This window comes from Onychomys torridus, chromosome 5, assembly GCF_903995425.1.
Source record: "Onychomys torridus chromosome 5, mOncTor1.1, whole genome shotgun sequence".
In the NCBI taxonomy this organism is placed as follows: Eukaryota; Metazoa; Chordata; class Mammalia; order Rodentia; family Cricetidae; genus Onychomys; species Onychomys torridus.
Genome location: NC_050447.1, coordinates 121,888,892 through 121,960,980, shown reverse-complemented (window position 1 = coordinate 121,960,980; position 72,089 = coordinate 121,888,892). Strand labels below are relative to the sequence as shown.

Here is a 72,089-nt window from a genome sequence, read left to right as displayed (position 1 = left end):
CTGTAGCTGTAAACTTCACTGTCCCTTCTGTTGTTGCCAGGCTTTCAGCCTGATTCTCAGCCTCAGCCTCCAAGCTTTCTAGACCGTCATTCCCACTGGCGACAGCATCCCCACTCCCTCCATTCAGCTCAGGCTCCTGTTTGGCTTTCTTTGCATCATCTTTCTGGGGGCTCTCTTCATCTGGTTTCCTCTTTCTGACAAGATGGGAAATAACAGTCACACAGTTTGATGAGGAAGCACCAACTGGTTGGTTTTCTACTGGCAATCATGGGGACTGAGGCACCTGCTCTACAAGTGAAACCTGAAGAACTCACCGCCAGAGTAGCTTTCAAGGCCAGTTCAGCTACATTTCCACCCTGCTGCGAATCTTCTATCTTTTCTCTAATTTCAGGTAGCAGTTCTTCCAGTTCCTCAATTTCTTTCTCGTATTCAGTATATATCCTTCGGCCTCCTTCATCTGCTCATTTAGTACAGCCATTCTCTTTTCAATGACTTCAATAGATTTGCCAAACTCTGCCACTGCCTCATCATACTGAGAGTTGTAGCCATAGGCCAAACCCAACTGGTAGTGAGTCTCTGCAAGGAGACAATCATGGGCTTCCAAATATTGTTCTTGGAGGCTTAGGCAAGCCTGGCACTCCGCCACAGCTTGGACATAATTCTCAGACTCAACATTAACTTCTCCAAGTTTAAGATGGGCTTGTGCAGCATAAAGCTGGGCTTCCTTTGTTTCTTGCCTTTTAAAAATGATCTTTGCGGTTGGGGATTTAGCTCAGTGGTAGAGCACTTGCCTAGCAAGCGCAAGGCCCTGGGTTTGATCCTCAGCTAAAAAAAAAAAAAAAGATCTTTGCTAAATCCAGCATATCCCAGGCAAGCTCTAGGTTCCCAATCTCCTTCATTTTCTTGAAGAGACTAGTTTTCAAGAACTGATTCATTTGGTGTTTCTTTAGCCTTGTCATTTTCTTTGTCTTCTTCCTCTGAGCCTTCAGTTTCTTCACCCTCTTTCATCTGTTCATCTCTCTTGTGTCTCTTCATTAGCAGCTATCTTAAATTTGTCTTCAGGTGCCTTATCTGTGGCCCTCTGGGCTACTTTGGTCTCAACCCCATCTCCAGCTGCCTCAGACTCTTCTACAGATAGCATAGTTTCCTCCTGCTTAGGGACCAGCTCTACCTTGACCTCCTCTACACTTGAGCCATCTTTAATCTCTGTCAGTCTTTCTGCAGAAATCTGTGGTTCACCAGGAGTATGATCTGCAGCTGATGGACCATCAACTGAACCATTGTTGGGAAGAACTGTAATCTGCCTTGGCTTTTCAGAGACATCTGATTCAGCCTCTGCAGCCACCACTGGTGACACTTTGACATCTTGCCCTGACAGTTCCTCAAGAACAGCCTTTCCTATTTCACTCTCAGAGGCAGCTGCCTGATCCTTTGGTTCCTCCCCACCCATGTTCACTGATTTGACCATGGGGGCTATTGTTTCATCTTCTACCTTCATTGAAGTACCCTGCTTTTCTGGAGCCCCAACAGGCTGATCTTCTGAAGTTTCTTTTGGATTTTTCTCTATGCTTATTTCCTCTCCCTCCCCGTGATGCACTGTTTCTCTGCATTCTTGATTTTGAACATAAGCTCCAGAAATTGATTTTCCTTCCTCAGTACACAATGATTCCTGTTCTGTCTTCCCAGAAGTGACCTCAGCTTCATTCACTCCTGGTATTGTTGCTTCTTTGCCTCTCCAGAGGGTTTAGTTACTGCTTTGAAGTTGATTCAACTTTTTCCTATAGCTTCTCTGCAGGCTCACTTATATCCATATCTTCTCTTCCACCCTTCTCCACTTCACTTTCCTGTTCTGTATCAGTTTCAGGCTTTGACAGAGACTTGCCTTCTGCTTTTTTGGCTTTTTTTCTTCCATGGCATCATAAACCTGTTTTCTCAACTCTTCCCTTGCTTCCTCATCTACATTATCATCTTCTGTTTTTCCTTCTTCCTCTTCTACATGCACTCCTCCCAAGGCATTTCCCAACACTCCATTCTCCATTCTGGCCAACCCCAAAAGTGACTTCCCATAAAAAATGGAGGCTTCTCCACACTCATTAGCTGTTTCTCCATACTTCTTACCTAGAAGACTAGCTGCTTCCTGGAATGCATTAACAGCCAATGCAATGTCCCCCATCACCAGATGTTTCTGTCCTAATCCCAGTAGTTTCTTAGCTTCATTATCCACATCCAGACTCTCCATTTTATCTGCAGAGGTAGAAGGAGCGGGAGCATCTTCAATTTCAAGTACAGAAAATGGCAGATTTGAGCTTTCAACTTTTAAAGTAAATGAGCTACAAGAAAATTGTACTTGGTTAAACAATAAAAATAGGCAGCAGAATAAAACAACTTGAAGAGAGAATATTTTAAGATTGAAGGGGGGTGGTGTGGTTAAATTACTAAAGATTTGGGATGATTACTCAAAAATGTAGATGTAACCGTCTTGTTAAATAAGAAACACAGAGCCAGTTAAAACCAAGAGGTCAGAGCTATAGCTGAGAACCTTACCCTTCACTGCTTCTGCTGACTTTTCTCTCTGCAAGAGAGCTACTTCTGTGTGTCCTGTCTTTTTTATAGACTATCTGTTCTCTCATTGGTTGTAAACTCAGCCATATGACCTCATCACTGCCTGTCTGTACAGACCTCCAGGTCTTAAAGGCGTGTGTCTGCCATGCTGGCTGCATCCTTGAACACACAGAGATCTACCTAGCTCTGCCTCCCAAGTGCTGGGATTAAAGGCGTGCACCACCACCATCCAGCTTCTGCTCTGGCTTGCTCTGACCTCAGGGCAACTTTATTGACATACAAATAAAATCACATTTAAATACAAATAAAATATCACTGTATTTCCCCATTTCTATTTTAATAAAAAAAGGAAAAAAGTTATAACTAATATAAGAAAAACTATATACAAAAGTACAATAACTATAGATACAAACAATAAATACCTAAACAATGTCTAGTCCATTTGCATTTAACAAATTCAGAGAAAATAATTCCATTATCTATCCTATTTTGGTAAGTCCAAAATGTACCTGATTCACTTTCTATCCTAACTTATATTACTAACGGAACTGTCTTATAACGTCTTTCAAATTTATACACTTACAGCTCTTAGTGAATTTTTCTGAAATTCTTAACAAAGATAATTATAACTATAACTAACTGATCTTCAACTCCCTCAGAGACCCAAGAAGGAAATAATACTACCTAATAAAAAATAACTTACCCTGGTAAAGGAAAACTACTACACCTAATAAAGCTATCTTTTATAAGTGAAAGAAAAATAATCCCAGGCACCAATTAGAATTTGTCACTAGCATTCCTAGCCTGTCCCCAAATAAATTATACTGAAAGATGCTGAAGAGTTAGAACTTAAAAATCACTGGGAAGGGTCTGGACATTCAAAATAATCTAGTATCATGGTATATAAACAGTACTTAAGTATGAATACTGAAGATAGTACGTAAACAATAGGTAGTGCATAAAGATGAAAAATTCAAAATATGGGGAGCAAAGGATGGAAGAGATTTCTTCTTAGTAATTTTGTATGAGTGTATGCACATTTGTTGGGGGCAGAACAACTTGCAGTTCTCTTTACATGTGAGTTCTGGGACTTGAACTCAGGCTATCAGGCTGGGCAGCAAACATCTTTACCCATAGCCATCTTGATAGCCAAGTTACTTTTTTTGATGATATCTGGGTTTCTTTTCCTTAATAATTGATGCTGTGCTCCTATCGTTTCAACATAGGTTATAATTTTAAGAGTTCTGTAAGTCTCATCCATAAAGTAAAAATCTAATACACATATATATCAAAAAAATAAAAATAAAAAAATCCAACAAAAAGAAGCAAGGAATCTGAAATACCTTGCTTAGTAAAATGACCTCACCACGGGAAGGCTATGAAAAGAAGAGAGTGAGGAAGATAGAAACTACTATCCAAATAGAAAACAACAAAACAGCAACAGCAGAGACTGACCTGATAATGAAATGTAAGTTACTAAGTGGATAAGAATCACAGGATTCAAATATATGCTGCTTAAGAAACTTAAGGACAGAAACTGAAGGGTTTGTGGTTGTGAAAAAAGTGTCCCATATGAATAGAAAAAGAAAGCAAGAAGGAACCTACTTGATTGAGAATAGAAAATCACAAGGAGTGAGGAAGCTGTAAATGCTAAAAGGATCAATTTGGTGAGAGGAAATAACCCCAAAATGTATCTCTGAATATAAATGAATTTGGTATCAGAACATTCAGATACACAAATAGTAAGGAAATAGATCACTTAAGACAATAGGGGAACTTTTAATAATCTAGATTACTTAGACCAAAATGCACCAAATAGTGTTAAACCACTCCAAACCAAACAATACATTTACAGACTGTTCCATCCCAAACCTGCTGAATACACATTCTCAGTAGAATATAAAACATTCTCCAGAGTAGATAACATGGTAGTTTACAAAACAGATGGCCAGCAAAAGTTGGAAGTCATGTCTTTGTCAACCATAATGAAATAAAATGAGATAATAACAAAGATGTTACAAACTATACAAGCACACACAATAGAATAAGGAAGATATTAAGAAAATTTAAAATTTCACCAAACAAAAATGGTAATCACATACTAAAACAAATAGTATTAACAGGAGTTTATAGTGATCAGTATCTATGTCATGAAAGCAAAAAGATCTCAACTAATTGTTACACCTAAAGTAACTAAAAGAGAATAATCTCCAGATTGGTAAAGGGAAAGAAATAATAAAGATTAGAGCAGAAACAAACGAAGACCTAGTTTAACAAGCAAATAAAATGAACAAGCTGGAAGTATGGAAGGGGACACAACAGTACTCAGAATCAGAGGAAATAAAGGAGCTGTTACAATTGATATGCAGAAATGGAGAGATAGTTGTGAATAGCTAAACATAGTTGATATCTTAGAAGAAATGTACAGAATTTATGATATTAAAATGGTATAGAAAACCCTAAACAGACCAAAGATCAATAAAATGGAATCAGCAATAAGGTCTCCCCACCCAAATAAAAAGCCTTCACTACTAAAATCCACTAAACATTGAAGAACTAATGTGAACTCTTTTTTTTTTCCCCCAGACAGAGTTTCTCTGTGTAGCTTTGCGCCTTTCCTAGAACTCACTCTGTAGTCCAGGTTGGCCTCGAACTCACAGATATCTGCCTGCCTCAGCCTTCTGAGTGCTGGGATTAAAGGTGTGCACCACCATCACCTGGCGTGAACTCATTCTTTTCAAAAGTATATGAAGTGGAAAAAGAAGGTATTCTTCCAAACTCATTCTTCAGGACCAGAATTACCAATATAGTAAAACTATACAAAGACACTTAATGATCAGTGTACTTATGAACATGGGTTCAGAACTCAGTAAAACCAGAAAACCAAATCCAAAAGCACAATAAAATAGTTTTCCACCATGATCAAGTGGAATTCATTCCAGGGTTTCAAAGATGGTTTAACATAATGCAAATCAATAAGTATGACAGCACATTAATGAAAGACAAAAACCATATTATTATTTGGTACATGTAGAAATGGCATTATACATTTATAATTAAATCCAGAATGAATTAATTTAGGAGGAATATAACTATATATAGTGTCATATACAACAAGCTTATAGCTAATGCACCAAATGGGACAAGCTTCTAGCTTTTTCTTTGAAGATCAAGAATAGGACGAATCCATTTTTGCCATCTTTATTGAAAATGCTGTACATCTAGCCAAAACAATAAAGCAAGAGAAAGAAATAGAAGACATCTGTGCTGGGGATGTCTTTCTGTATGTTGTGAATGTGTTGCTCTGATTGGTTGATAAATAAAATGCTGATTGGCCAGTAGCCAGGCAGGAAGTATAGTATAGGCAGGATAAGAAGAGAGGAGGATTCTGGGAAGTGGAAGACTGAGTCAGGAGACGCTGCCATACACTGCAGCCATGAGAAGCAAGATTTAAAGTAAAGCCACATGCCACGTGGCAACTTATAGGTTAATAGAAATGGGTTAATTTAAGACATAAGAACTAGATAGCAAGAAGCCTGCCATGGCCATACAGTTTATAAGTCATATAAGTCTCTGTGTGTTTACTTGGGTCCAAGTGGCTGTAGGACCAGTGGGTGAGAGGTTTGTCCTGACCATGGGCCAGGCAGGACACAGAAAAACTCCAGCTACACATCTGAACTGAAAAGGAGGAAGTAAAATTTTTACTATTGGAAGATGAGGTGGATGTTATAGATAGAAACTCCCAAAGATTCTGTTAAAAGAGTACAAAATCAATATAGAAAAATTGATAGCATTGCTAGATGCTAATAGTGAATTACCCAAGAAAGAAAAGCTGTCTTATTTGTAACACCTACAAAAATAACTAGAAATAAATTTAATTGAAGCATGGATACTTTATAGTAAAAAAATTGATGATAAAAACATACAAATAGTCTGTTTTACTTTTCTACTGCTGTAACAAAGCACCAGAACCAAGCAAGGCAACTTATAGAAGAAAGGGTGAGTCCATGGTCATCATTGTGGTGAGCATGGCAGCAGGCAGTATTGGCTGGTGTAGTATCTGAGAGCTAACATCTTGAGACAACAACCAAGAAACAGAGTTAACTCGGAATGGCATGAGTTTTTGAAACCTCAAAACCATCCCCAGTGACATACCTCTTCCAAAAAGTTCACACCTTCTAAGCCTTCCTGTCTTAGACAATGTTCTATTGCTGTGAAAAGACACCATGACCACAGCAACTTTTTAAAAAAAATTTATTTTTATTTGTGTGCATTGGTGTTTTGCCTGCATGTACGTCTGTGTGAGGGTATTGGGTCCCCTGGAACTAGAGTTATGAGCCACCATGTGTGTTCTGGGAATTGACCTCAGAACCTCTGGAAGAACAGTCAGTGCTCTGAACCACTGAGCCATCTTTCCAGCTCCCCCACAGCAAATCTTATAAAAGAAAGCATTTAATTGGGGCTGGCTTCCAGTTTCAGAGATTTAGTCCATTATCATCATGGTGGGAAGCATGGTGGCACTCAGGTAGACATGGTATTGGAGAAGCTGAGAGTTCTACATCCTGACTCACAAACAGCAGGAAGGAGAGAGACACACTGTGCCTGACTTGAGCATTTGAAACCTCATACCTTACCCCCAGTGACATGCTTCCTCCAGCAAAGCCTCACATAACCCAAGGTCACACCTCCTAATCTGTCAAGTAGTGCCACTCCCTAATGACCAAGCATTCAAATATATGAGCCTATTGGGGACATTTCTATTCAGATCACCACACTTCTGAAACAGTTCCATCAACTGGTGACCACATATTTAAATATATGAGCTTATGTGGGAAGGGTATTCTCATTCAAACTACCATGTAGTCATTCCACATTCATGGACTGGAAGAATTAATAACATTAAAAATGTTCCTAATATTTAGTTCACTCTCCATCTGTATATCAGTGGCATTCTTCACAAATTAGACAGTCACCATAAGTGAGTGAGATTTGACATGAATTGTAATTACAACCTTTTTTATTTTTTCCTTTTAGGCAGAGTCTCTGTGTCTCCCTGACTGACCTGGAACTCACTATCTAGACCAGACTGGCCTTGAACTCACAGAGATGTGCCTGCCTCTGCCTCTGCCTACAGAGTGCTGGGATTATAGGAGGGTGCCACTATACCCAGCCTCTGTAATTGCCATCTTAGCAAACTTGGAATTACTTCTTCATTTATTTATATATTTTCTGTTTCATCTGTGTTTTGTAGTTTTCAATATATAAGCCTCAGATTTGTTAAATTTATTCTTGTCCTATCTATTTTGAACCCAGTGTAAACAAAATTCTTTTTAAAAATTAGTAGGACACAGTTGTTCATGTATTTTTGTCACCTTGCTAATCTCATTGATTAGTTCTGGTAATACTTGGGGGAAAATTCTTAAGATTATTGTATCACATAGAATCATGTAATCTGTGAATGAGGATAGTTTTTTCTTTCTGTTTCTAACTTTTGTGTGTGTGTGTGTGTAGTATTTTTTTTTTTTAATTTCTGTAAGACAGGGTTGTAGCTGGAGTTTTCTCCAGTCCTGCTGAGCCCCATGGACCCCACTACCACTTATAAAATAATCACTCAGAAGCTCATATTAATTAAACTGCTCAGCCATTAGCTCAGGCCTACAATTGTCTAGCTCTTATACTTAAACTCAGCCCATTTCTGTTAATCTATATGTCACCACATGCTCTGTGGCTTTACCTGTTGCCGTACATGTTGCTTCCTGGATGGCAGGCTGGTGTCTACCTCAGACTTCCACTTCCCAGCCTCTCTTCTCTGTCCCGCCTATCCTATACTTCCTGCCTGGCTACTGGCCAATCAGCATTTTATTTATCAATCAATCATAGCAACATATATTCACAACATACAGGACATCCCACAGCACAGGGGCTCACTATGTATGTCACCCAGATCAGGCTAGTTTCAAATTAAAAATTCTCCTACCTCAGTCTCCCAAGTACTGTGATCATAGATATCTACCATCACATCTGGCCTCCTTTCCAATCTTTATGCCTGTAAGTTCTTCCTCCTGTTGTTCCTCTTCCTTTTTCTTCTCCTCCTCCCCTCATCTTCTATCTCAACCTTCTTTTTGTTTTTGAAACAAAGTCTAGCTATATAGCCTATGTTGGCCTTGAATATACTTAATTCTTTTGCCTCTGCCTCTGGAGTGCTGGGGGACAGGCATGAATCTTTCTTTTCTCTTTAGTCCCTGTGGAGGAGATCCCTACCATAGAGTTATCCCCTAGATCTCTTCATTTAAAAAGTTGTCTTGTTTGGTAGGTTCAGTCAAGTATTATGAAGTTAAGGGGATTATGAGTTCAAGGCCAGCCTGGACTACATAGTGAGATCCTGTCAAATATATAGACACCATCACCACCACCATAAAAACAAAAAGCCTCATTGCATTGGCTAGAACTTATAATGTTAAATGGGGGGAGAGCGGGGTTAGAACATGGTATTGTAGGTTATCTGGGTTTGGTTTTGTTGTTAAGGTAGGAAAGACATTTCTGATGACTTTTCCTTTCTCAGCAGAAATTTCCTTAATGCTTTTTGAGTGCCATCCCCAGATATCTCTGAGCTCTGCCAGGCATATTGCCCTATCGACTTTCCATCAAACTTCTCTTGCGTAGGTGAGTGAAGTTGGGCTTGCCTCACTGTACTCCAGTTGTCCTAAGCTATGGGGGAAGTGTTGGGAAAATGATGCAGGAAGTAGTTCTGCCTTCTGCCAGAAATGCTTCAACTTCTTTACCTGCAAAACAATAAAATATCCTGCCTTGCTTGCCTCACATTTCTTCGGAGATTCTTCTGGAATAATACATGCAAGATTGTTCTGTAAAACATTTTGGCATGCCATTGACTGACAAAATTCTGTTTGTCTCCCAGTTCAATATCCAAGGAACCCAGCTAGTTTCTCCTTTGATACTTCTCCTTTATGATTTTGGCCTGTGTTCTCTCACCCAGGGCTGCATCCTTTGAGCACTGTCGTCACTTCTAGCCTATCACAAATATTCAACGGAGCTTTTACTCCAGTCCTCACTCGGTATGTGATGTTGGAGAAAATCATCTCACTCCTTAGTTCCTTATGACTGCATGGTGGTGTTCTGAGAATTAAATTGTGTGTGTGTGTGTGTGTGTGTGTGTGTGTGTGTGTGTGTGTGATGTGACTGGCATGCTAGAACTGATTTGAGCAAGTGTAGAATCCATATTTCTGATGCCAAAGTTATTGTTTAGAGTCACTAAATTCTATGGCCTCTAAAGAACTTTCATGGGCTCTGCCTAACTTTAAGTATATAGTCTAAAACACTGCTTTTAAACTCCTTGCCCCAAACCCCCTCCCTTGCCCTAATCCTTTGTTTGCTCCTTAATCCTAAGGACTCTCTACTACTACAGATTGATTCCTAGCATTCAAGGTTCCTGAAATCCTTGACAAAACTTATTTGACATTCCTTACTGCTATTGTCAGCCTATATATGCTGCAACAATGTCTGGAATGATGAGAAAAATGGGCATATGTAAAAGCAGAAAAGGCTTTTGATAGGTTTTGTTGGAGGGTGTTTCTGGGGAGAAATAATGGGAAGGAACTCAGTACATGGGAGGGAAGCACAGATGGAGTGAACAGGAAGCAGTGATTGGTCCTGGTTGGCTGTTGGGTACATGAAAGGTGGAAGTTGAAGATGGAGCTGGGAATATCTTCTCCAGATGAGCTTAAATGATCTTGAGTACATGTCTACGATATTGAATGCCCAGTCTTGGGTAGTAATATGGTTTGAATAGAAATGTTCCTTAAGGGCTCATGTATTGTACTCATGGTCCATAGTGGATGGTGACGTCTTGTGAAGCTGTGAAAACTTTCAGAGGTAGTGCTTACTTAGCTGGTGGAAGTAGGTCCCTGGGATGTGTCTTTGCTGTTTGTCTCTTGCCCTAGCTAGCTCCTTTCAGTCACTTCCGTCCCACTTACCGTAAGATGCGTGGTCTCTGTCATATGCTCCTGTTTTCAAAATGTTCTGTCTCATAACGGGCCCACAATCAACATCTCAGACCGTGAACCCAAATACCTTTATTTCTTGTGTCACATATGCCAGTGACTTTTATCCCAGTAACTGAAAAATTCAACCCAGGGACTCTCAGCATTGCTATTCCTTGTTATCCCAGCCCCACTTCCCATCAGGTGCAGCCTGCAGCATCCGATTACGGAGAGGCTTGCGAAAGACATGTATGGGAAGCCTGGCATACAGCCACACAGCACCGATAGCTGAGACTCCTTAGCTGTTTGTCCAAATGGAGTATCTTTATGCTTCGTTTTCTCTCAACTATCACACTACAGTGACAGCAGCTATTTCAAAGAAATGGTGTGCACAATGAAGGAATTAATGAATAACACACAACATAGGGTCTGGCACGAAAGAAGTTTCCAGCAAATCCTCAGCCGTGGCCTTCCTTCTGACTCATTCTATACACACGCTGTGATCCGCGGACATGAAACAACTTGTCCACTGAGAGGCCTGGGAAGTAGCTGCTAAGCTTGTGTCTTTAGGACAGTGCAGATACACTGCTCATGTTATGAGGTCTCCAATTGCTTCTGCACTCAATCCCAGCAGCAATGTTCATTCTTGTGTTTCCAAAAGTGAATTCAGACAGGACACAATGTAGTTCAAGCAGTCAGGAGTTTAACTAGCTCAAGCAAAGGAGTAGGAATACACTCTTGAGAAAAAGAGTAGATTCAGCAGAGCAACCACAGACTCTACCCTGGCAGCTATGGGCTTTAGACCTCCCCGTTGGGCTGGCCTGTGTTTCCCATAGAGCAGGTACTGCTAGGAAGGGGTATGCTTTTTCCAGAAGCTCATTTTGCTCAGCACTCAGTTGAAATAGAAGTATGAATATATAAAACACATATACATGTATATGCATATGTGTGTATGTGTGGGGTGTTAAGTACCCCTAAAGTTGAAAAGCCTCAGATGTAAAAGGGCAAAACCACCCAGCACATACTCTCCTGGAGAGGAAGTCTTGAACTGCTTAATCTGACTGAGCTATCACCAGCCATCATAGTCTATTATCTCTCATACTTGATTTTGGGACCTGGAGATGGTCCATCTGGAATAGACCATGGCTGCTATCATTATAGCCTATTCAGGGCCTTGAGCTAGCTCACCCATTGTTCTTTAAGTCTTATCCTTGGGGATGCTAACTTTGCCTAAAAGTCATAGAGCAGATGACTACTGGCTCAGATTTCTTGGAGGCATAATGGAATATATGTCCCTTTTACTCCTATAAGGCTTCAGTGTGGAGGGCAGTGGGATAGAGTAAGAAACAGGAGGTATATAGTTGGTCACATGACTTCTAATTATAGCCCATGCTTTGTCCATGAGTGGTTCCTTCCCTTCTCTATTTCTGTTTCATCATTATCATCATCATCATTATCATCATCATCATCATCATCATCATCATCATCATCATTTTTGAGACAGGGTCTCACTGTGTAGCTCTGGCTGTCCTTGATCTCGCTCTGTAGACCAGGCTGGTCCCAAACTCCCAGAGATCCGCCTGGCTCTGCCTCCCGAATGCTGGGATTAAAGGCGTGTGCCACTTCTCCTGGCTCTGTTTCATCATTGTAATTGCATTGATTGAAGGACCAGGGATAGAACCAGGTGAAGCACTGTGTAGTAGCTGGTACTGTTAGCTTCTGAGGGACGTGGCCTTGTGCATCCAGCAGAAAGAAGGACCATCCAGCATGGCCAGAGACTTCCTGGTTGCTTTCAGGGCCTTGGTGTAACTTATTCCTTTGGACTGGCTGTGCTGCGGTGGTGAAGTAGTTCCATGTTATCCACAAACCTGTCATTTTGGACAGAGATAGGAATATTGGTATTTGGCTCTATGTTGATACTGCTGTGAGGGTTTACAGAGGGTCTGGTGAAACACTGTCTACTAGAAATATAATAATGCGAGCCACATGTGTAAATTTAAATTTTCTGATAATTGCATTTTATTTTTGTAAAAAATACAAAAATAGCAGATGGAAATAATTTTAACTGTATATATGAAACATTAATTTCCACATATAATCAATACTGAGCATTAATTAGATGTATTAAGCTTCTTTTTCATTCTCAGTTTTCAAAAATCTATGTGTGTTTTATGTGGAAAACAACCTTAATTAGAAATAGCCCCATTTCAAGTGTTCAATGGTTCTTTATGTAGCTAATGGCTTCCTTATTGGATAGATGTAGTTTTGGATTTGACTTTCTACAAACAGAACCATGCTGCCATCTGGTGATAATTTCCTCAAATAGCACCCAGGCGCTACTGTGGGCCTGGTCCTTGGCTTGCCAGGAAACTTCCTTCCTGTGCTTGTGTACTTTTAACCTAGACTTGAGAAGAAAGGTGCGCATTCTTAGAAGCAAGACTGTCTACAGGGCCCTGAGACTTGCAAATGAGAAGGCTGTAGGAATGAGGAGATGTGAGATAAGAGGACAAAAGATAGGCTCGGAGCCATCCCCTCAGGGAGCCCTCTTCCAGGGAGGCCACAGACAGCTCTCATCTAGACCATGGCCATCATCTAAACTAGTTTTTCTTCTTATTGATGAATACCTTTGTGTGATGAGTCTCTCTCCCAGCCTCAGCCCCTAACTGCTCAGCTTCCTGTGAGTGAGGAATCTAAAGCCGAGCTGTGATAAGCTATTGTCATTACTCATTATGTGTGGAAGTCTATTTGCAGAATAGTGGTGTGTGTGTGTGTGTGTGTGTGTGTGTGTGTGTGTGTGTCCATGTCCACGTGTGTCGATGTGCCTGTGTGTCCACTCATGGAGGCCACAGAATTCCTGTGTCCTGCTCTATCACTGTCTGTCTTACTTCTTTGATACAGGGTTTCTCCTCTGCTGCCAGCCAGCCAGCCCTCCGGGCTATAAGCCAGTGTAGCCATATCCAGATTTTCACATGGATGCTGTGGATTGGAAATCAGGTCCTCATGTTTGCGCAGCAAGTGCTCTTACCCACTGTCTATCTCTCCAGCCCATAGAACAGTTGCATGAATGGATTTGTTGGGCCCAAGGGTATGTGCATCTATAATTTTTTAAAATTAAAAACCGGTTTTATTTAGATATAATCTACATACAACACACTTGCTATTTTAAGTGTACAGGGTGATGAGTTTGGGCAAATGTATGCGGCTCTATAGCCACCCCAGCAGTCACCCATTCCCACCCGCTCAGAGTTCCCCTGTGACCTCAGCAATTAACTTCCTTCTGCCCTCTCCTACTCTGACAAATACTAATTAATTGTCTACATTTACATTGTGGCCCTTTCAGATTCTCATACAAGTGCAGCAGAGAATGTAATATTCTCTCTGAATTCTTTCATGCCTGGATCATGCCATTCATCCACGTTGTATGCATAACATGTCACAGTAATTTCCTTTTTATTGTTAGGTAGTATTCTCTCTGGAGCTACTCCACATGTGATGGTTACTTAATTGTTTCTAGTTTTGGGTGCTAGTAACAACAATGCTGCTATGAATCCTCAAGTATTCAGTTCTTTACATTTTAATTTTCCCTAAGTGTATATCTAGGAGTGGAATGTCTGGATCACATGCTAAGTAGTTGCTTAAATTTATAAGGAACTGCCATACTGTCTTCTAAAGTAATATTTGGCTATTTGTATACATTCACTGGTTAGGTGCCTATTTAAGTCTTTTGTCTTTTTGAATTTATGTTTATGTGTGGTGCTGGACATTGAACCTATGTTAGCTATGAACTCATCACTAGGTTCTACCTACATTTCCTCCCTCCCTCCTTCCCTCCTTCCCTCCCTCCCTCCCTCCCTCCCTCCCTTTTCTGAGACAGGGTCTCATTATTTATTCCTGGCATGTAGACCAGGCTGGCCTCACAGAGATCTGCCTGCCTCTGCCTTCAGTGTGCTGAGATTAAAGGTGTGCTCCACCACTATTGACCTTAATATTAATTTCTTTAGTTAGACTGCTTATCTTAAAATTGAATTAAAAGATATTTTGTATGTCCTACATGCAATTCTTTTGTCCAAGCATGTATGTGTTTCTGCTTCACAGTATTCTCTGTGTCGTACCTATTTATCATCAGTGACTTTAAATTTTTTTTTTTTTTTTTTAAGACAGAGTTTCCCTTTTGTACCTTAGGCTGGTCTCCAACTTGGAACCTTTCTACCCAGCCTGTGACCTTTCTGCCCAACTGTTGTGGAGTATTCCTTTACACTGTGTAGAGATGTGTCAGTGTGACTGGTTTAATAAAGTGCTAAATGGCCAATAGCCAGGCAGGAGGTATAGGCAGGACTTCTAGACAGAGGGAGTTCTGAGAAGAAGAAAGGCAGAGTCACCAGCCAGATGCAGAATAACCAGGATGGGCACAGTGGAGATGAGGTAAGGAGTGTGTGGAAGAACATAGATTAAAAACTATGGGTTAATCTAAGTTATAAGAGCTAGTTAGAAAAAGCCTAAGCTAAGGCTGAGCTTTCATAATTAATAAGAAGTCTCTGTCATTACTGGGGAGCTGACGGTCCTGACAGAAAGTCCAACTACATCCAACTTGTGACCTTCCTACCCCTGCCTTCCAAGTCCTGGATTCACAGGCCCATGCCATTATGCATGGTTTTGTCAGCACCTTTTGGGGGACATCTTTCTGCTTCTGAGGGACGCTCCCCCAATTTCCCTCTGTTGCCAGGGCTGCTCCCATTCTTAGCTCTGCCAGCAAAAGCGAGAAAATCTCGTTTCATAGTTTTGTTAGGGCAGTCCCACCCTGGTTCCAGGCTGTTGCCTGAGGCTGTATCTTTCATTAGCCCCACCCCCCCTCTTTCTTTTTTTTTTATTTTTCAAGACAAGGTTTCTCTGTGTAATAGTCATAGCTGTCCTGGAACTTGCTCTGTAGACCAGGTTGGCCTTGAACTCAGAGATCTGCCTGCCTCTGCCTCCCAAGTACTGGGATTAAAGGCGTGCACCCCCACTGCCTGGCCTTCATTAGCTATTTCAAATAATGTTCCATTTCTTTTCTTTTACTGAGATATTATTATTATTATTATTATTATTATTATTATTATTATTGTTATTATTGGTTTTTCGAGACAGGGTTTCCCTGTGTAGCTTTGCACCTTTCCTGGAACTCACTCTGTAGCCCAGGCTGGCCTCGAACTCACAGAGATCCACCTGCTCTGCCTCCCGAGTGCTGGGATTAAAGGCGTGCACCACCACCGCCTAGCTTAGATAGTATTATTTTATTTTATTTTTTTTGCTTTCATCTATAAATCTATAACTTAGAAACTGATAAGGTTGGGGCCAGTGAGACAGCTCATTGGGTTAAAGCATTGCTGAATTACATTTGTGGGACTCACTTAGTAATGGAAAGAGAGAAGTGATTCCTGTAAGTTGTTCTCTGACTGCAAGCAAGCATGTGTACACACACACACACACAACAAAAATAAAATGAAATAAAAACAAAACTGATAAAGCCATTTTACACAGATATCAGCAATGCCCCAACAGTCAAAGACACTTGTTTATTCCTTGTGTACAGGAGTATATACACACAATAAACCATGCAGACATCTGTGACAGTTAGTATTCACTGTCAGCTTGACAGGAAATGGGCCTCTGGGGAGGCTTGTGGGAAATTCAGATTTTTTTCTCTCTCTTTCTCCCCCTTCCTCTTCTTCCTCCCTCCCTTCATTCGTTGCTTTTTTTTTTCCCTTTGAGACAGGTTCTCACATTGTATCTCTGGCTGGCATGGTACTCACTTGGTGTACCAGGCTGGCCTCAAACTCCCAGAGCTTTTCTGCTTCTGCCTCCCGAGTGCTGGGGTTAAAGGTGTGCACCACTGTGCTTGGCTCTGTGGGGTATTGATTGTCTTCATTTCGTTCATGTGGACTGGATCATCTCTCGGGCAGGGTATAGTAAATGGAGGAATGGAGGTAACCCTACTTTTGTGTCCGTCTTTCTCCAGTTCTAATTGTATCAACTAGTACTTGAAACTCTTTCCCCTGACTTCCTTCCATGACAGTCATACCTTGAACTGTGAGCCGAGAGAACCCTTCCCCTTTAAGTCGCTTTGGTTAGAGCAGTTTATCACAGGAGGAAGAAAGAAATGAAGGCAGAGTCTCAGAACAGCAGAGGCTAGCATAGCTCTGGAGGCAAAGTAGGTCGTAGGATGGTATTGGGACGGATTTCAGAATTTATGGACTGTGGATGTGCGGTAGTTTGAGTGTATTGGCCCCCATAATCACATAGGGAGGGCACTATTAGGAGGTGTGGCTTTGTTGGAGTGGGTGTGGCCTTGTTGAAGGAAGTGTGTCACTGTGGGGGTGAGCTTTGAGGTTTCCCATGCTCAGGATACCACCTAGTGTTTCATTTGGCTTCCTGCTGCCTTCTGTTCAAGATGTAGCCAGCACCAAGTCAGCCTGCATGCTGCCAGGCTCCCCATCATGATGATAATGGACTGAACCTCTGAAACTGCAAGTGAGCCACCCCAATTAAATACTTTCTTTATAAGAGTTGCTGTGGTCATGGTGTCTCTTCACAGCAATAGAAACCCTAAAACAGGATGTAATAAATTGTGACCTTATCTTTAGGACATTTGAGTTTTTGTGACATATTGCTCTCTTTGTGGTCTTAGAACTGTTAAGTAAAACATTAGCCATTTGATTGGACTGAATGCCTGCATTCAGCTTCAATATACCAAACCAAAATGTACCCACTCATGCCAAAGTTCCAGTTCACCAGTCCAAAACCAAGTTGTTTACTTGACCTTTTGAGACATCAGGAGAGACTTCATTGTGTGAATCTTTCTGGAATAAGCATTCCAACACCAACGAATGGAAGAGAGGGGATGTCAATGTGAACAGAAGCCAGGATGCTCTTAAAAGGCTTCAGTCCTGGGTCCAGTTTGCATTTTCATTTTGTACTCCAAATCCACAAGGTGGAGGGGATCAAGCAGCTGAGATTTTACAGATGCTACTTAGCAGTCAGCATTTTGTTTTTGAAGCCGTATGTTATAGTTGACAGGAGTAAGCATCTGTGGTGAGTTGTTGAGGGCAATGGTCCATTGTGTTTTATCTATTTCTCTGTGTTGCTCTGTTCCAGGTAGCAAAGTGAGGTCATGTTTGGAAATGAGCAGGACAAGCAGTGCTCTAAGTAAATCTAATAAGTGGTCTTTTCTGCCTTCTTCTGCTTTCATGTGGTAGCGGCTCTCCTTCAGGCTGGCTTTATCAGCTGCTCTAAGTCTCAGAAGGAAAGTTACTGATACCAATCAACCACTTACTGTGTCATGCTGTTTCCTTGTTATAGCTGCCTTAAAAACAACCAATGTTCTGTTATGCCCGGCTTAACATGTCTCTATTTTTAGAAGAAATGCTACCTGATTCATGAATTGCAAATAAAGGCAAATTAGATCATTGGACTGCACCTATTTTGAAAATTTGTCTTTTGAAAGAATATATGGTCTAGCTGAACAAATTTGTGTTTTTGTTGTTGTTGGTTTTGTTTTTGGACTGAGAGGCTATGATGCAAGGTTTTAGTTTGGTGCAGGTTGTCTGTCTTATAAATCAGGTTATATTTTACAAATGGTGGTTTTCTTCTCCTTTTACCTTTTATCTTTTATGCCACTCTTGAAAATTTGGTACGGAAAATGCATTTTATTGCAATAAATTAATATATCACAGCTGCAGTCCTAAAAGACTGAGACAGGAAGATCACAAATTCAAGGCCAGCCTGTGCTACACACTAGAAACCTGCCTCAAAAACCAAATGAGCAGTAACAAATGAGGTAGCATGATAAATAAAGGGAGGGTATAAAGGCTAAAACAGGACTGGGGCTGTGTTTGCTACAGTGCTGACTTTTCATGGGGCTTAAAGAACAGCTAAAGGCAGGATGAAAGCTTGGCGTCTCTGCCTTAATTTTCCATCTCTCTCTTTACTCATAAAGTTGGGGTCAGATTCCTGCTCAACTGTGCATGTGGACATGCTAATTAAGGAACATTCAACTAAAGCTGAGAGCCCTCCTCCTTCTAGGGTTAGGATGACAAGGTAATAGTAAGGTTCTTTCCACAGATTGCCAACTGCCAGCTCTCATTGCACCCTGTTCCCAACCCTTGGAGTGGCGCAGAGAGATACTGTCATTCAGTGCCCTTGTAGGAACAGTGGAGTCTTGCAGGCAGATCACCCCATGACAGATTGTCCCCATCTGCCCAAAGCCTAAGTACTCATTGATTCTTGTGTCACAGTGGACATGTGCAGGCCAGAGGACAACTTTGTGGAGTGAGTTCTTTCTGTCTTTACATGGGTCCAGGAGATTGAACTCAGGCCATTAGGTCTGAGAGGCAAACACTTTTATCTGCTTAGCCATCTTACTGACTCCTTGACGAGTTTTGAGTGAATTTCTATATGAGTTAATATAAGGGTCCAACTTATCCTTTGCATATGGCTCTTCAGTTTCCCCAGCAGCATATGGTGAAATTTACCCATTGAATGGTCTTTATATCCTTGATGAAAATCAGGTGGCTGTGTGTGTGTGTGTGTGTGTGTGTGTGTGTGTGTGTGTATTGGGGAGCAAGTAATTCTGGGCTTGTTATGTTCTAATAATCTATATACTGCCCCTATGCCAGTATCATAATTTAATTACTATAGTTTATAACAAATTTCAAAGTCAGGAAGTTCTAATTTTATTCTTTCTCAAGATATTTTTGGTATTTCAGAGCCCCTTGTAATTCCTTAGGAATTTGAAGATAAGTATTTCTATTCAACAAAAAGCGAATTTGGAATTTTGATGAGGACTTCATTATCTAAAGTTTACTTTGGGTACTCTTGACTCTTTTTGTGTGGTGACTTGGGGATCAAACAGAGGATCATGTGCATGCCAGCCAAGTGCTATTTCCACCATTGTGTATGATGTCTGTCAGCCATGGACTTTTTAGTACAAGTGTTACCTTCCAACATGAGGTTCCCTTCTAGTCCCAGCTTGTTGTCTTTACTTCTTTTCTTTTTAAATTTTTTTTAAAGATTTATTTATTTATTATGTATACAGGAGAGGGTGCCAGATCTCATAGATGGTTGTGAGTCACCATGTGGTTGCTGGGAATTGAACTCAGGACCTCTGGAAGAACAGTCGGTGCTCTTAACCTCTGAGCCATTTCTCCAGCCCTGTCTTTAGCTCTTATCATGAAGGGTGTTGGGTTTTGCCAAAAATTTTTCTCATGTTAACTGAAATGGTCTTGTTTGTTCTTCATTCTATAATGGGACCCATTACTCTGGCTGACTCCCCCCCCCCCCTTCACCCCCCCCCACCCCGGGGTTTCTCTGTGTAGCCCTGGCTGTTGTGGAACTCACTCTGTAGACCAGGCTGGCCTCGAACTCACAGGAATCCGCCTGCCTCTACCTCTTGAGTGCTGGGACTAAAGGCCTGTGCCACCACCACACAGCTTTTGGCTGACTTTCTTATGTGAGAGGCCTTTGCATTCATAATGATAAATCTCAATTATCATGAATGATCATCTGAATATGCTGACAAGTTCAGTTTCCAACTGTGTTGTTGAGGATCTTTGCATCTATATTCATAAGAAAACTCATTGGAGTTTATTTCTTCTGATGAATTTTTCTGGCTTTGCAGTCAGGGTGATGTGATGAGCATCCTCCGAGTGAAGGGAACCTCCAGAAGACTGTCTTTAGATCTCATTTGCTCCACAGATGACTTGGTCTCTGTTTGCTGACCTTCACATCAGAATTCCAGAACCACACCAATCTCTCTGCTTGGTCTCAAACCTGCCAGCATTGCTGTAGGTTTCAGACTTCTCAGCCTCCATACTGTGACAGGCAATTCCTTATAGTATTCCATTGGCTGTGTTTCTCTGGTGAATTCTGACTAATACAATTTGGCATATAAACTTTAGCTCTATAATATTATTAATATTGTTATTCGATAACTAGCAGAACCAAGAAATAGACTGATCCACAATTATAGATAGATGCTTTGACACCATTTCTCAATTCATAGAAAATTAGCCAAAAATATAGAATTGCATAACAGCATTAACCAACAAGATCAAATAATCATTTATAGAATATTCTACCCAAGAACAGCATAGTATATACTCTTTAGAATTTTATTTATTTATTTTATGTGTATAAGTGTTTTTCCTGTATGTATATATGAGTACCACATTCATCTTGATGCTCACATAGGTCAGAAGAGTGGTTGGATCTTCTGAAACTAAAATCATGGATGGTTGTGAGCTATCATTTTGGTGCCAGGACCCAGACTTAGGTCTTCTGCAAGATCAGCAAATTATCTGAACTTCTGAGTCATCTATCTTCACCCTAAAATTAAAAAAAATAATTTTAATTTATTTTGTGTGTGGGTGCATGCATGTGGCAGTCAGAGGACATTTTTCAGGAGTCCATTCTCTTTTTCCACCATGAGGATCCTGGGGATTGAACTCAGGCTTGGCAGGAAGTGCTTTTACTACTGAGCCATCTTGTTGGCTCATCTTAAAAATGTTAATATTGGTAGGACATGTTTTACATAGTTTGTCCTAAGTCTTACAACAGCTCCAGCCATTCAAATGGAAACAGGGAATATGTTCACACATTGCTGGATCACAGTGGCAGAGTGCGGGCATTGTGGGCAAGACAATGCAGCAGCCGAGATGGAAAGCTTAGTGAAGGATCTGAGCATCACGAGAGGGGCATTTCAGGTTGGAGAGGATGGTACAGAAAATAGGCATTGGTTACAAACAAAAGGACTAATATCAAGGCTAATTTGGGAGCCTGGTTTCTCAATGCCCAGGAGAAAGTTACAAGTAAAGAGTAGGAAAATCATAAAGTAGACATAGAAACTGTATATATGTGTGCATGCATAGATCTACACATACCTATCCTCTGGCTCCACTCTCTATCATTTGAGGGCAGCAAAATCTTGATAGAAATGAGCACACCTGGCACTCAGATCTTTACTTATGGATATCATTCTTTAATAAAGAGAACCAGGGCTTTTTAACTGCACAAAAATAAATTCAAAATTGCCAGAAGTTAAAGGATGCTCCAAAGATGATGGAAGTATGTCAAGAGGACACAGAAACCAGCTTGAAGATGGTACCTCTGGCCAAACCAAGGATAATTTGAGTATCAAATAGATAATAATAGGTGAGATAGCTCATACCATTAATCCTAGCACTTGGGAGATAGAGGCAGGAGGATTACCGTGGGTTCAAAGTCAGTCTGAGTTATATAGGCGTCAGGCTGGCCTGAACTAGAGAATGAGACCCTATCTCAAAAATAAAACAAATTTGGGCTACTTATGTATAACGGCAAGGTAGAGAGTTCTCTGAGGCATGTCCTACCAGAACTAGTTGGTAAGGCTATCTGCTGAAGACACCAAATGCTGAGGTCACAGGACATGGAGAAATCAGGTAGGAACAGGGATGGAAGCTTGCTCTCTGCTGGCTTGCTCACAGTGTGCCAGAGGGTGCTGTGCAGGCTATTGGGGGAGAGCTGTCATCCAAACTCTTGCTCAGCTGTGGGCCCTGCATGATACACCACCGATCAGCCAGGTAATAGTGGCAAGTGTCCCCTGATAGAATTTGAGGCTCTCTCTACATGAGGAAGTTGAAATCTAGTACCGTAATCTGGTTAAAAGCCCATGTCTAGAGAGGTCATAGGCCCTTGTGGGGAAGCGACTGCTAAATAGGATGTGCCCATAAATATCTAAATAATTAGTTTATACTTGTAGATTAGTGCTATCATCAGCTTTGACCAGAGAAGCTCCTTTTTGCTGTGGCCCACAGTAACTGAAGAGAATAAGGGACTGTTGAATTTTCAGCTATAAATAGGACTCCTGTATCACACTGTCTATGCCTCAGAGAACTTTAGAAGAACTTTAGAAGACAGGGCAGAAAGGATTTAAGAGCTGGAGGAAAGAGCAGAGTGAGGCGGACATTGATACTACACTCTTGATCTCATATAGCAATTGTGGTGACTGGTCTAAGACCTGTGTAAGGTTGGGCCTATCGATATATTTTCATGATGGTGTTCTGATGTGGACATAGAGGCAGATTGGAGGGAGGGTAACTCAAAAGGCCTTACCCTTTTCTGTGGATATACAGGCAGTTAATAGTTGCTGGAGGAGAAAGAGGCGTTTTCCTCAGTGCTCTGCCACTGGTGAGCCATGCTCTTGCAAATAATCCCTTGGGACCCTGTAAGCAACCATGATCATCATCATCATCATCATCATCATCATCAGAATGAATAAATAAAGACATGAAAGTAGAAGTGGGAATAGGTATGAAGAGGAAGGATATTATCAGGAGTGGAGAGGGATTAGGAGAAGGTAATGGGGGTGAAAATGGTAAAAATATATTATATGTGCATAAAATGTCATAAACTCATTGATATGTATAGTTAACATATGCAAATAAAATTTAAAATACAAAAATGTAATGGGTGATTAAATTACAAATAGGCAACCATGACTGTCTTAGTTAGGGTTTCTATTATGAAGAGACACCATAACCACAATAACTCTTACAAAGAAAACATTTAATTGGGGTGGCTCACTTACAGTTCAGAGGTTCAGTCTATTATCATCATGATGGGACATGGCAGCATGTAGGCAGACATGGTGCTAGAGAAGTAGTTGAGAATCCTACATCTTTTAGACAACAGGGAATGGTCTGTGACACTGGGTGGTATCTTGAGCATAGGAAACCTCAAAGTGTGCCCCCACAGTGGCACACTTCCCCCAACAAGGCCATATCTACTCCAACAAAGCCACACCTCTTAATAGTGCCACTTTCTATGAGCTTATGGGGGCTGATTACATTCACACTACCACAATGACTTCATATAATCAATAGTAAATGAATCAAATGTTAATGGGGAATGAAGTATATACCTACTTCCAAAGCACTTCCTCATAAAATACTCTAAGGTTCCTAGAGTAACCTCACTGTCACTCTAAGGAGGCCTGTCAGATACTACCCTATGTAGTAAGCAGCATGAACATCACCAATTATAGAATAAATCAAAGTCAAGCACAAAATAACAAACATAATGAAAACAGAGATTCCTTTAATACTTAAAGATGTCTAACTTGGAGGCATTCACTAGGAACACACCAGCTAAGCAGAACAGGGAAACAGGTAAGCTAACTGAAGACTATCAGCACTCCCTGCTCTCCTCCAGATCCAATCTCCCAGCTTTGTCCCTAGCACTGCAACAGAACATCAGATGCAGTCTTCCTTCTGCCGTCCACATCTCCTGTCAATCCCACACATTATCCCCCCTAACCTCCCTCCTCCAACTCAGTTACTGTATCCCAGCACCCAACTCCAGCTGGCAATCCCTGCTAAACCACAGGCCATACCTGCTAGAAAACCAGGTAGGCTGCCCACAGACTTTCTCCTCTTTCTCTGTTCCCCCAAATCCAACACCCCAGTCTCATCCCAGCTCTGTAGCAAGAATCCTGCTATGGTCTCTCTTTCCTCGCTGACCCCATCCACAACGGACCATAGTGACCCTCTCCTCCAACCTTTCTTCCCTCAACTCATCTCAGTTTCCAACATCAGCAGGTATTCCCTGTGAACACATATCTGAGCAGGCCAGGAAACCAGGCAACACACAGCCATCACACTCTCTGAAAATCCAAAGAAGCAGAAACCAAGGAACAAAACACCCACCCAACAAAGACAAATCCAGAAATCAGCACCTAGATTTATAATCATCCCAAACTCAGATGCCTATATGCCCGCATAAAATCAGTAGCATATAGGGCAATGTTTCCATTAGAGCCCTGCTATCCTACCACAGCAGGCCCTGCATATTCAAACATAGGTGAAGCACAAGAAAAAGACCTTAAAACCAACTATGTGAAGATGATAGAGGTCCTTGAAGAGGAAATGAGTAAAGAAATCCAAGAAAACACAAACAATTAAGGGAAGTGAATAAAGCCCTAAAGATGGAAATAGAATCAAATAAAGAAAACACAAACAGAGGATTCTGGAAATGAAAAATGCGGGAATTTGAACAAGAACTACAGAGGCAAGCTTCACCAGCAGAATGTAAGAGATGGAAGAGAGAATCTCAGGCATTGAAGATACAATAGAAGAAATGGATACATTGGTCAAAGAAAATATTAAATCTATAAAACTTACACAAAACATCCAGGAAATCTGGAACACTATGAAAAGACTAAGCCTAAGAATAATAGAAATATAGGAAGGAGAAGAATCTCAGCACAAAGGCCTAGAAAATATTTTCAACATAATCATAGGAGAAAAATTTCCTAACCTAAAGAAGGAGATGCCTATCAAGGTACAAGAAGCATACAGAACACCAAATAGACTCAACTAGAGAAGAGAGTCCCCTCACCATATAATAATCAAAACATTAAACATACAGAACAAAGAAAGAATATTAGAAGCTGCAAGGGAAAAAGACCAAGTAACATATAAAGGCAGACCTGACTGTTCAATGGACTCTAAAAGGCAGAAGGGCCTGGACAGATGCGCTACAGACTCTAAGAGATCACAGATGCCAGCCAAACTACTATATGCAAAACTGTTACTTACCATAGATGGAGAAAGCAAGATATTCCACGATTAAGTCAAATTTAAACAACATCTTTCTACAAATCCAGCCCTACAGAAGGTGCTAGAAGGAAAACTCCAACCTTAGGAGGTTAGCCACACTTATGAAAACACAGGAAATAATCTCACATCAGCAAAATCAAAAGAAGGGAAACATACACATACACACCAGTAGCAGCAGCACCACCACCACCACCTCTACCACCAAAATAACAGGAATCTACCACTCATTGGTTATTAATATCTCTCAATATCAATGATCTCAATTTCCCAATAAAAAGACACAGACTAACAGAATGGATATGAAAACAGGATCCATCCTTCTGCTGCATCCAAGAAACACACCTCAACATCAAGGATAGACATTATCTAAGAGTAAAGCATTGGAAAAAGATATTCCAAGCAAATGGATCTAAGAAGCAGCTGGTGTAGCTACTTTCATATCTAACAAAATAGACTTAAAACCCAAACTAATCAAAAGAGACAGGGAAGGACACTACATACTCAAAGGAAAAATCCACCAAAATGCCATTTCAATGCTTAACACCTATGCTCCAAACACAAGGGCACCCAAGTTTGTAAAAGAAACAATATTACATCTTAAGTAACATATAGAACCTCACATTCTGATAGTGGGAGACTTCAATAACCCATTCTCATCAATGGACAAGTTATCCAGATGAAAACTAAACAGAGAAATACTGTACTTAACTGACATTATAAACCAAATGGACCCAACAGACAGTTACAGAACATTTAACCTCTAAACAAAAGAATATACCTTCTTTTCTGCACCTCATGGAACTTTCTTCAAAATTGACCACATACTTGGATACAAAGTAAGTGTCAAGAGATACAAGAAAATAGGAATAACTCCCTGCATCCTAGCAGACCACTATGGATTAAAGCTAGATATCATCAGTAACAGAAAAAATAGAAAGCTTACAAACTCATGGAAACTGAACAACCCTTTATTGAATGAAAATGGGTCAAAACAGAAATAAAGAAAGAAATTAAAGACTTTCTAGAATTCAATGAAAATGAATGCACAACATACCCAAACAGATGAGACACAATGAAAGTGGTGCTAAGAGGAAAGTTCATAGCACTAAGTGCCTACATAAACAATTTGGAGAAATCTCATACAAGCAACTCCCCCCCACCCCGCTACAGGGTTTATCTGTGTAGCCCTTACTGTCCTGGAACCCACTCTGTACACCAGGCTGGCCTGGAACTCACAGAGATCTCTGCTGAGATTAAAGGAGTGGGCCATTACCATCTGGCTTCACACTAACAATTTAACAGCATACTCGAAAGCTCTAGAACAAAAAGAAGTAATCACACCCAAGAGGAGTAGCCAGCAAGAAATATTCAAACTCAGGGCTAAAATCAATAAAATAGAAAAAAGAGAACAACACAAAGAATTAGTGAAACACAGAGTTGGTCCTTTGAGGAAACCAATAAGATAGAAAAACCCTTATCCAAACTAACTAAAAGGCGAGAGAATATCCAAATTAACAAAAATCAGAAATGAAAAGGAGGATATAACAACAGACACAGAGGAAATCCAGAGAATTATAAGAACATATTTTAAAAACCTATACTCCATCAAATTGGAAAATCTAAAAGAAATGGATAATTTTCTCTATCGGTACCACTTACCAGAATTAAATCAAGATCAGATAAACAATTTAAATAGACCTATAACCTCTAGTGAAACAGAAGCAGTCATTAAAAGTCTCCCAATCAAAACAGAAGATGGAAAGATCTCCCATGCTCATGAATCAATAGGTATAGTAAAAATGGCCATTCTTCCAAAAGCAACCTATAGATTCAATGCAATCCCCATCAAAATTCCAACACAATTCTTTACAGACCTTGAAAGGGCAATTTTCAACTTCATATGGGAAACCAAAACTCTAGATTAGCTAAAACAATCTTGAACAATAAAATAACTGTTGGAGGTATCATCATTCTCAATTTCAAGCTGTACTACAGAGCTATAGTAATGAAAACCATAATAGTATTGTCATAAAAACAGACACGTTGATCAATGGAATTGAACTGAAGACCTAGACATAAATCCACACAATATAGACACCTGATTTTTGATAAACAAGATATAATGGAAAAAAGACAGCACCTTCAACATATTGTGTAACATGAATTGCTAAAATGGTCTTATAATAAAAAACCTGGAGCCAGATATTGGGGTAATTTCTGAAAGATCAGAGAGACAAAGGAACAAGCCATTGCCACATCTTACCTCTAGGACTCCTCAGCTTGAAAAGGCTTTCCAGCTGAAAGGCCTCTAGCCAAAAGGAAATTCCTCAGCTGAAAGTATCTCCAGCTGAAAAGCCTTAGTTCCTGTCTCTTCACTCATTATATACCTTTCTCTGCACAGGCATCACTTCCTTCCTAGTGCTGGGATTAAAGGCATGTGATTCCCAAGTACTGGGATTAAAGATGTGTATCACCACTGCCTGGTTCTGTTTCTCTCCTAGACTGAGTCAATCTCATGTAGTCCATAATGGCTTTGAACTCACAGAGATCCAGACAGATCTCTGCATTCCCAGTGCTAAGGTTAAAGGTGTGTGCCACCTCTGCCTGGCCTCTATGTTTAATCTTGTGGCTTGTTGTGTCTTCTGATCTTTAATCAAATTTTATTAGGGTATACAATATATCGCCCCAATATGGAGCTGCTCAAACTTGATATCTGCATGTAGAATAGATACAAATAGATCCATATTTATTACCCTACAAAAACCTCAAGTCCAAGTGGATCAAAGACCTAAACACATAGCCAGATACACTGAACTTGATAGAAGAGAAAGCGGGGAATAACCTTGAATGCATTGGCTCAGGAAACAACTTTCTGAACAGAACACTTAGTGCAGGCACTAAGATCAACAATTACTAAATGGGACCTCATGAGACTGAAAAGCTATAAGGCACAGGACACTATCAACTGGACAAAGCAGTAGCCTACAGAATGGAAAAATATTTTCACCAACTCCACATCTGTTAGAGGGTTAATATCCAAAATATATAAAAAACTTGAGAAACTGATGTAAAAAACCCCCAAATAATCCAATTGAAAAATAGGGCACAGATCTAAACAGAGAACGTTCAATAGAGGAAACTCAAATGGCTGAGAAACACAGAAATGTTCAACATCCTTAGCTGTTAGGGAAATGCAAATCAAAACTACTTTGAGGTTCCATATTACACTACTCAGAATGAGCAAGATCAGTAACACAAGTGACAGCTCATGCTGGCCAGGATGTGGATGGAGCAAGGGAACTCCATTGCTGGTGGGAGTGCAAACTTGTCCAACCACCATGGAAATTAATATGATGGTTCCTCAGAAACTCAGAAATCATCTACCTCAAGATCCACTTATATTACTTTTGGGCATATGCTCAATCTTACCACAAGGACACTTGTTCAGTCATGTTCATTTCATAATATTATTCATAATAGCCAGAAACTGGAGATAACCTAGATGTCCCTCAACAGGAGAATGGATGAAAAATGTGGTAATTTACACAATGGAATATTAGCTGTTTAAAAAAAATGATACCTTGAAATTTGCAGGCAAATGGATGGAACTAGAAAAAAACCATCCTGAGTGAAGTAACACAGACCCAGGAAGATGAATATGGTTTGTACTCACTTATAAGTGGATATTAGCCATTAAGTAAATGATAACCAAGATACAATTTGTAGATTCAGAGAGGTTAGGTAAAGAGGAGAGGTATAGGTGGGAACACATGGATCTCCCTGAAAGGAGAAAATAGAATAGATTTTATGTGTTGACTTGGGTCCGGTGAGTATAGGAAGAGGGATCAGGTTGGGGGTGATGGGATGGAGGGAGAGAGTCTGGGAGAGATGGCTGGAATTGGATACTTTTGTGGGGAGGTGTGGAAACCTTGTGTAGTGGAAACTCCCTGGAATTTATGAAGATAATCCTAAGGAGGGCTTGTAGTAATGGGACAGACAGAATCTCAACAGGCCATCTCTTTTTGCTAGGTGAGAATTCCAGTGGTAGGACTGGGTTGCATTCCGTTGAGTTGTTGGCTAAAGGGGCCCCATGGAAATCTCCAAACAACCTAGTCTATTGTTAAGACAAATAGTTGCTCTCTGAAAACTGACAATGAGGCCCTTTTGCTGCGGACAACACCCATTCAATTCATTGAACCTGGAAAAGTTGAGCTGGTGACTACATTCTATTCTCTTTGATGAGGGAAGGCACTCTGCAGGCTACCAAAAAAGAAATGTGGACATCACTCAGCCACAAAACCTTTGCCTTACAGATGAGAACAGATGCAGAGACCCACAGCCAGACATTACGTAGAGATAGTCTAAATGGGAGGTCTCCATCAAATCCCTCTCTTCAGAGCTCAGGGATTCCCAAGAGGAGATGGAAAGATTGTAAGAGCTAGAGGGGATAGAGGATACCAGAAGAACAAGACTCTCCGAATCAATAAAGCAAGGTGAAGATGAGCTCACAGATACAGAAGCAGCAAGCACAGAGTCTACTTGAGTCTGTACCAAGTCCTCTGTTTATATATTATAGCTTTTAGCTTAGTATTTTTATGGGATTCCTAAATGTGAGAGCAAGTGGGTCTTTGACTCTTGTGCATGCTCTTGGGACTCTTTTCCTCCTGTTGAGTTACAGTGTCCAACTTCGATATGATAGTTTTTGCTCCATCTTATGTTATATTTTGTCATGTTTGGTTCTTTTCTCTTGGAAGCCTGTTCTTTTCTAATGAGAGATAGAAGGGGAGCAGCCTTGGAGGGGAGGGGAGGTGGGAAAGAGCTGGGAGGAGTGGAGGGAGGGGAAACTATAATCAGGATATATATATAAGAAAAGAATTTTCTATTTTCAATAAAAGGAAAAAAAGATGTTTAACTTGTGTATAATTCTGAAGAAGCCAGACAGGGGTGTGATGGTCAGGGTGGAGTCCCACCTAGAATCCCACAGTGAGGGATTGAGGGCATGGTCAGGGTGGAGCTCAATGGTTGAGTGCATGGTTAGTATTCACGAGGCTCAGATCAAGACCTCAGTCTGTCTGTCTGTCTGTCTGTCTGTCTGTCTGTCTCTCTCTCTCTCTCTCTCTCACACACACACACACACACACACACACACACACACACACACACTTACACAAAGGAAAAAAGACAACAAAGAAACAAGACAAACATAAATCAAAAGATATTCTATAAAATGTTCAGCTTGTTGTCCTCACCAGTGCTAAGGTCATGAATGTAAAAGAATCCAGAACATACTTCAGTTCTTGGAGGTTAAGACAGTAAGTTCAAGGTTATCATGTGTAATAAGTCTTTCTCTGTCCAACCATCCAGCTCCCAAATAATGACATGGAGACTTCATATTAATTATGAAAGCTTGGACTATAGCTTAGGCTTGTTCCTATCTAGCTCTTATAACTTAAATTAACCCACATATATTGATCTATGTTCTATCACCTGGAGTTACCTCTCTTCCATCTTGTACCTCCTGTTTCTTCTCTGTGTCTCCTGGCATCTCCTGAGTAATCTAAGTGCCTAGATTCCTCCTCCTCCTCCTCCTCTTCCCCTCTCTCCCCCCAAATCCTACCTATCCTCTCCTAGCTAACTATTGGCCATTCAGCTCTTTATTAAACCAATCAGAAGACACCTTGGCAAAGACATATCTTAGCATGTACAAATATTCTGCAACAATCATGGGCAAGACCTTGTCTCAAAAACAAACCAATAAAAGCAGAGCTTTTAAAAGACGGAAACTGCCTTGTACTGAGGTAGACTAAAGGAAGATGAACACTACATTTAGCCCATGATTATAAATTTAATTAAATTTTAATAAAGGATCTTATTGGTACATTTTGTGAAACTTGAATAGGATATGAAGATTTGCTAGTAATTAAAGTTTATTGGTTTTGATGACTACGATGGTTACCTTTGCTTGTAGAAAGTTATGGTAAAGTATTTCAGTGTGCTATAAAACTGGGTCTTTATCCCCTTGAATGTTTATTAATTTTTGAGATGAGTATACACTATGGTACCCAGGCTGGTTTCAAACTTGTAGGTTCAATGATTCTTTTGCCTTGGCCTCCCGAATAGTTGAGACTTCTGCCATAAATTGTCAGCTTGGCTCTTTTTTATGTTCATACAATTTTTCTTCAAGCATTTGATTATTTCAAAATGTAAAACATACAGGAAAACATTTTAATCCTTATTTTTAAAAATTATGTGTATGTGTGTATGTCTTCTTGTATATGTATGTGAGCGCAGGTACCCACAGAAGTGAGAAGAAGGTGTTGGATCTCCTGGAACTGCTGTGAAAGGCCTTATTTGGAGCTTGGAACCAAACTCCAGTCCTCTTCAGGAGTAAGTAGTACATGCACTTAGCATCTGAGCCATCTTTCCAGTCCTATCACCTGCCCCATCCCATTGAAAAGTGACTTTAAGACCAATGTAGGGGGCTGGAGAGATGGCTTAGCAGTTAAGAGCACTGGCTACTTTTCAGAGGACCTGGGTTTAATTCTCAGCACTCACATAGTAGCTTAAACCTCCTGTAAATTTAGTTCTAAGGGGATCCAACACCCTCTTCTGGCTTCCATGAGCACTGTATACACACAGTGCACAGACATACATGCAAGCCCTCCCTCGCTTATCAATAACCTTCTTCATCAGTGAAACATACAATTCCCGCCATCTGTCATGTCATCAGCACACGGTCCAAGAATGGAGTCGTGCGAGGATTCTGGGTGATTGTGAGAAAACTTGAAAAAAACACAAGTCTTGTGACCTCAGTTTCTTCAAACACTGAATAGTTCCTGGACTGTGCTTTTGTGTTCCTCCCAGGTGTGACAGACAGGAGTGAGATTACTTCAGATTACTCACACTTGCTTGTTGGTGTTATTCAATTGAATGTTTATATGCCTCTATGGGAAAACATGGTTTGCCACACGTGACTCGTCCTTGTGACTGTGCACAGCTAGAACTCATGAGAACTTTACTCAGGTGGTCTCTCTTAACCCTCAGGACAAACTGTCTGATGCTCTGAATAAAGCTGACTTTGCATGAGACTGTAGCCTGCCTCGTCTAGTGGCTCCATTCTCCCAGGTCCCACAGCCTCTGAAGCATCATACATTTATATTTTTCTGTCCCAGTATGCACACGCCTGTGAAAGCATTTGAACTGAAGGGCATTATAGCAATTTCAGGACAGAAACTCTTGGGTGTCTTTAGAGACTGACAAGACAACTAGATTGTCTTGGACACCAGCTTCTGGAGGTGTCCTGGATTGGTGGGCAGACACCTGGGCTGCTCCGCTGGCTTCCAATTGCTGATCTCCATTCTGGGCTTACTCTCCTCACCTCTCTTCCTCTTTTTACACGTGTATGTGGTATGTGTACATACGTGTTTGCACACGTGCATGTGTGTGGAGGCCAGAGGCTGACATAGGGTGTCTTCTGTCACTCTCTATCATATAAATTACATGGTGGCACACACCTTTAACCCCAGCACTTGGGAGGCAGGGGCAGATGGATCTCTGTGAGTTCAAGGCCAGCCTGGTCTACAGAGTGAGTTCAGGGACAGTCAGGGGTACATAGACCCTGTCTCTAAATACAGAACAAAACAACAACAAAAATTGAAGCAGATGTTGAGCATTCAAATCCAGATCTTCATGGCTGCACATTACCCACTGAGCCCATTTCCCCAGCCATACCCCCAAGATGTTATTTATTTTTATTTAATATATATATCAGTGTTTTGCCCGAATTATGTGTCCCAGGTGCATGCAGTGTCTGCAGAGGCCAGAAGAGAGCATCTGGGCCCTTGAAACTGAAATAATAGACTGTAATGAGGTGCCATGTAGATGCTGAAAACTGAACATGGATCCCCTGCAAGAGTCACAAGTGCTCTTCACTGTTATGCTATTTCTTTCCAGATAGTATGTAAAATTATGAAGGTTTCATTGTTTCATAGGAATAGGTATTATTCCTCACCCACTGCACCCTTTCTACCATTTCTGGTGTTTTTCTCCTGGATAGTGCGACTTTGTGTCACGTGCTGTCGTGTGTAGTGGATGCGTGTGGAAGAGGAGCCTCTGCACATCTCTGGCTCTGCGTCCCTTCGTTTCAACTCAAGCTGCTTTGGTTTCCCCAGGATTCTAGCTTCATCTCAGATTGCCCTCCAGGCCCTGCCTTCTCTGTTCTCAGGAAAATTTCTCCACCAGGGAAGTTCACTGCTCAATTCCTTTATTATCATAGTGCCGATTTTCCTTCATTGTTTCATGTGCAACGCTTAAACATCTATTGCTGAACACATTTTGTCCTTTTTAAAGTTGATTTATGTGGAAGACTGAATCTGGCCCCTACTTCTGCTATGTGTTACTTCACTTTAAGAAGCAAATAGGAAGTAATTTGTATTTCAAATCAAATTCCTAGAAATACAATTCAAAATTCAAGTTCAAATTAAATTCAGTTCAACTCAAATTCCTAGTCTTTTTGCAAAGACTTTATTGCTTTCTGTTACAACCAATAAGTGGTTTTTGTATTAGTAAAACAATTTAAAACATTACAGCTTTAAATGTCTTCAAACTTGGTTTGCCCTTGTGTTCTTGTAATCATTAAAAAAAAATTTAGAATTATTTTCAAGAAACAACCTCCTCAGCATTTTTGGCATTTTAAAAAGTGAATCCACACGCACTGCAGTTTAAAACACAAGATGTCATTTAAAACGGACGCGTAAAAAAATGGTGAGTGGGCAGGATGAAGGCATCTAGATACACATCTTTTTAAAAATTGATTAATGCGCCTCTTTAAGTACCTGAAGGTTACTTCAGTTTGGCTTTGCTGATTTTTCAGTTTCTCCAAGACCCTACCAGGTCGCCCTGCAGCGAGGGACAGAGTCCTGCGGTGGTAGCGAGCCCCTCCAGTAGTCTGACTCCAGGTGCAGCCCCGAGTCAGTTTGAAGAGTTCTGCTGCACGCGGCATTCTGGGTATTGTAGTTTCCCCATCACTTGAGCTGCGTGGGTCGTGTAGTGCGCGCGCGCGCGCGTCATCCCGGCCAGTGTACTTCCGCATCCTGCAGTCGTCACCTGTGCCTGTGGACTGTCCTCCAGCGATTGTGGTGAGCGAACAGGACGACCCTGGCTCCTGCGGATCCTTCCTGAAGACTCCAGAGAGCTGGCGTTGGCCACCCACAAGGTTCAGGCTTCAGCGGCTGCTCGGTCCTGGATGCGTGGAGTCTTCCGGAGTGGAATCTGCTGCGCTGCCCATCTCAGAGGAGGGTCTCGGTGAAGACCCTCGGGTGGGGAGGGGACCATGTGGGGCTGGGATTTGGGGTCCAGTACCTTGTTCTAGGCAAGCTGCAGGTTAGCCTGGGCCAAGATCTGCTTCCCAGGCTAGGCTGCAAGTGTGCTCCCTGTGTTTGGGCGCTGTCTGGGAGACTGGATCTGGGGCATCCAGATGTCTGCTGCCACTGGGGCATCCAGATGTCTACTCCCACTCGCCACTGAGATTGAGAGGTGAGGGACAGGAGCCATCTTCTACAGAAACAAACATCTGAACTGGTGAGGACGAGAGTCTTGGGTATTAGTTCTGAGGAGCTGTGCTCGCCATAAATTTGGAAATACAACTTGCTCACTAGGACCCAGGTTCTGCCTGAGGATTGCCTTTGGGGAAGACATACAAAATTGCCTGATTGAAGGGAATGACAAAGACCAGGAGCCTGAGTCCAGTGTTGAATCCTGGAGCCCTGGTGTGTGCCAAGGCTTGTGTGTATTTTGTGTGTGTGTGTGTGTGTGTGTGTGTGTGTGTGTGTGTGTGTGTTTGTGTGTGTGTGTGTGTTTGGTCCTTGTACATGTTGTGGGCTTCTGACCTTGTGTGGCTCTCTTGAGTTTAGGACCTTCCAAGAGCCTGGAGTGCAGCCAGGAGAGGACTTTCCCTCATGGCCCAGGACTTGTTGGCTGACTCCTTGATCCTGCAGATGTGGCCAGGTCTTTCCTTTTTCTTTAGTTCTTTGAGTAATCTGTACAACTCACTTTGATCATATTTGTATATTTCACTGGATTGTGATTGGCTTACCAGGAGAGCTTCTCTCCAGCCCTGGCCAAGCCCTGTCAGTCCAACAGCCCACTTATAAAATAAACACACAGACATTTATATTATTTAAACTGTTTGGCCTAATGCCTTAGGCTTCTTGCTAGCTGTTCTTATATCTTAAAATAACCCATTTCTATTCATCTAGAAGTTGCCACATGGCTTGTGGCTTACTAGTACCTTATATCTTGCTTTTCATGGTGGTGGCTGGCAGTGTCTCTCTGACTCAGCCTTCCTGTTCCCAGAATTCTCTTCTCTCCTTGTCCCACCTATACTTCCTGCCTGGCTACTGGCCAATCAGCATTTTATTTATACAGAGCGATATCCACAGCACTTCCCCTTTTCTTTTTTTTCAAAAAGGAAGGTTTTAACTTTCACATAGTAAAATTACATATAACAAAACAATTATCAAGCAAGAATTACAGTTACAATATTAAAGAAGATATCCTATCTATCCTATATTTGTGAGTCTAAGGTTTTATATATAACTTATCTTTTATCATAACTGAGGAAATTATAACTATCTAGTCTTCAACTACATCAAAGACCTCAGAAGGATATAATACTACCTGAGAAACAGGAAAAGGATACAAGCAACTTTTGGGAGTCTTGCGAGAGTAGACAGAGACAGCTGGCAGCCTGGACAGTCACCTAATGTTCCTTTGTAAAGTTGGGGCATCTGTCTTCAGCCCACAGGCCTAGAGTCTCTCGGTCACTTCTCTCAGTGTCCTATAGAATGTCTGGCAGTTTCCTCTGTGAAACAGGAACCTGAAGGACCATTTTGCCAAGCAAAGTTCAGTGGTCACCTTCCTACAGGTCCTGCATGTCCAATCAATACATTTTTTTTTTCAAGAAGTCCAGGCAAGAACAGTTTCTTGCCCAAATGGCTATTTTTGTCAAGAAGAAGATAAACTCCATACCGAGTGTCTTTGATGCCCATCCTCCTCTCTGAAAGTAAATCGGTGCTGCCAGGAGCAGACATGTCTCACTGTCCAGAAAGTCTAAATTTTTAAAACATTTTAAATGCCATATACTGTAGGTCTTCGAAGTGTTTGAAGATTACCTATCTATCTGAAATATATCTATGTATACCTACAAAACTTAACGTGACTATAAGTTTGACTATCATAGAAGACTAATTATTAATCTGTATTTCTTAATTATTCATTACAATTTTAAATGAGCTGTACAAACATAATACCTTAAACAAGAGTAGAAATATATAAACAGTATAACAAAATCAACTCTAAATTTGTATTAATAAACTAAAATCTATACCAGTGTAAAACATTTCAAACAAGTTGTTGCTCTTTAAAAGTAGATTCAACAATCTACCCTTTTATCCTATCATTATCTATACTAACCTCTTTTTTTCTTTAAAAGAGATTGCATTTATAAAAATATTGGTTTTTCTCTGTCCCACACCAGAGAGAGCTCTTCTGATATGGGACACAAGAATCTCTTAACCTTTTCTTTTAGTAATATGCTTGGGTTTGGAGAAGGAGTGAGCCAATGTTGTGGGCTTCTGACCTTGTGTGGCTCTCTTGAGTTTGGGACCTTCCAAGAGCCTGGAGTGCAGCCAGGAGAGGACTTTCCCCCATGGCCAGGTCTTGTTGGCTGACTCCTTGATCCTGCAGATGTGGCCAGGTCTTTTCTTTTTCTTTAGTTCTTTGAGTAATCTGTACAACTCATTTTGATCATATTCACCACCTCAAATCCTTCCCAGATCCATTTGCTTTCTCTACCCACTTATCCTTGTATCCTTTTTTTCTTTCTTGTTTTAAAACCCATTAAGACTAATTTGTGTTGCCCAAATATTTTTGTATATTTCACTGGATTGTGATTGGCTTACCAGGAGCTATATATACTCTTAGAGGAAACTGTTTCTTCATCTTCCAGCAGCTAATAATTGCCAGTAGCTCCATACTAGGGGTGGGATTTGGTGCCGAACTCCCGTCTCCATGCTGAGATTTGGTCTGGCTTGGGCTTACATAGGTGCTGTGCATAGCGTTGTAACTGCAATGACTTCATATGTACAACTGCCCTGTTGTGGCCAGAAGACATTGTTTCCTTATGGTCACCCACCGCCTCTGGCTCTCATGCTTTCTGTTCCATCTTCCTCAAGGATTCTTGAGCCTAGGCTGGGGATTTGTGGTTCCCATTAGGGCTGAACAGTCTCCAGTTTCTTATTCTCTTCACCTTGGCCAGATGTGGGTCTCTGTGTTAATCATTATCTATTGCAAATAGAAGTGTCTCAAGTGGTGGAGACATATGCATTAATCTATGGATAAATGAGTAAGTCATCAGGAGTTGTCTTCATACTATGTCCATTTAGCAAAATAATAGCAGTAGGGAATCCTCTAGGAACTATTTCATGTCTAGGTAGGTTCTTGTCCTGGTAACTGGTATAGGTTTCACCTTGGGGAGTGACACTTAAATCCAAGCAGAATGTGGTTGGTTACTCCTGCGATGGCTTTGCCACTATTGCATCAGAGGACACATCTGCGTATCTTGCCAGGACAGTCATTATTGTAGTTTGCAGGGCTCATAACTAGGTCCAATTGAGGATTACTTTTTCACTCTGGTAGCATGCATAGTAAACTTTTAGCAGTTGAAAACTAGCCAGGAGAGATGAAGCTTCCAGGTCAGTACCAGCTTGATTTCTTCATGTTTTATGACTAAAATATGTGGTGTCTTTAGTAGTAGGGTCTTCTCATCAAGTTTTGGAGGGTAACCAAGAGCAGTGACATACCTGTAAAGTTTGGGGGGTGTTTTTGGGGCTAACAACTCCAAAAGAGGTAACCTGTTCCTAGCCATGGACTTTTTATTTATTCATATGTGGTATCTAGTGATATTGTTGTAGGAAACTCCATTTTTTGACACACACTATATATTTCTATTTGTCATCTGTCTGTCTGTCTGTCTGTCTGTCTAGCTACCTATTTATCTAGAGAGATACTGAGGCATCTATTGTAGTAGGTTTCCACATGCTTTTTTCAAAAGGCCTTTAGTGTTATTTATCCTCTCTTCCAGGAGTTACTATTTTTAACTTTATAATATGAAGACATTGCAGTCATTCCCAGAAGTATAACAGCTCCAGAGTTCCATGGATTCATAACCTAGATTTATCACTTGTAAATGAACTGTCCTGTTCCCAGTCCTCACCTCAAAGTATGGATTTCTTTGGAACTGGCTGTTTTCTGGAGCCCTGTGCCAGAGCCTGTCTGTGAGTCCAGCTACTCCTGCACCCCCCATTCAAGTTCCTGTTCTGGTTTGTCTCTTCAGAGTAATTTTGAACAAGGATGTTGTAGAGTGCTCTCCCCTGAGCACAACACTCGCCATCTTTGTCAGAACAATTCAGACTACTTGTAACAGAGCTCATTTGACTCCGTTTATGGGGCAATGTCTCTATCTCTAAGTTTGCTTCCCCCACCCCCAAACACTATGTTGTCCTGGTTACTGCTTGGTGAGTTGTTACCTCTGGCGGGTTTTGGTGTGTTCCTCAGTGTCATATTAACTCTTCTGTCTTTTTGCCTGAATTTTAGACTTTTTAAGTATCTGTAGGGTTTTGATGGAGATGTCTTTGTATCTACAGCCAAGGTTGGGGAGAGTTGATACCTTAAACATGTTGACTTTTCCTGCTTATTATATGGAATATGTCTTCATTCACTTCGATCTTTCATTTCTTTCCACAAAGTCTGTGGTTTTCCTCATAGCCATCTCATAATTAAAAATTAAAAAATTAGTATTACTTTGTTTGGATGCTAAATGTACTGTTTTCATCGCAGATTCCAGTGGTTCGTTGCTAGTGTATAGGGAAGTAATATTTTATTATTAACGTTGTATCTACTAGTTAAAATAACTTGCTTTAGGAGTTATTTTGTGTTGATTTTTGTGGGATTTTTCTCCACAGTCATGCTATCTATAGAACAAGTCAGAGTTCTTTTTTCACTGACTCTTAGAATAATTCTCTTTAAGGTTCACATGTTACATTTGGTTGACACGTCTTTTAAGTACTTTTTTTTATTCCACAAGAGCTTCCCCCCAATATTTTAATACTTTTATTTGTTGAGGGCCTCTTATTTAACAATAATTATAACTATCAGTTCATCATTCAGAACTTTTGGTTCTGACTATCATTTTCATCTATATCCCCAATGTCATAATCGCACCTAAGTGATATTTATAATTTTCTGACATTATCTCATGACCCATTTATATTAACTCTCCCTGTTGTCTCCTTTTTCCACTCATGTGTGGAGGCCAGGATCCAGTCTAGGTCACGTACCTCATGCAAAGAATGATTTCTTCTCTTTAGTTGGGAGAAGATTGCCCTCTACTTCTTCTGTTACTCAGGCAGAGATGGGGTTTGACCTTGTGACTGGCTCAGATCTGTGGATTTTCTTTACTGGTTAAGAAAGGGCTGCAGAGATGCTCTCTGTCAGCTGCCCACCTCACCTCTACCCTGTCCCCACCTCCTACTGAATTGGGAGGCTGGGATATGAAGGGCCTTCTTCCTAAGTGCCTTACACTTTTCTTCTTGTTCCTTAGATTGGACTCTGCAAGTAGACCCTTCTCTAGGGAGAGTGTTCTGGAGAGTGGGAGATGGCCCCAGGGCTCCTGACAACCAGAGACAAGGTAAGCCCTGCCATTGCTCATGGCCCTTTGCCCTTTCCTACCTGCAGTCTTCCTGTGGGTGTTAGGCAGTGCCTACCCCCATCTGGGAGGTCTAACCTATCCTACCTAGAGCTTTCTAGAAAATGCCTTTGCTTCATTCATGTGAAAAGCTTTCACCAAGTAGTTAACTATGATCATCACATGGCTAACATGGCAACACAGGTTGTCTAGGCTTAGGAACCCAATGATTCCCAAGGCCCAAAGGATGAATATGAAGGCTGTGTATGTGTGTGTGTGTGTGTAAGACATGGAAGCCAGAAAGAAGTCAACCTTGGGTATTCTTCTTCAGGAGTCATCCATTTTGTTCTTTTGGGACAGTGATTCACACTGGAACCTGGGCTTAGTGATTAGGCAAGGCTACCTGGCTAGTGAGCTCCAGGGATCCCATCTCTACTTCCCAGCGCTGGGATTTCAGTACTTGGCTTTCAGCTGGGTGCTGGGGATCAGGCTCAGGAGCCTATGGTTTCAAGGCAAGCCCTTTATCAACAGCTGCCTTCCCAGCCTTCAGGATGGCTTTTGAAGGATTTTGCAAACTGGAGAGTTGGAGAAGACATTCTTACAGGAATGTCTCAGGGAGCCTAGGCCTTCTCAGACCTAGTGACTGCAGGCCATCCTTTACTGTGTTGGAAGCTTACACTAGCCGGTAGCCTATGAATACACTGGTTCCTCTGTGCAGAGGTGAAGATTCTATACCTGCTGTCTATGTGTGGCACATGGATATCTTTGCTTTTGTGGCTGCCATGCTTTGTGTTTGAGGTTTTTTATACACACTCCTTGATTTATGATGATGTCTTGAAAAGCCCATTGTAACTTGACTGTACTGTCAGTTGAAAGTGCATTTAATTCACTTGATCTACCAAGCACAAGAGCTCAGCCTCACAGGGCACCATAGAGCACCAGTTACTTACCCTTGTGATCACGTGGCTCACCAGAAGCTGCACTTTATTACTACTGACTAGCACTGTACAAATGTAAAGCCATATATTGTGTGCTCAGGAAGAAATCAAAATTCAGAGAATGGTTTCTGCAGAATGGATGTATGTAACTTTTATACTACTATAATATTAAGAGTATAGGTTGGACCATTTTAAGTAGAGGAACCATCCATACTTAAAAAATTGGAAGATGATGCTTAAAGGCCTGAATTGGGCTGGGGTCATGGGTTAGCTGATAAAATTCTTGTCTTATAAGTGTGAGGACCTGAGTTTGATTCCCCAGAACCCATATTTTTTAAAAAAATAAGAGGAGATGATGGAGAGATGGCTCAGAAGTTGAGATCCTTAGCTGCAACTAAGTATGGTGGTGTTTGCTTTTAATCCCAGTACTCAGGAGGCAGAGGCCAGTGAATCTCTGAGTTCAAGGCTAGTCTGGTCTAGAGGTTGAGTTCTAGGGCAGCTGTAACTCCAGCCCTCGGGAGTCCGACACACTCTTCTGGCCTCTCTGGGGCAGCTGCATCCATGCTCACATACACACATAATAGACAGACACACGTTCAAAAGGTTAGGGGATGGCAAGGTGGTAGAAGGAAAGAACCATGTCCTGAAAGTTGTCCTCTGACCTCTACACATGCACTGTGGTATGTACCCTCACACACACACAAATAAATAAATGATAAAAAATTCAAGTGTGGTACACACTTGTAATCCCAGTGCTGAGGAGGCAGAGATGGGCAGATCCCTGGGGCTCACTGCCCAGGCAGCCTAGCTTATTTAATGAGTCTTGGGCCAATGACAGACCTTGTCTCAAGAAACAAGGTGGACAGGACTTGAGAAATGACAGCTGAGGTTTTTCTCTGGCTGCCATATGCATTCACATGCACCCCCATACATATGAAGTACATGAATACACAAACACACACACACTCACGGTCTGAATCACCTGCTTTTTTTTTTTTTTTTTTTTTTTTTTTAAACAACAAATCTTCTATACTGATTAGACAACCTAAAAGCTTGATGTAACTCAGGATAGTTAATATTTATCAACCAGCTGAACAAATAGCTGCTAAGGAGCACTTTTGTGTTTAATATATTAGCTATACAAATATTTATTGCCATTTTTGCTAATTGAGTTTTGCTTTGTGCTATAAACATATCAAGCATTAAATGTTTTTGAGAGAAGATCTGGATATTATCATTTATCATTTTTTGAGGTTTTTTTTTTTTTTTTTTTTTTTTTTGAGATAGGGTTTCTCTGTGTAGTTTTGGTGCCTGTCCTGGATCTCACTCTGTAGACCAGGCTGGCCTCGAATTTGCAGAGATCCATACCTGGCTCTGCCTCCTGAGTGCTTGGATTAAAGGCGTGTGCCACCACTGCCTGGCAATCTTATCATTTTTCTGGGGTCAGATGGCAAATATTTGATTTTCATATTCCTAGATAAGTTGAAAATTTTGATATTATCAGAAAGAAACCAAGAGCTATGTGCCCCCCTCATTTGTCAATTGTTCATTCATTCATTCATTTATTCATTTATTTATTTATTTATTAGACGGGCTCTTGCTATGCAACCCTGGCTGGCTTGGAACTCACTTGTAGACCAGACTATTTTCAAATTCACAGAGATGTACCTGGCTCTGCCTCCCAAGTGCTGGAACCAAAAGTGTGACCAACAGTGGTTTTTGAAACCACAATTGTATTTTCAGTTACTCATTGTGTATCAGATTTGAATTGCATAGGAAAATCTGACTTGTATATACATAACATGATACTTGAAGAATTTTGCTTGAAAGTTGAATTATAACATTAAAGGGCTGGTAGGTACAGAATACTAGTTAATTAGAAATCAATTAACAGCCCTTTATTGGATCTTAAGGTTTTTTTTTTTTTTTTTTTTTTTCCAAACGTCTGCTGAAAATGATAATATGCTTTACAAACAACAATAACCATAGTTTAGGCTCCATTACTACAATGTCCCCATTTGATTAGAAGACTCATCATTAGAATTTTAAATTTAAAAAATGAGGGCTAGAGAGATGGCTGTGTAGTTAAGAGATGTGTTGGTCTTGCAGAAGATCTGGCGTGATGATTTTCAACCATCAGTAACTTCCTCTTCTGAATTTTGCACTAAGCATGTACATGGTACACAGATATACATACAGGCAAGACAACCCATACACGTGAAAGTAAAATAAATATATCTTTAAAAACGTATTTGGATATGATTTATATACTGTGAAGTTCACCCATAAGAAATATGCGGTTCAGTGGATTTTAGTATATTTTCAACTAATATGTATCAGATTGTACAGCCTTCACTGCCAAAATGTTTTCATTATTTCCAAAAGAAATCCTTTATGGTCAGGAGTTATTTTATGCTATACTCTCTTCTCCTAGCTCCTGTTAACTATAATCATGATTTGAATAGGAGTGGCCCCCATAGGCTCATAGATTTGAATGTTTGATTATTAGGGAGGTACTACTTGACAGGCATTAGGAGGTGTGGCATTGTTGGAGTAGGTGTGGCCTTGTTGGAGGAAGTGTGTCACTGGGGGTGGGCTTTGAGGTTTCAAATGCTCAAGCCAGGCCTAGTGTCTCTCTCTTCCTGCTTCCTGCTGATCCAGATGTAGAACTCTCAACTGCCTCTTCAGCACCATGTCTGCCTCCATGCCACCATGTTTCCCTTCATGATGATAATGGACTAACCTCTGAAACTGTAAGCCAGCCCTAATAAATGTTTCCTTTATAAGCGTTGCCATGGTCATGAGGTCTCTTCACAGCAATAGAATCCTGACTAAGACAACTACTAATGTGCTCTGTGTTATATGGATTTACTTGTGGATATTTCATATACATAAAATAATTCAGTTAAAAAGAATGTGTAATAAAAGTGTCATAGGAAGGAAATCAGGTCTCTGGTCTTCCCACCAAGCAACCAATGAGCTGACAGACTATGAGCAGTTAGAACCAACTTCTGTAGAATGATAGTCTAGTCAAAACTGGAAGACACTGTTGAAGGAAAAAGCTGATGCTTAGTGGCAAGAGAGAGCTGCCTACTATTGGCAGAGTTTCTCGGTGCCACCAGCCGCTCTCTAAATAATCACACAGAGACTTCTTATTAATTATAAATGCTTGGTTGATAGCTTAGGCTCCTTTTTAGCTAGCTCTTATAACTTAAATTAACCAATTTCTATTAATTTAAGTGCTGCCCCGACTGTCATTTATCTCATGTGGGAATTTCCCATCCTGTTTGCTCTGAGTCTCATGGCATCTCCTCTGACTCCGCCCTTCTTCCCAGCATTCTCTCTGCCACAAAAATCCTGCCTAGCCATTGGCCAGTCAGCTCTTTATTAACCAATGAGAGTAATACATATTTAAAGTGGACAACAGGATTATTCCACAGAAGCCTACTTACCCTTAAGTTGTCTGCTTGCTAAGTGATCATGAGGAAACTCATCACACAGAGCTAAGGGAACCACAGACATGGAGCCAAAAGAGTTCAAGTCAATAATGTTTTAGCAAATATTGAATTCAGTAAAGAAAAATTATAAAAGGAAAGAATACAGAAATTCTAGAGCAGTAAAAATATAATAAACTCATGTGAAGATTACATCAGAGGAGTTCAGCAGCCTATTGGGTAGATGTATTAAAGACTCCGGAGACAGTTCATCTGAGTATCCATTCTAAAGAGCAAAGAAAGCAAGACAAAAATCAATCAATCAATCAATCAATCAATTAAAAAAAAAACCAACAGAGCCATGGGAACCAACAGGTATACTGATGCACAGTGGAAACTGAAGAAAAATACATGGAAAAGGCAAAGAAAAGATTTCTAGAAAGTCTGTGAAAGAAGATCTGTACATCTAAGAAGCTCAGCAAACTCCAACAAGATAAACATTGAAAAAATCCACACCATGGTTTTAATATACAAACTGTTAAAACCCAAAGACAGAACTTTGGAAGCAGTTAAATGAGAAGTGACTCATTTCCCATATGAGATCAATGTGACTAAGCTGATTTCTTATCTGAAGCCATTACTACTCCATGAGCCTACCAAATTGGTAAGGAAGGAGTAAAATTATCTCTTCACTTAACACCTGATCCAATACCTTAAAAAAAGTGGAATACTTCAGTAATCTAAATATTTGCCTCAAGATCCACATGTTGAAACAAGATAGGGTCTTTGGGAGGCAATTAAGTCATGGGTAGAACATGTATAAAGGAGTAAAATTATAATGGGCCTAAAGGGAACTAATTTGGGCCTTTGTTGCTTGTTTGTCTTGTCTTCCTCTGAGGATGGTGTTTGTTCCCTGTGGAGGATATAAAATACCATCTTAGAAACAGACCAAGCCCTCCACAGCACTTCTAGTTGCTTTCTAGCACAATGAGAAAAAAAATTTTCTGGCATTTTGTTAAAGTCTCATGAGTTGAATAACATTCCCACAGAAAAAAGATGGTTAGAGTTAGTGTAAGTGTTACAGCTCTGAGGGGAAAGGTATCCTGGCAGTTGAAAGCCAAGGAATACCTATGGCTCTGAAGGGAAATGCATTCCAACAGAAATGTTACAGCTCTGTTCTGGTGGGAGGCAGTTTCCCCAGCAAAGTATTACAGTCCTTGCCCCTGGAAATGTCTCTCTAATACAAGTATAATAACTCTGCTCCAACAGGGGAGGGGTTCCTCAGTGAGGTTGTGACAGTTCTGCTCCACTGTGCTCGGGGATAAATGTTACAGCTCTGCTCAGCTTCCCCGGAATGTAACAACTCTGCTCCAGCAAGGGAAAGTTTTCCCAGTGTTATAGTTCTGCTCTGCTCTACTCCAATGAGAGCTCTGCTCTGCTCTGATAAAAGTTGTTACAGTTCCACTCTGCCAAGGGAGTTTTCTTGTAGAAATGTAGCAGTTCTGCTCTACTCTGGCAAAAGTTGTTACATCTCTGCTTTGCTCTGCTCAGCTCCGAGGAAAGAAAGTCGTTACCACAAACCTCACTCAAGAGATTTATTGGGGGCCAGGCAGCAGTGACACACGCCTTTAATCCCAGCACTCAGGAGGCAGAGGCAGGCCAATCTCTGTGAGTTCGAGGCGTATTTTACGTGGCATACTATTTTCAAGGCTCATTCTAGAAAACATACATCAGAATTTCCTTTTTAATGTCTGTATGTACCATACTTCATGTCTCCATTCATCATCAGTTGATAGGCAGCTGGGGTTTTCTACCTTCCAGCTTTTGTGAACAATGCTGTTAGGAACATTGTTCTGCAGTGTTCTCAGTTTGTGCTTTTGATTTTTAGGGGCCTGTAGACACACAGATGGAAGTGCTGGATAGTATAGTAATTGTATTATCAAACTGTTTTCTATAGAAATGTCATCATTTTATGTCCTTGGCAGCAGTGTGCAAGGTTTCAATTCCTCCATACACCTTCATGACGCGTTTCCTTGATTTTTTGGTAATAGCTATCCTAATGTTTGCATGCTAATGGCGAAAACTGAATTCATTCTTTCTTAAGACTGAGGAAAAGCATAGAATGTTTATTTTCTCCACTCATTCAATGTAATCTAAAAGTTCTAGATAGAGAGAAAAAAAAAGGAAGGAAAAAGAGGTGAAAACATGCAGACCATTAACTAAGAACTGAAACTATTCTTTCTGTCTTGGGACATGATGGTCCTTCAGAAAACCTCTGGGAACTTGGCAGAAAAACTCCGTGGGGCTAGTGAGTGGGTTCGGTCCGTTGGCACACAAACAGCTGTGTTGTATACCATGTGGTGACTATACCTTCAAACTTCAGTGTCGTCAAGATCACATACAACACAAACTGAAATTCTAAAGTGTAATTTAATTAAAAACTTTTTAGGATTTTCTTTTGTTTGTTTTGTTTCTTGAGACAGAGTTTCTCTGTGTAACCCTGGTTTTTTTTTTTTTTTTTTTTTTTTTTTGTTTTGTTTTGTTTTGTTTTGTTTTTGGCTGTCCTGGATCTTGCTCTGTAGACCAGGCTGGCCTTGAACTAACAGAGATCCACCTGCCTCTGCCTCCTGAGTGCTGAGATTAAAGGTGTGGTATTGGTGAAATTATTAAGGCCACTCCACATGGTTAAAAGGGAGGTTTATTTTGTGGGGTAACTTACAAATGAAGGGTTAGGTTGTAGGGTCTGGCAAAGGTATGGCACAGTCCAGCGGTGTTTTCTGGAGAACTCTGCTCGGTCTACCTCCAGCGTCCAGGGTCTCCTCTTGATCCTGGGTCTTCAGCTTCCTCCCTTAGCCCTGCCTTGTGGGTGTGACCATTACCGAAGCCTCAATGGGGGTTTGAACTTCCAGGCCAAGGCTGGGATGGCTACCCACTACAGTGTGGACCACCACAACTATACCTTGTAGGATTATAATGCTGAAAATTATATTTTGTGAAAGAAAATCATAAAACACACACACACACACACACACACACACACACACACACATACGGGGTGGGGGGGGCGTGGTGCGGGGACTGGAAGATTGACATAGTAAAGAGGTCAGTTCTCACCATGTGGATGTGGTGAGCTGGCTAGGTTTGTGTCAACTTGACACAAACTCTAGTTGTCTGGGAGAAGGAACCCTAGATTGAGAAAGTGTCTCTATGGGAGGGCTGTGGGCTAGCCAGTTTTCTTGACTGGTGATTGATGGCAAGGGCCTAGTCCATTGTGGGTGGTGCTGACCCTGAGCTGATGGTCCTGGGTTCTATAGTCTGGGTAGGCAATGTGGAGCAAGCCAGTAAGCAGCACCCTTCCACGGCCTCTGCATCCGTCCAGGTTCCTGCCCTGGCTTCTTTCAGTGGTGGACTACAGTGGGGAAGTGTGAGCCCAGTAAACGCTTTCCTACACATTTTGATTTTGGAGCATGGTGTTTCATGGTAGCAACAGAAGCTCTAACTAAGACATATGGTAAACAGACATTCTGGTAAAGTTACAACAACTTTTGTTGTTGTTTGAGGATATATACAAGATTACTCTAAAACTTGCATAGGAAGGGACAGGTGTTTAAAAAAGCTAAAGTAACTTTTTAAGTGCAGTTTATTAACTGTGTGTTCATATCTAATCCCAGTACTAGGGAGGCTGAGGTAGGAGAGTTGGAAGTCAAGCTAGCATGGACAGCATAGCAAGGACTACTTCAAATACGGTAAAATAAAACAAAGTGGGAGGATTCAGTCTTCTTGATTTCATGCCCTGCTATATAGCTGCAATAATTAAAACTGTGTTGTTTTGAAGGTCTTGTATATTTCTAGATCAATAGGGCAAAATAGGAAACCTTGCATTTCTGGGTTCCATGTATGGGCCTGGCACCTACATGGAGGGAGTTGTCTCCAACATACAAAAGCAAGGCTCAGGGTAAAAGGGCCTGTAAATTTCTATGGCTGCACCAGGTCGCCGCATTGTTACCGTCTTGGCCCTGGATAGTGACTTAAACTGATTTTAGTTAGGCTGGTTCTTTCATGAGCAGGAATATATTTTTGTTATAGGCATTAATGGCTTTCCATGACGTGGCTGTGGCCTTCAACCAGATGGAATGGGAACTGTTGAGTCCTGCTCAGAGGATCCTGTACAGGGAAGTGATGCTGGAGAACTACAGCCACCTGGTCTCTCTGGGTAAGGCCTTCCTGGGTTAGGTCTCAGAGTTTACCTGTGGGCATCTTAAACATCTATGTAGCAGCCCAGGTGTTCTGTTCTTTTGAATGTCCATATTTTATAGTGATTCATTCTCTCTCTCTGTGTTTGCAATGACAGGAGATGTATTTCTAGTCCTCTCTCTAGGCTGCACCCTACAAATATGGGAGGAACTTTATTTATCCAAGCACAGGGCATGATCACCTCGCTTTTGACCCAGAATCCCCTGCCCTCGTTCATTCCTTCTCAGCATTCTGATATTCTTTCCCATCTCTGAACTTCCCTTCTGGGTGTGTGGCATTTCTTACATTGCCCTGGAGTTAAGCCACTAGCCTAAGGTCTTCTTGGTTTTGTTTCTTGCGACTAGGAATTGCGTTTTCCAAACCCAAACTCATTACACAGCTGGAACAAGGGGCGGAGCCCTGGAGGGATGGCGGTGAATGCCTTCTGGACCTTTGTCTAGGTAAGTGGAAGACTGGGCAGTGATGATGATGCCGGGCACTGAGGAGCAGCTCACCAGGCCGAGAAGGCTACTCTGGCATGCTAGGGGGAGCTCTCCTCCCGGGGCTCCAGGGAACCAACCCACCCTCCCTCCTCCCTCCCCCCTCCCTCCCTCCTTCCCATGCTTACCAGGAGAGGGCTCCTCTGGAGGTCTACCTCATCCGGGCACCTGATTTCTCTGCTTGGTGCCAGCAACACCTTTAGGGTTTCTTCTTGTCCTCTTCTCAGACTCACTTTTGACCTTCCAAACAGTACCCACCCTTCCAGACTAACTAGGCTGTCCCTACTGAATGCTCTTCAGTTTCTGTTCTTGACTTGGCAACTGCTGTACACCAGACCCATCCTGTAGATTCCCATATCTTTTTTTTTTTCTTTTTTCTTTTTGTGATGGCTTAGTTAAGATCACAGCAAAATGTGAAGAACTGTAGCAATCTGGCAGCCCTGTGGTCTAGGAGCCCACTGTCCACCAGGGGGCAGGCTCTATTCTTCTCAGACTGGCCTGCTTCTCCACCTCTTTTGCCTTTTTATCTGACAGTGGGTCCTTCAGATACCACGTAGTTTGCATGTTTGTAAATTTCCTCACTCATAGTGTGCACCCCCAGTTCCTGGCAATTAAACATTGTCACTCTGTACTCTTTTATGACACTGGAAATATGCAGGAATCATAGCCAGACTGAAGTAGCTAGTTCATACACATTTGTAGCCTTGAATAGATTAGATATGCCAAACTGTGTCTGAAGCAGGTGAGAGAATGCACTCCAGTGGCAGTGTCAGAATTCTTTGGACACATCTTTACCAACATTTGGTATTGTCTGACCTCATTCCTCCATCTTTTTGGACGCCTATGGGATAGGTAGCTAATATGAGCATCTTCTTATGTGATCTGAGCCCCCTTCTGGGAGAGAGTTGACTGCTTTAGACATTTGCCCACTTTTCAGTTAAATTGTTTTTTTTTCTCTTTTGTTATTGATTATAATTGTAGACTTTCCCCAAACATTTAGGTCTTTAATCCAACCCAGTGAATATAATTATTCATATAATTTTATATGAATATTAGAATGTATAGGTAAATTTCTGTCTGGCTTATCCTTTTTCATTTATTTATTTTTACTCTATTGACATTTAAAAAATTCTTTTGAGACAGGCTCTCACTGTGTGGCCCTGGCTGGCCTAGAACTCCTTGTGTAGACCATGCTAACTTTACACTCACAGAGCTCTGTCTGCCTCTGTTTCCTGAGTTCTGAGATTAAAGGTGTGCACCACCATGCTCTTATTTTTATTTTTTCCTTCTAAATAAACCATATGGGGGATGTTATGTTTTTTATCAAATTTTGACTTTGTAAAAGAATTTTGTCATCTGAGGCATGTTAACATATAATAAAACGCTATTAAGATATGAGTATTAAGAAATAGGGCATGTTTTAAAGGTATAATAAGTGTATTGAAAGTGAAAGTCAATATGCTTTGTTACAGTTGACATAGTGTGCATGTCCCTCACCCCAGCCTTACCACAACTTCTACTTCCGGCCCTCCTTGTCCTCCTGTTTCTTTCTTTAAAAAAGCAGAATATTGTAATTCTCAGAGAATTCCACGCACACAGACCATGTACTTTGATTATATTTGCCCCCATTTCTCTCCTCTCACTCTTTCCAGACCTCCCCAGCACACTTCCCAACTTCATGTCCTCCTTTTTCTTCCCTTTTAAATATAACCCAGCAAGTCCCGTTTATGTTGCCCATCTAGTCATGGGTATGAGGCCATCCATAGAGTGTGGCAGACCTCCCAGGTCTGCACCCTTAAAAGAGACTGACTCTCCCTTCCTCAGAAGCCATCAGCTGCCAATAATATCTCCTCCTTTCTAATCTGTTTTTCCTGATTATAGATTTGTTTGAATCTTCCAGAATTTATGTTCATTGATTCATACAGGATATAACTGTTTCTACACTTAGCGTAATTACTTGCAAATTTATCCATGCAGTACTGGCACATCAATAATTCATTTTTATTAGTGAGTAAAGTTACTTTATATTGATATATCATAACTTACTTAACTACTGACTTGTAACTTAGTGTTGAGCATAAATAGGGTGTGTATTTTTTAAAATGACATCTAAATAGGGCTCAGAATCTAAGCCAATTCAAGGTAGAATAAAAAATATCACTCATCATACCAAGAGCCAGGGAACTTGAAGATGACAGTGACATTCAGCCGATGCAGGGGGGATCAGAGGTTAGACTTCAGTGCCTGGTGGATGCAGGACTGTGAACTTAGCTGAAGTAGGAGAATGGCAAGTTCAAGGGAAGCCTAGGTTATAGAGTGAGTCCAAGGCCAACCTGAACAACTGTGAGAACTTCAAAATAAGATATAAAAAGAGGGCTGGGGGCATAGTTCATGAGTAGCGCACTTGCCTAGCATGCACAAGGTCTTAGGTCCAATCCCTACTAAATAAAAAAGCACGTCAAGGATTTTCAACCTATTACAGTGCACTTGAAACAAAAGTATAAAAATATCAACAAAGAAATAGTTTATGTAAAAAATAAATTTGCAGTTGTGTTACTGAAATATACAATAGAAAATATGAACTCACGGCTTAGCTATAGTATTGGAATAATGAATAGAATCAGGGAACTTGTTTATGTCTTAAGACAGTCTCACTCTGTAGCCCTACCTGGCCTTGATCTCATAGGGATCCACTTGCCTCTGCCTCCTGAGTGGTGGGGTTAAATATGTGCACCACTACATCCAAGTGGAATTGGTGGACTTGATTCCAGAACAATAAAATATCATAAATCTGAACAAAGAAAGAAAATAGACTTAAAAAAAGAATGATTTCAGTGACTTCTGGGATAAAAACCAAAAAAAAAAACCAGCACTTATGTCATCAGAATCCAAAAAGGATACTGAAAAATATTTGAGAAAATCACAGTTGAAAACTTATCAAATTTTGCAATAGATATAAACCTGTAGATACAAGAAGCCATAGAAACATTAAATAAACTTACATACATAAATACTGAGACACATAATAATTACAGTTCTGGAAAAAAAGGAAAAAATCTGGAAGGCAGCCAGTGAGAAAAAAAAATGCCTTCCCTATAGAGGACTTTCCATGTGAACTAATTAGGCCAATGAGGACATGGCAATAATTTTCTTCAAGTGCTGAAAGGATTGTAATTCTATACCTAGCAAAACTATCCTTGAGGGATGAAAGGAAAATGATACATTGATACTATAGAAATAAGGAATTTGTGACACATATTATGTTAAACTATAGGTAAAAAATTTTTCAAAGAGAAGAAAATGTAAGAGAAGTAATCCTGCTCTTATCCACAAGACCAAAAAACAAACCCCCAAATAACATCAAAAAGACCGCTAAAAATAAGAGAAGTCCTGGAGCAGGAGCATTAGAAAGGACAAAAAAAAAGAAAAAAAAAAACAATAAAGAGAACAAAAAATGGCACCACAGTAGAGTGTCATTTACTTCTAAAGTTTTTGTGGTCGTATTGATGATTAAATCATAAGTTTACCTTTAAAAACAAAATGGTATGGTAACAGTGTGGAAGATAAAGAGACCTAAGTGAGAGTAATGTTTTCTGTACTTCAAGTGGTAAATGTCGACAGGTATCCTGTGGTTCTCCCCGTCATGTGGGCTTTTCTTTGTGTCTTGAGTGTTAGGATTAGGCTGTTTCTGTGTACCACAAACAGAAGGAAGAGTGGGGGCGATAAACACCAAGTAAACTGCAAACTAGGGAGACAAATACCATTAACGCCCAAGCTCACAAGTAATCCCCTTGGACTTGTTCTGCTCCCAGGCTCACAGGGGCAATGGCCAGGTCCTCCACCAACTTGAGGCAGGGATTCCATTCTTAGGATTCTGTCAAGCCCCATCCCATGCCATCAGCCAGGAGTGAAATGCCTTCCCAGAACCACTGTTGTACCCTCTGATACCAAGCGTGGAGGTCCGATTACCCCCTCAATTTGTGGACTTCACATCTGTGGTGGAAGTGACTTTAATTTGATTGGGGGGGGGGTGTCATTCTCACCTTTCTGAAGTACAGTGCATGTTTACACCAAACTGGCTCTGCTAGAAAAATGAAATACTAAAGAACCGAGTTAGTAAATGAGCGGACTAGACAGTTCTCAGAAGAAGAAGTACAGGTGAACAACACATGTGTGAATCACTGTTCAATCTTTAGCCGTCAGGGAGCTGAGAATTAAAGGTGCTTTGAGATTCCATCTCACTCCCGTCAGAATGGTTATCATCAGTAAAAACAAAAACAAAACCCAGCAAATACAAGTGAGGATGTGGGGCAGAGGAACTTCTGCATGCTGCCAGTGAGAATCTAAACAAAAGCAACATCAGTGGAAATCAGTATGACATGTCCTCAAGAAACTAAAAATTGAACTATTATGTGACTCAGCTCCATCACTCCTGTATATACGGATTTGCAAGCACATGAGTGCAACTGGGAATCATTATGTTCAACTAAATAAGCCAGAGTTAAAAGAAAAATAATGTATGTCTTCTTCTCATATGTGGAACTCAGATATAAATATCTCTCCCCCCCCTCTCTCTTTCTTTGTGTGTGTATGTGTGTTACAAAGCTTAACCAGGGTATCAATCATAAAGGTGGGGAGGGCACTTAAGAGAAGTAGGAAATAGGGAAAGTAATGGAACACATGTGATAAGAAAGCAGAAGCTGGACGAAAGAACCAGCTAGATAGAGGTGGTAGAGGGAAGATAGTGGAGGAGGAAATGAGAGGATGCAATGACATTTATGTGTGAAGGTGCTCTGATGAAAACCCCTCACCTAAAAAATCTGTAATACAAAAATGGAAGTTCTTCTATCCAGAGCTGTGGAATCCAAGGAGTATGCCAGCCTTCCTTCACTGTGTCCTGTTTTCCTGTTCTCTTTTGGCCCCAACTGCTGTGTTTCTGGTGCTATAATCCCATGTCTGTTGCAGGCTTCTGTAATTACTGTGGTTATATGGTACATAAAACGCTGTTTAGTGACATTTTTAGTGTTCTCTTTAGGACAAGCTTTCTCATCTTCCCAGTATGTATAAGCTGAGAACTTTTTTCTTTTTTCTTAACAATTCAGTTGATTTCTTCTTGCATGTTCCATTAAGTGGTAAGGATAATCCAAGCTGCACCTTTAATACTTTGCTTAGAAATCTTCTTAGCTAAATATTTCACTGTGTTTAAATGCTACTCTTCCACAAAAACTGGAGTACAGTTCAGAAACTTGTTTTCTGTATTTCTTACCATCATTCCCTTTAGTGGCAGTCTAGGCCCCTTTACTGTGTACATCACAACTTCCCTAGCCTCTGTCACTCAGTTCTGAAGCAACTGCTATGTTTTTCCATGTGACAGAAACATGTACTTGTTGGTACCAAAAATCTCTTTTTCTTCAGAAAGACAGCACCGGTATTGGTAGGCTGGAGGTGTTCCTAACTGTAGGGAATCGGCTCACACAGTTATGGAGGCTGACAATAATCAGGATTTGTAGTCAGCAAGCTGGATTTCCACAGGAGTGATGCAGTTCCAGCTCAAAGGCATGTGTGCTAAGGCTTTTGCTTGAGTTGGGAAATTGAGAAATTATTTTTGAGTAGGAAGGCACTCAGGAGAGGAATTCCCTTACTGGGAGAAGATCAGTCTTTAGTCCTTTTCAGGCCTATGCTTGCTGGGATGAGAGTCACTTATGTTCAAGAAGGCAAGCTCTGGGGTTGGGGATTTAGTTCAGTGGTAGAGCACTTGCCTAGCAAGCGCAAGGCCCTGGATTCGATCCTCAGCTCAAAAAAAAAAAAAAAAAAAAAAAAAGGCAAGCTCAGTTGCTTTTAGTTGAAATTTGCCACAGTGCTACACTGCTAAGTGAGCTATGAGGGAAGATGCTGTGCTTCACTGGGAGCTGTGCTTAGATCAGTCACCATATTAACACAAGGCACACAACAAGTCCTGCCCCTGCTGCTGAAGACACAAAAAGACCTGTGGTAAGCATGACTAGTATTTATGACCAAGCAGGGATGTTGGTAAGACAAGGCAGGGGTACCTTTTCCTCCTTTCAGATCACAGGCAAGTAGTCAGCAGAGTATACCCAAATTTCAGCTGTTAAAAACTCAAGAATTAAAGAAACTCTGTGTGTGTATGTGTGTGTGTGTGTGTGTGTGTGTGTGTATGTGTGTATATGTGTGTGTGTGTGTGTGTGTGTGTGTATGTGTGTGTGTATGTGTGTATGTGTGTGTGTGTGTGTGTGTGTGTGTGTGTGTGTGTGTGTATGTTATTTGATGACAAATATTGAACCCAGGGCCTTGTGGATGCCAAACAAGTTCTCTAGTAGAGAACTACTGAGCTATAAATATCTGGTAGCTAGAAATGCAAGCAATAGCCAAGAGTTATGTTAATATGGGCAAGCTAGTTTACAAAAAAATGAGAGTTTAGTGAGCTGAATTAGAACACATTTCCTGATAAGAAACTGACCACAGTAGGACTTTGGTGGCGAGGTCTAGGTTCCAGGCTGAAAGTTACCTGTTGCGGTTTGGAAGGCCTGGAAGAAGAGCATTAGTAATTGTAAAGAGGAGCAGGGACTCCCAGAGAGCTAGCTCACTGAATAGTTCTTAGAGAAAGAACAGTGGGACTTAGGTGCTAGGAAGGGCTTCGTGGTAGTTATCCCCCCCGCAAGTCTTTATTGGCTATTTACTTATTTCTAATAAAAGTCTTTATTTATTTATGTATTTATGTATGTATTTATTTATTTAACATCCTGGCCACAGTTTTCCCTTCCTCCTCTCCCCCCAGTTCCTCCCCCACTTAGTTCCCATCCCCAATCCACTCCTCCTCCATTTCTGTTTAGGAAAGGGAAATCCTCCCATGAGTATCAACAAAGCATGGCATATCAAGTTGCAGTGAGACTAAGCACCTTCCCATGTATTAAGACTGGGCAAGGGACCCAGTATGAGGGGTAGGGTCCCAAAGGCCTGTAAAAGAGTCAGAGGCAGCCCCTGCTCCCACTGTTAGGAGTCCCACTAGAGGACCAAGCTACACAACCATAACATATATGCAGAATGCCTAGGTCAGCCCCATGCAGACTCCCTGGTTGTCGGTTCAGTCTCTGTGGGCTCCTTTGAGCCCAGGTTAGTTGAGTCTGTGGGTTTTCTTGTGGTGTCTTTGACCCCTCTGGATGCCAAACTGTGATTTTAGATCATCTCAAACAAATCACTGATGCAGATCAGGGCTCAGGAAACATCTCTGGTAAGAGGTTCTGTATTTTAGACTCTGTGGATGTGTTCCTTGTGATGACTCCTTTTTGATATTGGACTGTGAAAGGAGATGTCAGTGGCACATTAATAATTGACTATGGTCCAACAACAATCTTAAAACAGTTAGCAGACCTACTGCTGATGATTCATGAAATATGTCTCACCTGTGTTGGTCATAAAGAATCAGGTAGGTATAGAAAAGCTGGACATTCTGAGTCCTCAATCAGAGCTCACTGGATTTTATAATCAGCTCCAAGTGGACAAGAACCAATTATAGTGGGACAGGTATACTGACTTATCTCCTAGGCAAGTACTGTCATTTGAGGGGAACATTCCTCTCTTATGACTTGAAAATCCAAGGAAGTCTTGGATTAATTGGGGTACTTGGAGTCAGATTCCTTTTAGGGTCGCAGATCTAGGCCATGGCGCCTCACTTCACTGCTGAATCCTGCTTGCTGATAAGAGAGACCCAGCTTGTTTTCCCCGTTTGCTTATGGGTGAGGGAGCATTCAGTTTAATTTCACACATGGTTCTCTAAGATGGTTTTATACTGCCTCTCCCATTTGGGGGAACCTTTAGGGAGATGACTTCAAACTAGTCACTTCCTCATAGAACAAAGAAAATCAATGAAGAAATAACTTATTGAGTAAAAGCAAGTATTTGTGGATGTTCATGCCACCATGAGTAACTAATTATAGTAGTTTACATACTGATGTTGCCCATGAAGCTTTTCAGTGTTTGGTTTCATCTCCCTTGTGTGTATGTGTGTGTATGGGTGCGCACGGACATACATGGGTGCGCACGTCCATGGGTGCAGGTGCCTGTGGAAGCCACAAGAGGGCACTGGATTCCCCTAAAGCGGAGTTACAAACAGTTGTGAACTGCCTGGTGAGTGTTGAGAACTGGACTGAGTGATCTGGAAGAGCAGTGTGTGCTCTTAAACTGCCCCAGTACCTCAGGACCTTTCCATAAATGGGAGTTTTTTTTCTCACTCACTGAAAATGGTGATATATAAATTAAAAACAGAAAAACAAACCCCACAAAAGACAGAATCTGAGCTTGTGTTTCCTTTTTGTTATACCAGATAAATCTGAAACTACTTTTCCTGAGAGTGTTGATGCAAGCATAAAAAACCTTTTCACTGGATTAACATGAAGCCACATGAAATAAACACCAGGGTTTTGTGGAAGGGGTTCTACTGAACTTTAGAAAAGCGAAAACAAACCATCAGAACATATATTCTGAAGTGCCAACTATGCCTGAACTAGAATTCAATAAGCCTGGCTCCTAACACCTCCAGTGCTCAGAATGACTTTTGATTTTGCAGTGCTGGGGGTTGAAGCCGGAACCTTGTGTTTGCTGGCCAGCAATTCCACAGTGGAGCTGCAACCCCAGTACCACAAAATAACTGTTATTAACTGGAGCATGTGGTGATAATTTTCACAAGGGAACCATGTCACCTGATTGATTGGTTACTCCGATTTGGGGAACACTGGATTAAGACAAAATATTTAGGAATAATATTAATACAGAATGTTTCTTGCCAATAAGAAAACCTGTACAAAACATAACATATATTATTAACATAGAGGTCAACAGATGAAAAGGTGTCTTCCCTTCTTGGTTAGAACATGTCAGCATAATGAACATGCCTCACAAACTATAATTCATAATATTCAATTTGACAGGAATTCTGGTGAGCTTTTTGTGTTGACGCACACTACAAATTAATTTTATAATTCATATGGAAAGATGAACAGTTAACGAAGATTGCTACAGAATTACTGCTCAGAAGTGCTTCAGGAGGACTTCCTTCTCAATATGGAAATAATCTGTAAGCATCTAGCATATGGCACATGGATAGCTAATTTAACATCATAATAAAATGACTCAAATAATTTAAAAAATGTGTAGTATTTCAGAAAGGTGAAGTTTCAAATTTATTGTGGTGAAGAATATTAAATGGGGCCTGGTTAGCCATTTGGAAAGTGAGAAACCCCACTCTTCATCTCATGCACGGGAATTGCAAATGGAGTAGAGCTCTAAATATGAAAAAGGTTCTCCCCAAATAGTTTGTAAAATTAGAAATATTTATATAAATGAAAGTGAAAACAAGCACAGCAGAACCTGTGGGGTGCAATGAAAGTACCTCTTGGAAGTAAGTTTATAACTGGATACCTACAGTAATAAGTCAGAGGACTCATGAGATGGGTCAGCGGGCAAAGGTGCCTGCCATCAAGCCTGAAGACCCGAGTTTGATCCCCAGGACCTGCAGCATGGCAGAAAAGAAGCCATTTCTACATGTTGTTTGCTGACTTCCACATGTATATCATGAGATATGCCACCCCCTACACAAGTAAATATATAAGTGTAAAAAATCATTTCCCAAATAAAAAACCTGACAATACACCAAGAATTCTTAGAAAGACAAGAGCAAGCCCATCTCAAAATTAATAGAGAAAAAAAGATCAAAGCTGAAATGAATGAAATAGAAACTAAATGAACAATGTAACAGGTCAATGAAGCAAAGAGTTCTTTTCTGAAATAAGACTGACAGACTTTTCACAAAACTAGCCAAAAGAAAGAAGGTACTCTAATAAAATTAGCAATGAAAAGGTGATATTATAGAGGGTAATGCTGAAATACAGATCAAAGGGATTCTTTTCAAAAGTCACACTCTAATAAATTTGAAAATCTAGGAGAAATTGATGTATTTGTAGACAGATAAGATCTATCAACAAGTGACTTAGGATGATGTTAAAAAACCCTCAACAGAACAATAGTGGTCAATAAGACTGAAAACTAATAAAACAGCCCCCAAGTCCATGACCAGAAAGATCTGCTGATGAATTCTCCCAGACCTTTAAAAGACAAACATCAATACTTCTGAGGTTATTCCAAGAAAAACAGGGAGGAAACATTTCCAAACTCATTTTACAAAGATACTATCACCTGATACCAAAACCAGATGAGAAAAGAGGAGGAGGAGACAGCTAAAGGCCAATTTCTTTGATGAACACAGATGTGAAAGATTTTTTTTGAAGCTTCTAACACTGTTTTTATTTAAAGCAGTTATAGTTGCTTCATTCTCAAACGTACATATTTAAAATGTATTTTAAAATTATCTACATTTTTTAATTCCCCCTCAACATTTATGATCGTAGCCAGATTTCAACCTGATATTTAACATTTCATGGCAAAATTTATGCTTATATTCTTTTAAGATTTTTAAATTCTTTTTTAAACATGCCATATATTTTTTCTTTTTTAAAAAATTATTATTATATTTGTGTTTTAATTTTACACATCAGCCATGGGTTCCCATGTCCTCCCCCCTCCCGCCCCCACTCTCCCTTCCCCCCATCCCCTCCCCTCCATTCCCATCTCCAGGGCCAAGACTTCCCTGGGGATTCATTTAAATCTGGTGGATTCAGTACAGGCAGGTCCAATCCCCTCCTTTCAGGCTGAGCAAAGTGTCCCTGTGTAAGCCCCAGGTTCCAAACAGCCAGCTCATGCACTAAGGACAGGTCTGGGTCCCACTGCCTGGGTGCCTCCCAAACAGTTCAAGGTATTCAATTGTCTCACTTATCCAGAGGGCCTGATCCAGCTGGGGGCTCCACAGCCTTTGGTTCATAATTCATGTGCTTCCATTTGTTTGGCTATTTGTCCCTGTGCTTTTTCCAATCTTGGTCTCAACAATTCACACTCTTACAGTCCCTCCTCTTTCTCGCCAATTGGACACCTGGAGCTCCACCTGGGGCCTGGCTGAGATCTCTGGATCCACTTCCATCAGTTATTGGATGAGAGTTCTAGCACGATTGTTAGGGTGTTTGGCCATCTGATCACCAGACTAGGTCAGATCAGGCTTTCTCTCGACCATTGCCAGCAGACTACAGAGGATATATCATTGTGGATTTCTGGGGACCTCTCCAGCATTCTGCCCCTTCCTGTTCTCATGTGGTCTTCATTTATCATGGTCTTTTATTCCTTGTTCTCCCTTTCTGTTCTTGATCCAGCTGGGATCTCCTGCTCCACTTAGCTTTCTTCCCCTCAAACCTTGCCCTTCATTACTCCCACTGTCGTCCAGGTTGTTCATGTAGATCTCATCCATTTCTCTGTCATTGGGTGATCCCTGTGTCTTTCCTAGAGTCCTGTTTTCTAGGTAGCCTCCCTGGAGTTGTGTAGCAGTCTAGTCATCTTTATTTTACATCTAGTATCCTCCTATGAGTGAGTACATACCGTGTTTGTCCTTCTGAGTCTGGGTTACCTCACTCAGGATGATTTTTTCTAGATCCATCCATTTGCCTGCAAACCTCATGATGTCATTGTTTTTCTCTGCTGAGTAGTACTCCATTGTGTATATGTACCATATTTTCTTTATCCATTCTTCATTTGAAGGGCATCTAGGTTGTTTCCAGGTTCTGGCTATTACAAACAATGCTGATATGAACATAGCTGAGCAAATGCCCTTGTGGTATGATTGAGCATTCCTTGGGTACATGCCCAAGAGTGCTACAGCTGGGTCTTGGGGGAGATGGATTCCCAATTTTCTAAGGAAGTACCATATTGATTTCCAAAGTGGCTATATAAGCTTGCATTCCCACCAGCAGTGGAGGAGAGTTCCCCTTGCTCCACATCCTCTCCAGCATAAGCTGTCTTCTGTGTTTTTGATCTTAGCCATTCTGACAGGTGTAACGTGGTATCTCAGAGTCATTTTGATTTGCATTTCCCGGATAATTAGGGATGTTGAGCAATTCCTTAAATGTCTTTTAGCAATTTGAACTTCCTCTGTTGAGAATTCTCTGTTTAGTTCTATAGCCCATTTCTTAATTGGACTGTTGGGCATTTTGAGGTCTAATTTCTTGAGTTCTTTATATATTCTGGATATCAGTCCTCTGTAAGATGTGGGGTTGGTGAAGACCTTTTCCCATTCTGTAGGCTGTTGCTTTGTCTTGTTGACCATGTCCTTTGCTCTACAAAAGCTTCTCAGTTTCAACAGGTCCCATTGATTGATTGTTTGTCTCAGTGTCTGTGCTACTGGTGTTATATTTAGAAAGTGATCTCCAGTGCCAATGTGTTCAAGAGTACTTTCTACTTTCTCTTCTATCAGGTTCAGAGTAACTGGATTTATGTTGAGGTCTTTGATCCACTTGGACTTAAGTTTTGTGCACAGTGACAGATATGGATCTATTTGCAGCCTTCTACACATTGACATCCAGTTACGCCAGCACCATTTGTTGAAGATGCTTTCTTTTTTCCATTGTACAATTTTGGCTTCTTTGTCAAAAATTATATGTTCCTAGGTGTGCGTGTTAATGTCAGGGTCTTCAATTCAATTCCATTGGTCCACATGTCGGTTTTTAATGCCAGTACCAAGCTGTTTTTTTATTAGGGTAGCTCTATAGTAGAGCTTGAGGTTGGGGATCGTGATGACCCCAGAGGTTGTTTTATTGTACAGGATTCTTTTGGCTATCCTGGGCTTTTTGTTTTTCCATATGAAGTTGAGTATTATTCTTTCCAGATCTGTGAAGAATTGTGTTGGTAATTTGATGGGGATTGCGTTGAATCTGTAGATTGCTTTTGGTAAGATCGCCATTTTTACTATGTTAATCCTGCCTATCCATGAGCATGGGAGGTCTTTCCATTTTCTGACATCTTCTTCAATTTCTTTTTTCAGGGACTTAAAGTTCTTGTCATATAGGTCCTTCACATGCTTAGTTAGAGTAACCCCAAGGTATTTTATATCATCTGTGGCTATTGTAAAGGGTGATGTGTCTCTGATTTCCTTCTCAGCCTGTTTGTCTATTGTATATAGGAGGGCTACTGATTTTTTTTGAGTTGATCTTGTATCCTTCTATGTGGCTGAAGGTTTTTATTAGCTGTATCAGTTCCTTGGTTGAATTTTTGGGGTCACTCATGTATACTATCATGTCATCTGCAAATAGGGAAAGCTTGACTTCTTCCTTTCCAATTTGTATCCCCTTAATCTCCTTATGTTGTCTTATAGCTCTGGCTAGAACTTCAAGTACTATATTGAATAAGTATGGGGAGAGGAGACAGCCTTACCTTGTTCCTGATTTTAGTGGTATTGCTTTGAGTTTTTCTCCGTTTAATTTGATGTTGGCTGTTGGCTTGCTGTAGATTGCCTTTATTATGTTTAAGTATGTTCCCTGTATTCCTGACCATTATCATGAAGGGGTGTTGGATTTTGTCAAATGCCTTTTCTGCATCTAGTGAGATGATCATGTGGTTTTTTTCTTTGAGTTTGTTTATATGGTGTATTACATTGACGGACTTTCGTATGTTGAACCACCCTTGCATCTCTGGGCTGAAGCCTACTTGATCATGGTGGATAATTGTTTTGATGTGTTCTTGGATTCTGTTTGCCAGTATTTTATTGAGTATTTTTGCATCAGTGTTCATGAGGGAGATCGGTCTGTAGTTCTCTTTCTTTGTTGCATCTTTGTTTGGTTTAGGAATCAGGGTAATTGTAGCCTCATAGAAGGAGTTTGGTAATGTCCCTTCTGCTTCTATTGTGTGGATTAATTTAAAGAGTATTGGTATTAAGTCTTCTTTGAAGATCTGGTAGAATTCTGCAGTGAAACCATCTGGTCCTGGGCTTTTTTTGGTTGGGAGACTTTTAATGACTGATTCTATTTCCTTAGGGGTTATTGGACTATTTAAATGGTTTATCGGGTCTTGATTTAACTTTGGTGTGTGGTACCTATACAGAAAATTATCCATTTCTTTTAGATTTTCCAGTTTTGTGGAGCAGAGGTTTTTGAAGTATGACCTGATAATTCTCTAGATTTGCTCATTGTCTGTTGTTATGTCCCCCTTTTCATTTTGATTTTGTTAATTTGGATGCTCTCTCTCTGTCTTTTGGTTAGTTTGGATTTTCTCAAAGAACCAACTCTTTGTTTCATTAATCCTTTGTATTGTTCTCTTTATTTCTATTTTATTGATTTCAGCTTTCAATTTGATAATTTTCTGGCATCTGTTACTTCTGGGAGACTTTGCTTCTTCCTGTTCAAGGGCTTTCAGGTGTGCTGTCAAGTCATTAGGGTGAGATTTCTCCAGCTTCTTTATGTGGGCATTTAGTGCTGTGAATTTCCTTCTTAGCACTGCTTTCATAGTGTCCCTTAAGTTTGGGTATGTGGTGTATTCATTTTCATTGATCTCTAGGAAGTCTTTAATTCCTTTTTTTATATCTTCCTTAACCCATTGGTGATTCAGTTGAGCATTATTCAGTTTCCATGAGATTGTAGGATTTCTGTAGTTTTTTATGTTGTTGAAATCTAACTTTAAACCATGGTGGTCTGATAGTAACTGGTGCCCCGGGCTGTGACCTAGGTGCGGACCTCTCTGGGTGTGACCCCAGGCACTCAACCTCTGGTCCAGGTGGGAGTTCCAGGGCAGGATGGAAGCCCATGAAAGATTTTTTTAAAAGATTTATTTATTTATTATGTATATAATGGTCTGCCTGAATGTGTCCTTGTGGGCCAGAAGAGGGCGCCAGATCTCATTACAGATGGTTGTGAGCCATCATGTAGTTGCTGGGAATTGAACTCAGGACCTCTGGAATAACAGCCAGTGCTCTTAACTGCTGAGCCATCTCTCCAACCCAGAAAGATTTTAATAAGAATAAGAGACTTGCAAACTGAATTAAACACATTGAAAACGATCCTACATCATGATAAAGTTTTATTCATTCCAGGAAGCATATAAACAGAGTCAAGGATAAGAACTACAGAACCATTCAACTGATGCAGAAAAATCTCAACAAAAAAATACCTTCATCATTGAAGCCCTATAGAAAGTTGGGCTAGAAGGACCAGACCTCAAGGCATTTGGGACTAGAGCCTGCAGACCAATAGACATTGTTAAAATTGACTGAGAAAAGACTGACAGCGTTTCCCCTCAAATCAGAAATGAGGTAAGCTGATCTATTGACATCACTCTTGTTTAATGTAGTGTGTGAGATTACAGTTGGAGCAAGAGAGAGAAGTACTATGGGTACACATAGGAAGCTGAAGTCAAATTATCCCCATTTGCAGATGCTGTGATTCTATCCTTCCACTAGAAGTGTCTGAGATCTGGTACATGCTTTCAACAAAATAGCAGGATACGAAGTCAATATATAAGGAATCAGTAGCTTCTCTGTACCCAACAAACTCATTGGAAAAGAAGTCAGGGAAATAATTGTATTTGCAACAACTTCACCAAAGGAAATGCCAAGGAGTAAAACAAAATGCTAACAACGTTTACAATGAAAACTGTAAAGCACAAAATAAAGAAACTGAGAAACTAGAAGATGGCACGAAACCAAACCAAACCAAACCAAACCAAACCAAACCAAACCCTACCAAACAAGAAAACCCTCCCATAGTCTTAGTTTGGTAGAAAAATATTGTTAAAGTGGTCATATTGCAAAAAATGATAGCGGATTTAAAGCAGTCCCCACCAAAATTCAAATGACATTCTTCACAGAAATGGAAAAATCCTAAAATTCCTGTGGCAACAAAAGAGACTGAATATCCTAAGCATTACTGAGCCCAAAGATTGTAACACCCGACTTGGAATATATTACATCGTCATCTGAACAAAACTGGCATGGACTGGGTCACAAAGGCATGAAGACCAGAGGAGGAGGCTGGGAACTTGAGAATAAGCTTCAGCATCCAGTTGATTATTGACAAGAGGGAAAAGGATACACTGGGAAACAGTGACAACCTTTTCAACAAGTGGTGCTGGAAAAATTGAAGACCTCTAGAGGTTTCTCATCCTGTAGAAATGTCAACTCAGAGTGATCAAAGACTTTGATGTAAGATTCGAAATGGAAATTTACTAGGGAAAATACTTAAAAAGCAAAACCCTCTACAACTATTAGTTTATTAGTATCATCCCAGGCTTATGTTCAGTATTCCTCCTCAAATTACATAAACAAACACAAATGGAAAGAACCAAAGTCACAATTATATAATAAACAACACGACTCCATCACAAAAGTGTGTAAAATAGCAAGGGTGCTAATTTAATACACTGGCATTTAAGAGGATGATAATCTCAAAAAAGTTACAAAATTGCCAAATTGTTTCCTAAGGTGCTAAGCCAATTAATGTGACTCTAATGAATGAGTTTGGGTTTTATAAAGAAAAACCCAAATGAATTAGACAAGGGTACTAAGATGCAACATTTTTCTTCCCTTGCATCTGATTTATAAAGGACAGATCACAATATAGGAAAATACACCCTTATTTTAATTTTAAATGTGGCATAATTTAATAAAAACTGGCTCAACTATTAAAAATACTTTTAAATTGTCAAGTTTCCTGAGCAATCCATATTTGGACAAATGGGCAAAGACATTATAGCCGGCATTGTTATAGCTGTTCCTGGGACTAATGTTGACAAAAATCTTCGTACGGTTGTCTTGGACTTTAATCTCACGCTTTTGGGGATATGGTCTCAGGCCTTTAATAGGGGAACTGTAAAATGTAACTGCTGCTATGCAGTAATGGTAGTTAAAGAATACAGAGTCCTCATTAGAGCACACTTTTCTATTAGTCCTTCAGGAACAGTGCGACGCTAAAGAAATTCCATTTTATGCTAGACATCCGTGTCGGTGCTCACTGGGTGTTTGTCTCCGACTCCAGTCCCTGGAAGGTAAGTTCCCAGTAATCCTGATTCAGTGACGCCCCCAAATGTACAGCCTGACTGTCCACTTGTTATGATATGACTGCTTTTTGGTTTCTGTAATCTGCTTATGCAGACATTCAATGACTAATTTGAGGTTGTCTTGACTACCTAACCTTGGCAGAGCAGAACTTTTGGCTTGCTTGTACAGATACTCAAGGTCTTCTTGTGGTTTTGCCTTTCAAAACCTTCACCCCACTTTCCATGGGAACCTTTAATTTGGCTCAGAGATTGTTGTTCTACCAGCAGCTTTCATAAATTTAACTAATTATAATCCAGATCGAGCCTATGGTCTTTTCCCAGGAGGTCATGAACTCTATAACCCAGACTTCCAGGTTATTTGATTCCAATAATTTCAAGGTGTGATACAAGTGATTATTCTTAGCTTTGCAAGTGATTTATGTGAAATCTCTATTTCAATTTGGAATTTCAACTGTGGATGAAAATGTTTTAATTTTTATTACCCCCTTCACAATATGCAGGGTGTGTAGAAAAAGCTTTTTCCCTAGCTAAGACTATGCAAAGAAAAATACTACAATAATTCATATGACCCAAAGTGGGCAAAACAAAAAACTAGCTCCTCTTTGAGAAAAAAATTTCAAACTTATGAAAAGCACAACAGTACTCATTATAGAAAAAAAGTATATACTTAGAAGCATTAAGAATGTCAACCAAAACAGCTGTATTTTTTTCAGTTACAGAGTGGTATTCAGTCAACAGAACAATAATTATTATCCTATAAGTTACATCAAAATAATCAAGATGAAAACCAAAACCAAAAATACTACTGTGGTGGTTTGAAAGAAAATGGCCCGCATAGGGAGTGGCACTATTAGGATGTGTGGACTTCTTGGAGTAGATGTGGTCTTGTTGGAGGAAGTGTGTCACTGTGGGGGTGGTCTTTGGGGGTCTCAGATATGCTTAGGTCACACCCAGTGAGACAGACCACTTCCTGTTGCCTGCATATCAAGATGTAGAACTCTCAGCTCCTTCTCCTTCTCCAGCACCAAGTCTGCCTGCACACCACCATGCCTCACCAGGATGATAATGGACTAAACTTCTGAAAATGTAAGCTACCCCATTAAATGTTCTCCTTTAAAAGAGTTGCTGTGGTCCTGATGTCTCTTCACAGCAATAGAAATCCTAACTAAGACAACCACTACCCTATATAAACTATTTGTGCTGTGCATCAACAAGAACCTGCTTTAAATTTCCATGCCAATTTCCAACCCCAGACTCTCTCAGGCAGGGTTAGTGGTTATCGCAAATACCACCAGGACAGGGCTATCTACAGACAACATTTGGTTAGATGTGTTTACTATAAAAAAAAAGACACTGCACACAGTTTAAAAACAAAGCTCACAGCCTTATATTTCATTTTTTTTTTCTTTTGACGGAATGAATTGTGTTCTGGGGGGTGAAATACCTGAAAAATTGTCCAGCATGTCTAGTTATCAGGAAAATGCAAATTAGAGTCACGTTTAAATTGCACTTCACTCAGTGAGAACAGCTTCACCAGGAAAACAGCAACAAACGCTGGTGAGGGTGGAGGATAAGACTGGGGAAGATGTCTCACTGGGTAAAATGCCTGCCCCGCAAGTAAGAAGACCTGAGTTTGGATTCCCCAGAGCCCACATAAAAGCTGGGTACAGCAGCACATATCTGTGTCTGTAATCCAGCACTGTGGGAGCAGAGACAGACAGATTCCCCAGGAGCTCACAGGCCGACTGGTCTAGCTGAAATGGTAAGCTCCAAGCTCAGTAAAGGACCATGTCATAACTATGATGGAGAAGTCCTAGAGGAAAGATTGATTTCAGTCTCTGGCCTCTACATGCCCAGGCATGGGTGAACACATCCCTTACCTCACACACAAAAATAAACAATAAGTAATAAATTGTTGCGAACTACAGTTGTAGAATAATGTAACTTTTCTTTCCCATCTTAGATGTGTTTTAGTACCTGTTATCCTATGTCTTGCTGTCTTTCATTGCTTGTCTTTTCAATATTTGGTCCCTGATTTCAGCATTTTTCCTATGTTGTAAGGAGGTTTATTAAAATAAGGAAATATTTATCTGTTAGAAAAGAAAGAACTTAATTTTGACCCTTGTTTATTATGTTCTCTAGTAGAAAACTGATAGTAGATGATGACATCTACATGGAGAAGACACAGAGAAACTCTATATATTACCAAGTAAAATAAGCGAATCTAAAAAGACTACATATTGAATGATTTCCAACTATATTAAATTATAGAAAAGGCAACTCTGTGAAGACCATAGGAAAGGTAGGTGGTTCCAAGAACTCTGGGATAGGGTTTTGGGCAGCAAGACTGTCCTGGGTAATTTCTGTGCTAGTTTTAACTGTCACATTGATAAAGCCTAGACTCACTTAGGAAGAAAGTTTTCATGAGGAATTGTCTAAAGTGGTTTGGCCTGTGGGCATGTCTGTGGAGGATTGTCTTATTGATTTGGAAAGACTCATTCTGTGGAATAATCCTTTTGTACATTGTAAAGATTTGTCATTTTAATTGGTCTAATAAAATGCTGATTGGCCAGTAGCAAGGCAGGAAGTATAGGCAGGGTAACCAAAATAAGAATGCTGGGAAGAGGAAGGGCACAGTCAGGAGTTGCCAGCCAGACACAGAGGAAACAAGGTAAGAATGCTGTACTAAGAAAAGGTACCAAGCCAACGTGGCTAAACATAGATAAGAATTATGGATTAATTTAAGTGTAAGAGCTAGTTAGTAATAAGCCTGAGCTACTGGCTAAGTATTTGTAAGTAATATTAAGCTTCGGAGTCAGTTATCTAGGAAGTGGCTGCTGGGTATTTGGGAGTTGTTGGCTGGAGAGTAACTTCCATTCACAGATGCAGCTCACTGTGGGCCTCACCATTCCCTAGGCAGGGGGTCCTGAGCAGTGTAAGAGAGGAGAAAGCCAGTTGAGAGCAAGCAATCAAGCATGTGCTTTATTCTCTAGTTGTTCTTGATTGTAGATGTGATATGACGAGCTGCCTGAATTCCTTCCTTGATCTCCCTGCAATGAAGGACTATAACCTAGTAAGCTAACCAGATATTCCCTAAATTGCTCTTTAGTCAGGGTATTTTGTCAATAACAGAAACCAGACTAGGACAGACAGTACCTAGCAGTCAATATGTGTCTCTATACATTAAGAAGTGTATAAAATAATGAGCAAACCCTCATGTAGACTTTGAGCCTTACTTAATAGCAAAGTGAAAACACTGGTTCTTCAGTTCCAATAAGTACCCACACTACCAGTGTTAGTGATGGGAACCATGTGTGGAGGGAGAGGGGCATGAATGGCTCTATCTCCTGTTGGCCTTAAATTGCTAAGAACAAATTTAAAATAACATACATTCAATTATTTTAAAATTACATTTACTTTTGTGTGTGTGTGCATGTGTGTATATATGTGTATATAGGTCAGAGGACAACTTGCAGGAGTCAGTTCCCTCCCACCATGTGGGTCCTGGGGATCAAACTCAGACCATCAGCCTTGGTAGTGAGCACCTTTACCCACTGAGTCATCTCACTAAGCCTAACTAAATTTAAATCTCCATCTTATAAATTCAATGTCTACCATATCATGTTTATTTTCTCCTCCCTCCCTCCCTCTCTCCCTCCCTTCCTCTCCCCCCTTCCTTTCCTCCCTCCCCCCCTTCCTTCTTTTTCTTTTCTTTTTGCGACATCTGTGTATCACCAGCCCTGGCTCGGATCCCAGCAGGCATGCTGTCTCCGGGAGTTGATGAACCCTCGGAGGTGAGGGATGTTGGGAGAACCTGGTAGCCAGGACTTGGATTTCTCCAAACTGCTGGGCCTTGACAGAGTTTGTTGGTTTTGGTGTTGGGCTTTTATTTTTATTTATATTATTGGTTCTGGGTTTGATTTTGGTTGGTAACTACATTTTAAATTTCTAAATCAACACCCATTTCCCCTTTGAATTATTTGTTGCTCTTTATAATTTTGGCTTTTGTTTCTCTTACTTGAAAGCTTTCGTGGGTGTGTATGAACTGTGTACAGTAACTTCATTATGACCTCTTCATACCCACCTGTAGTGCACGTTAATCGTGTTCACCTGCTCCATTTCACGTCCTCCATCCCTTCCAGGTGAAGGGTACTCCCTTTTTACAGAAATTGAGCCTCTTCACTGCCATTCACTTAGGAAACCAGATATGATATTTGTGTTTGTGGAACTGGCCTGTTTCATGTAACATCATCTCCAGTTCTGCCTACTTTCCTTAAAAAAGAGACAACAGTTTATTTTTCTTTGTGGTTGAGTGTGGGGCTCTTCCCAGGATTCTGCTTATATGCTATATTAGTATCAATTTATATATGGAATTTTCCTTGAATTACTGAGTAAACACATCATTCCTAGGTAGTATATTTTTTAATGTGTATGGGTGTTTTGCCTGTATTTATATCTGTGTACCATTTGTGTTCCTGGTGTCCACAGAGGCCAGAAGAGGGCATTGGATCCTTTGGAACTGGAGTTACAGACAGTTGTGAACTGCCATGTAGATGCTGGGAATTGAGCTCAGGTCTTCTGCAAGAGTAGCCAGTACTCTTAACTGTTGAGCAAACAATCCAGTCCCATAGTATGGTCTTTTCCATATGTTGCTGAATTTGGTGTGAAGGATTTTCATATCTCTGTTCAGCAAGAAAATTGCCTTCCATTTCCTCTTTGCTGTGTCTTTGTGGGTTTGCTAGCGGGGAAGTATTGGCTGTGTAGAATGATGTGTTCTTCTCCTTTCTTATTTATGACATATTTTCAGAGCATTTATGTTTATTCTTCTCTAAAGGTCTGGTAGATTCATCAGCTTTTTTCTAAATATTTTTCTAAATATTCTTTGTAGGAAGGATTACTAAAAACAAACTGTTAAAACAATATATTTAATAACCTATCCCAGACCTTATTACAAGGAGACAATATGGTCTTAGATGCCTAATAGCTGGGTTTGATGTCACTGGCTTAGGATGAGTTATAGTTAAGATGTCACAATAAGCATTTGAAAGTGACCCGTGCTTGAAGGCTCTTCCCTTTACAACAACAGATCAAAGGCCATTTTGCAGATTTCCCCTGGAAATAGGCAGATTTCAAGAACCAAAGAATTTGTTTCTTCTAACCATACTCACAGACTATGACATGCCCCACTAGGACCTGAGTTAACTATCTTCAAGCATACTCACAGTGTTTTTCTTCTTTTCCATTTGGGTATAGTGAGTGTGTGTGTGTGTGTGTGTGTGTGTGTGTGTGTGTGTGTGTGTGGTGTGTGTGTGTGTGTGAATACCTTATTCACTGAGGCAGGGCCTCTCCATCAAACTAGAATTACATGTGGGCCACCACACCTGCCCAGCGTTTATGTGGGCCCTGAGGATCTGAACTTTAGCCCTCACGCTTATGTGGCGAGCATCTCCCCAAACCCTAATGGTGGTTTTGAAAGGAAATGGAGTAGGTCCAGGTTCCAGCCACAGCAGGTTACCAGAGTTGGCACAGTTCTGTGCTGTATCTCAAATGTCCTTACAGGTGAGAGAGAAAACTGCACAGTTAGGCAGAGAAAATGGATAGGTGTCAATTCCCACTCTGGCAGCTTGTGGATGGAGGAAAAATTATATTTCCTTAAATTCTCTGTTAGGATTCCCCCCCCCCCCCCATATCAAAATGCACCAATTTTAGACATTTTTAAATGATAAAAAATTCAGAAATTGACTCACACTTTTACAAAAAGGGAGAGCTGGTCATGGTGGTACCCAGTACATAGGAGGTGGAGGCAGGAAGATCAGAAGAATATAGCCAATGTAAATTATATTGTCTCAAAAATATAAACAGTAATAAGAAGGATGAGGGTTGTAAAAATTGTCATTAATTTTGAGTCAAGTAAGTTTGTGAGCTGGAGTGGTTAAGAAAGAGCTGGGTTTGTATTGTGAGGAAAAATGTTTTTTTTTTTTTGCACTTATTATTGTTGTTTAAAAAATAACTGGTGAATCTGGGCATGATGGTGCACGCCTGTAATCTCAGCACTTGCTGGTCCAAGTATGTGTTTTTCTTGATAACCATTCCCACATAGTATGTGTGTCTGTACAAGAA

At 40.7% G+C, this 72,089-nt stretch overlaps 1 protein-coding gene, 1 long non-coding RNA gene and 1 pseudogene across 8 annotated transcripts; 1 reads left to right on the top strand and 2 right to left on the bottom strand.

The window, feature by feature from the left end:
• The window catches only part of LOC118584675, an 8,330-nt pseudogene extending 20 nt beyond the window's left edge, over positions 1–8,310 (bottom strand).
• Positions 8,311–20,744: 12,434 nt separating this feature from the next.
• On the bottom strand, positions 20,745–34,165 carry LOC118583539. The gene is made up of 3 exons (XR_004944955.1): positions 34,021–34,165; positions 22,683–22,792; positions 20,745–20,918 (listed from the first exon to the last, which is right to left on the bottom strand). It is a non-coding gene; the product is annotated as an uncharacterized LOC118583539 (long non-coding RNA).
• A 97-nt stretch (positions 34,166–34,262) lies between these two features.
• LOC118583408 (zinc finger protein 169-like) lies at positions 34,263–67,021 on the top strand. 7 transcript variants are annotated; one of them, XM_036186726.1, is made up of 7 exons: positions 34,263–34,323; positions 39,846–39,932; positions 48,388–48,514; positions 48,900–48,995; positions 64,009–64,227; positions 65,859–65,957; positions 66,992–67,021. In XM_036186726.1, exons 2-5 carry the CDS (start codon positions 39,900–39,902, stop codon positions 64,017–64,019), a joined length of 267 nt encoding a protein of 88 aa, XP_036042619.1. In that variant the 5' UTR covers positions 34,263–34,323; positions 39,846–39,899; the 3' UTR covers positions 64,020–64,227; positions 65,859–65,957; positions 66,992–67,021. The 7 variants fall into 7 exon arrangements, with proteins under 7 accessions (XP_036042619.1, XP_036042613.1, XP_036042614.1 ...); XM_036186720.1 differs by lacking the exons at positions 64,009–64,227; positions 65,859–65,957; positions 66,992–67,021 and having other exon boundaries at positions 48,900–50,139; XM_036186721.1 differs by lacking the exons at positions 34,263–34,323; positions 64,009–64,227; positions 65,859–65,957; positions 66,992–67,021 and adding an exon at positions 34,331–34,489 and having other exon boundaries at positions 48,900–50,139.
• The last annotated feature ends 5,068 nt before the right edge of the window (positions 67,022–72,089 follow it).

What these genes read in the sequence shown, in the direction of transcription:
- LOC118583408 (XM_036186720.1), top strand. Translation starts at nt 39,900, where the DNA reads ATGGCCCCAGGGCTCCTGACAACCAGAGACAAG. An exon ending in TCCTGACAACCAGAGACAAG is followed by an intron (nt 39,933 to 48,387) that starts GTAAGCCCTGCC and finishes TTTTTGTTATAG; the next exon opens with GCATTAATGGCTTTCCATGA. An exon ending in CAGCCACCTGGTCTCTCTGG is followed by an intron (nt 48,515 to 48,899) that starts GTAAGGCCTTCC and finishes TCTTGCGACTAG; the next exon opens with GAATTGCGTTTTCCAAACCC.